The sequence below is a fragment of the Dipodomys spectabilis genome, unplaced genomic scaffold, assembly GCF_019054845.1.
Source record: "Dipodomys spectabilis isolate Male_0828 unplaced genomic scaffold, ASM1905484v1 ptg000175l, whole genome shotgun sequence".
Taxonomy (NCBI): domain Eukaryota; kingdom Metazoa; phylum Chordata; class Mammalia; order Rodentia; family Heteromyidae; genus Dipodomys; species Dipodomys spectabilis.
Genome location: NW_024870852.1, coordinates 12,749,354 through 12,801,113, shown reverse-complemented (window position 1 = coordinate 12,801,113; position 51,760 = coordinate 12,749,354). Strand labels below are relative to the sequence as shown.

At 51.2% G+C, this 51,760-nt stretch overlaps 3 protein-coding genes across 3 annotated transcripts; 1 reads left to right on the top strand and 2 right to left on the bottom strand.

Moving 5' to 3' along the window:
• Nucleotides 1–626: 626 nt before the first annotated feature.
• Nucleotides 627–4,956, bottom strand: Spag4 (sperm associated antigen 4). The gene is made up of 12 exons (XM_042694787.1): nucleotides 4,642–4,956; nucleotides 4,043–4,153; nucleotides 3,767–3,833; nucleotides 3,532–3,593; nucleotides 3,270–3,313; nucleotides 3,055–3,080; nucleotides 2,828–2,936; nucleotides 2,584–2,659; nucleotides 2,396–2,511; nucleotides 1,863–2,030; nucleotides 918–1,007; nucleotides 627–807 (listed from the first exon to the last, which is right to left on the bottom strand). The coding sequence occupies exons 1-12, from the start codon at nucleotides 4,943–4,945 to the stop codon at nucleotides 649–651; spliced, it is 1,332 nt and encodes a 443-aa protein (XP_042550721.1). The 5' UTR covers nucleotides 4,946–4,956; the 3' UTR covers nucleotides 627–648.
• A 6,347-nt stretch (nucleotides 4,957–11,303) lies between these two features.
• LOC122120379 (fer-1-like protein 4) lies at nucleotides 11,304–39,151 on the top strand. The gene is made up of 45 exons (XM_042694616.1): nucleotides 11,304–11,382; nucleotides 11,659–11,714; nucleotides 12,304–12,392; nucleotides 12,476–12,575; nucleotides 14,375–14,466; nucleotides 14,652–14,693; nucleotides 14,979–15,143; nucleotides 15,638–15,698; nucleotides 15,812–15,943; nucleotides 16,183–16,245; nucleotides 16,341–16,425; nucleotides 16,893–17,049; nucleotides 17,138–17,321; nucleotides 17,409–17,595; nucleotides 18,344–18,714; nucleotides 19,578–19,686; nucleotides 19,864–20,041; nucleotides 20,133–20,253; nucleotides 20,674–20,774; nucleotides 21,284–21,371; nucleotides 21,444–21,560; nucleotides 22,905–23,057; nucleotides 24,414–24,567; nucleotides 24,689–24,813; nucleotides 25,463–25,597; nucleotides 25,698–25,871; nucleotides 26,598–26,714; nucleotides 26,795–26,956; nucleotides 28,850–29,048; nucleotides 29,191–29,249; nucleotides 29,326–29,457; nucleotides 30,239–30,281; nucleotides 30,624–30,724; nucleotides 30,805–30,942; nucleotides 31,022–31,138; nucleotides 32,792–32,919; nucleotides 33,075–33,245; nucleotides 33,879–34,033; nucleotides 34,587–34,747; nucleotides 35,622–35,707; nucleotides 37,439–37,537; nucleotides 37,717–37,958; nucleotides 38,388–38,665; nucleotides 38,754–38,854; nucleotides 38,941–39,151. The coding sequence occupies exons 1-45, from the start codon at nucleotides 11,304–11,306 to the stop codon at nucleotides 39,143–39,145; spliced, it is 6,012 nt and encodes a 2,003-aa protein (XP_042550550.1). The 3' UTR covers nucleotides 39,146–39,151.
• A 1,767-nt stretch (nucleotides 39,152–40,918) lies between these two features.
• Nucleotides 40,919–51,429, bottom strand: Ergic3 (ERGIC and golgi 3). The gene is made up of 13 exons (XM_042694723.1): nucleotides 51,228–51,429; nucleotides 51,021–51,091; nucleotides 50,822–50,909; nucleotides 50,522–50,641; nucleotides 48,189–48,282; nucleotides 47,072–47,237; nucleotides 46,878–46,935; nucleotides 43,426–43,457; nucleotides 42,328–42,424; nucleotides 42,186–42,250; nucleotides 41,470–41,606; nucleotides 41,335–41,390; nucleotides 40,919–41,132 (listed from the first exon to the last, which is right to left on the bottom strand). Exons 1-13 carry the CDS (start codon nucleotides 51,313–51,315, stop codon nucleotides 41,053–41,055), a joined length of 1,152 nt encoding a protein of 383 aa, XP_042550657.1. The 5' UTR covers nucleotides 51,316–51,429; the 3' UTR covers nucleotides 40,919–41,052.
• Nucleotides 51,430–51,760: the final 331 nt, after the last annotated feature.

The following is a 51,760-nucleotide window of genomic DNA, read 5'->3' as shown; positions in this document are numbered from 1 at the left end:
AAACAAGACAAAAAAATATGACTGTTAGGCCTGTATCAGTTCTGTGACTTCAAAAAAGTTTTCTAGGGCTTCTCATGTCTCCTTAATTTTTGACTGCCTAAAGTTTCCCCTGTACTCCTTGGAGCACTTCCCAGATATTTGGGATAGAATTTGAGTGCAAGTGAGGTTTTAGCAGCCTGGCAATTCTACAGTTAAAGGGGTTATCCCTGGAGAAAGGTCCTATTCTGATGTCCTCTATTAGCAACACAACTTTGAACAAGTCTCTTGATCACTTTCCGTGTTCCTTAGGGGCTCTCTCCTCTCCCTGATTATTGATATGTCTGTATGGCTTCTTATTAAACAGATTATAATCCAGCATTTTAAGGATGTTATAATCTTGTAGGGGGGGAGGCTTTCTTTGCCAGTCTGGGGGCTTGAACTCAGTAGTGTTGAAAGCCCAAAAAACTGTCTCTTATTCTTGGCAAGCCCTCCATAAACATCATCATCTGCCTCTACATTGATCTGGGCTTCTCTAAGGAAAGAATGTGTTGAAAGGTAGGTCCTAACATACTTACATGCCAGCTAGGTACCTCCTCAACAGAACACCTCCAAGCACTCATTCAGCTTTCTTTGGCACAAAGCTCAATTCTATTCCAATCATCAGTATGTTTAATGGAGCCCCCCAGTGGCCCCTGAGACACTTTCCCCCATTCCCTCTGAGGTCCGCACACCATGGGCACGGACTCGATACAAGCATGTGAAACGTGGGTGGCCCCAGTTGCTTAGAATCTGGATCTTCACCTTAGGGAAGGCAGATGGAGGGTCATTCTGGGAAGACAAATGGATCATGCCAAGAATTGTGCTCTCAAGGTTGCCCTCCCCAGCCATCTTCTCAGTGCCCATTGCCTTATCACCTTCACCCCCAGAGATAAACACACCTGTAGATGGAAAGTCTGAATCTCAGATTTCTGCACATCAAAGGTGAATTTCCCCAAGAAAACTTCAGTTTCGTCATCAACCTGGAGGCCCTGGTGGGTGAAAGGTGAGGAGCAATGAGGCACAGGCAGAAGACAAAACGACTTTGTCCAGGATCTTCTGTGTTCAGTGGCTATATTTGTTCTCTCATGCATGTTCTGATAGAAGAATGTATAATGTAAAACCTGGGCTCTAAAAGACTAGATCAAAAGTCTGTCCGTTGTTAGGCATGTGACTGAGCAGATAATGTCTCCTTTTAGAGGTTACCTTAGTATTTCATAAGTTGTCATGTGCCCTGATAGGATGTCCAGTTTACAGATGAGTAAGTAAAGTTTCAAGTGCTGGGGCTAGTTCTGCTTTTTTTTTTTTTTTTGTCATGGGGCTTGAACTATAGGTCTGGGCGCTGTCCCTCAGCTCTCAGCTCAAGGCAAGTGCTCTATTGCTTAAGCCACAGTGCCACTTCTGGTTTTCTGGTGGTTAATTGGAGATAAGAGTCTCATGGACTTTCCTGTCCCGACTGGCTTTGAACTATGATCTCAGATCTCAGCCTCCTGAGTAGCTAGGATTACAGGCGTGAGCCAACCATGTCTGGCAGTTCTGCTTTTTTTTTTTTTTTTTTTTTTTTTTTGTCGGTCGTGGGGCTTGAACTCTGGGCCTGGGCGCTGTCCCTCAGCTCTTCAGCTCAAGGTGAGCACTCTACCACTTGAGCTACAGCGCCACTTCCGGTTTTGTGGTGGTTTATTGGAGATAGGAGTCTCACGGTCTCTCCTGCCCGGGCTGGCTTTGAACCGCGATCCTCAGATCTCAGCCTCCTGAGTAGCTAGGATTACAGGCGTGAGCCACCAGCGCCGGGCTTTTTTTTTTTTTTTAATTACCCCCCTCCCCCTTCCTGGTCTGTCTCTACTCACAAAGACTGAGAAGTCACGGGGAGCGCTGTTGGCTCCCCCAGTGTGTGCCACACTGATTGGCGGATGCTGCAAGGTGATGTCGCTCAGCTGCACATGTCCTGGCAGCCGGATCACTACCTGGCCCTGGTCACCCTCAAAAGCCCAGCAATTTCCAGGGAACACATCTGGCTGCAAACAGGGGAAAGGGGGAAGAATATCAGAACCCATGGACACTCAAGAAGTTGAGACGGGAGGGTGGTGAGTTTGAAGGTAGCCTGAGCTACCTGGTAAGACCCCGAGGCAAAGGCAAAAACAACAACAAAAACAGATCCGTCAGTGACGGAGCATCCCTCTCAGCCCTAGTCCCTGCCTGCATAGATATGTCAGTACTGTTTCACACTCTGTTAGATGGTTTAAGGAGCCTAGGCTTCTAGGGAGCTATATCCTGGACACTCGCTACGCCCTCATCTCAACCAGGACTCTACCAAGTTCATTAAGGTCTTTTCCCTTGCTCCAGTTCTTGGTCCCATCCCAGATTCAGGTTACAGGCCCACCTCCAGGATGACTGAGGGTGGCCGCGCATAGTTCCAGAAACTGAAGCGATTCCAGAAGTAGGCAGTGTTCGTGTCCTCGTAGTCGTCGGATGTCTTCTCTAAGTCTATGGAGGCTCCTAAGGCAGAGAGAACGCTCAGCCCGCCCCTAAGCCTAGCCCAGGGCTGAGAGGGGTCAGTCCGCCTCTTACCCACTGAGCTCAGCGCATAGTCAGGTTTCCGCACGAAGTCCTCATTTAGCCTCTGGAACACCAGCTTGGCCACTCTCTGCAGGAGGTTGGGCCAAGTTGGTAGGGTGGTGTACAGGTGGTCACGCAGGCAACTTAGCTCTAGTGTGGACTTTGAGGGGGCCTCGGAGACAGGCGGTGAGGATCTGGGTTGGAGGTTGAAACCCCCTAGTGGGCGCGACCCACCCGAGGTTTCCCAGGTGCTCACCTCGCTGTGGGCTGCGCGAACGCTGGACATCTCCTTGTGCAGCTTGTGCAGCTCCGCCTGGAGCTGCTGCAGCTGTTGACCCTGGGAGCGCACGCGCTCATGGTACTCGCTGGAGGGGAGAGTGGGGCGCTGTGCGATTGACTCCCTGTCTCCATGCACCCTCCCTATCCCCCCCCCCACAGAAGCACTTCCACACAGCTTACTTCCCACCCCAAGAGCCCTTTCACCTTAGCGTCAGCATCTCCTTAGGTTCCTGTTGGGAGTGAGGGAGAGGGGCACGTCAGCGCTGTGCAGCCCTCTCTCCCACACCTGCTTTCTGAGAATCAGCCCCATTCCTCCACACCTGGTCTCACCCATGCTTCCTAGGAATCTGTCCTAGCACTGCGCTCCCACGGACCTCCATCATTCCCTCACCCGCCCCAGCACAGCCTCCCCAACTCACATTCTCCAAAGGAGGGACCAGATACAGGAGTCCCCACCAGAGTGCTGGAGAAAAGAGAGAGATCTCAGGGGAAGGGGGAAGACCTTGAAGATGGCGGAGGCCTGAGGGGCTGGGGCTGGGGCTGGGGACGGCCATGTAAGACCCAGGTAGCACTAAAGGATTTTGAAGGGGCTGAGAGAGCCAGTGACAAAGGGGAAGGCGGGGAGCTGGATTTGGCTGTGAAATTGTAGAGCTGGGGCCCCAGGGAATCGCCAACCCTCACCTGCCAGAAAGATGCCCAGCAGCGACACCGCCGTGAACAGGAAGCGGATGGAGCAGACCTCCCTGAGGAACCGCCGGGAGGCTGAGGCCGGAGGCCCTTGGTCAACCCCCATCCCAGACCCCAGGGGTCCTAGACCCAGCTCCTGCGAACACGACTCAAGCCTCAGCCGGGCCCGGCCCTGCTCCCCTCCCTTGCCAAAGAGCAGCCCTGGGCCGCCCCCGTCCCTCCCTCTGACCTGTACACACTGACCAGCGCGTCTCCTACCAGGGATAACAACACGCTCAGCACCTGGAAGAGGAGGCCTGGAGAAAGGAGGACCGGCTCAGAGAGGGCGAATCCCGGGGACCGGCTCCTAGAGCACGGTGGTCCAGTGTCAGGAGGCGGAGTGGACAATAGGACGAGCTGAGACCCAGACAAGGGATTGGACACTCAAAGAAGGGGCCAGGGGCTCAGGCGGGGTAACCGGATTCTGAAAGCGGAGTTGGGGGGTCGGGATCGGCCTGGCCCGTACTCAGGAAACTCTTGGACACCCGCGGGGGAGGAATCTCCTGTCTCAGATCCAGAGTGGAGAGAAGGTCGAGCTGCTGCTGTTCCTCAGAGACTACAGGAGGCTCCGCAAGCTCTGTAGGAGCCCAAAGACTCCATTGAGGCCTTGTGTACCGCTGACTCATTCTTCCACCAGTGCCCAGTCGCAGGCTCCCGAGTCTAGCTCCAGACAGCCTCTCTAAAGGGCTTCTACCCCGATCCCAGGTTCCCACGCTCGCCGTGTGCCCAGGTAGGACCATCCGTAGTTGGTCCCGCCTCAAACAGAAGCCCCGCCCCAAGCCAAGGTTCTGGTGCTGGCCGCTTCCGCGGGCAGCCAACCACTCTCGCCAGCACTGAGGGGCCTTCTCAGTGGTGACCAATCACAGGATTCCACGCCCCTTTCCAGGACCATCCAGCACACCGAGGCCCGCCCCCAGGGGATTTTTTTTTTTTTTTTTTAAGCTATGTCTATGGACTGCCCTCACTTTCCCCCGGGTGCCCGGACAGCTTTCCCGATCCACGCCAGGCCCCGCCCCGCAGGGTCCAGCCCCGCCCTCTCGCCCCCGGGTTCGACCCCGCCCGCACCCGAGGCCCCGCCCCTCACGGTTGCCGCGCCACGGGGGGTCTGCCCGTTGTGGCTCCGAGACGTCGGCTTCGGCCGGAGGCTTCCGGCTTTGGGGACTCCTGCAGGCATTCCTGGGGTCAAGGCCGGCTCTCCGCAGCTCGAGCCCTTGGTCCTTCTGCCCTCGAACTTCCCGGGCCCCAGACCAGCCGACCGGTGCCCGCTGCTGTCCCTCGAAGTCACGCTCTGTGAGCTGTTGTCGCTGTAGAAGTTGGGCGTGTGCTTGTGCGGGGACGCGGTCGAGCCTTGGCGGGGGCTCCGCCGCATCCTGGCCCGGGGCCGCCCCTCACGGACGTCAGAGTCGCTGTCGCAGCCGCCCAGGCCCTCGGCCCGCCCTCCGCCGCCGCCGCGCGCCGCCGGGACCCCGCGGACCCTGCGCGAGCCGGCGGGCCCCGCGGCCGGACTCAGCCCTCTCGCCCGCCCGTGTCCCGGCCCGGCTGCTGCCGTCACAGAGGAGACCATGGGCCCCGCCGCGAGCCCTGGCGGCGCGTCACCGCGCTGCCTGTGACGTCACCGCGAGCCTGGAAACGGCGGACACGGGACACTCACCCAGGACTGCGCTCGCGTCGCGGCGCACGCCTGTGATCCTAGCTACTCAGGAGGCTGAGAGCTGAGGATCACGGTTCGAAACCAGCCCGGGGAAGGAAAGTCCGACAGACTCTTACCTCCAGTAAACCACTAGACATCGGAAGAGGCGCTGTGGCTCTAGCGGTAGGGCGCTCGCCTTGAGCTGGAGAGCTGAGGGACAGCGCCCAGGCCCAGAGTTCAGGCCTAAACCGACTAAGTAAATAAATTGCACTGGCAGTCAGTTTCCAACCTTTCCCTGTATTTCTCTGCTCAGCACTTAGACGTTTATTACCATAGCTTTATCATGCCCACTAAGATGTAAACTTTCTGAGGATGGGCATTTTTGTTGGTTTTGCTCCCTATTGTCTCCTCCAGCACCAAAATGGGCTTATCCTGTAGTAGATGTTCAAACATTTGTGAGGGAATAAGTAAGAAGGAGCAGAGGATGCCTCAGCCTTCTCTCATCTAGTCTTCAGGCCAAAGAACCCTGTCTCAGGACATTCTTAGCCAGGTCTGGGAGCATGTGTGCGGGTACGTGTGTGTGTGAATTCCACATTGATGGATTATAGTATATCCACATTCAGAACACACACACCATCTCTGGGGAACGGAATTATGAAGCACAAATGACCACAAATCAGAGGGTCCCAAACTCCTACCATGCAACAGAATATCAACACATCTCAAAGAAATCCAGGGTTTTAGGTTGTCCAGGTGGTACACACCTCTAATACCAGCATTCAGGAGCCTGAGGTGGGCAGATTCCAAGTTCAAGTCCAGCCTGAGCTACATAATTAAGATCCTGTCTCATAAAGAGTGGTCGCTCAAGTTCAAGAGTGCCTGCTAAGCAAGCACAAGACCCTGACTTCCATCTAAAAAATAAATTAGAAAAAAATTCAGATTCTCACAAATTGGGTGGGCTCAGGAATTTTCTGTGTGTGTGTGTGCGCGTGTGTGTACACATGCATGGTAGTCATGGCTTGAACTCAGGGCCTGGGCACCATTCCTGAGCTTTGTTGTTGTTGTTGTTTGATGCTAGCACTTTCAACTCCGCTTCTAGCTTTTTCCTGAATAATCGGAGATGAGTCTCACAGACTTTCCTGCCGGGGCTGGCTTTGAATCAAGATTTTGAGATTTTAACCTCTTGAGTAGCTAGGATTATAAGTGTGAGCCCCTAGTACCTGGCCAGAATTTGCATTTGTTATTGGCATACATTAATAGTACAGGGGGCTTTCATTGTGATAATTGCATAGACTTGTACAGTGTACTTTGAACAAGTTCAGTTCCTCTATTATATTCTCAAACTCCCCTCCTCCCAGGGATTTGCATTTTTAAGAACTACATGCACAATCCTGATTAAGGATCCAGTACAAATTACCCTGTAAGCAAACAGGTCCAAAGAGGGAAAGAAACTTCCCTGAGAGCACTACACACAGGACAGATTAGAATTCCAAAGTCCTGCCCTCTAGCCCAACACTTTAGTCCAATCTCACCTTCCTTAAAATGTTAGCTCAGAGGGGCGGTACCTGTGCCAGCCCTCCTGTTGCTTGATTAGATTCCACAGAACCCAAGAGGAAGAAAGATAGGAAAGCCACAGTACTGCAAATTAAGAATTCTGGTCTAGGAAGTGGTGCTGTGGCTCAAGTGGTAGAGCACTTGCTTGAACTGAAGAGTGTAGGGACAGCGCCCAGGCCCAGAGTTCAAGCCCTACAACCGACCAAAAAAAAAAAAAAAAAAGAATTCTGGTCCGTCTTGTTACCTGACTTATGAAATGGTAACTCCTCTGTACAGCACCTTAATAATAACAATAAAATTATATATTAAAAAAATTCTGATCCAAGCCAGGTGCCAGTGGCTTATACTTGTTCTTCGCTTGTCAGTAGGCTGAGACCTGAAGATTGCAGTTGGAAGCCAGCCTGGGTAGAAAAGTCCATAAGATCTCTCCAGTTAACTAGCAAAATATTAGACTGTCAGCATGGCTCAAGTGGTAAAGTACCAACTGTGAGCAATCAAGCCAAGTAAGAGCACAGAGCTCTGAGTTCAAGCCTTAGTACTGGCTCAAAAAAAAAATGTTTCAAATCTATCCCCTCTGTTCTTTCACAATTTTTGGGGGGGGGTCCAGTCGTGGGGCCTGAACTTGTGTCCTATTTGACTGTGAAGTCCCTTGGTTCACAGTGTCTCTCAAAAACAGACGTATTAAAAAAAAAAAAAAGCAGATATAACTTGGACTGGGCACCAGTGGCTCAGGCTTGTAATCCTAATTACTCAGGAGGCTGAGATCTGAGGTTTGGTGTTCAAACTCAACCCCAGCAGGAACATCCAAGAGACTTACTTCCAATTAACTACCAAAAAGTTGAAGTGGAGGTGTGGCACAAGTGGTAGAGCACTAGCCTTGAGCAAAAATGTTAAGGGACAGAGTCCAGGTCCTGAAATTAAGCCCAGTACTGGTGCATGCTCACAGGTGCATGCACACAGAGACAGCAGGGGGGGGGGGAATCTAATTTGAACCCTGCTTTAAAAAAGAAATATATATTGTTCATGGTGCTTGAACTCAAGGCTCAAGTGCTATCCCTGAGCTTTTTCACTCAAGGCTTAGTGCTCTAGCACTTTGAGCCACAGTGCCACTTCTGGTTTTCTGGTGGTTAATTGGACATAGAATCTGAAAGGGAACTAACACACAGTTCAGGGGAAGAGGGTTGATTGAGAGAGAGAGGGAGAGAGACAGAGACAGAGAGAGAGACAGAGACAGAGAGACCAAACTGCCAACCCCACAAGATGGAGGCAGCCAGAGCAAAAGAGTTTATAGCAGGAGGAGAAAGGTTAAATGGGGAGGAGGTGTGACCACAGCAGAAGCCACAGTGATCTCAGAGGATAGAGAAATGAGAGCCTGGAGGCTCCCACTGCCCCCAGGCCTGCTAGTTGCCTGGGTTACTGGTGCTGAGTGGGGACTTTTCAGGTGCTAGGGAGAGAACTAGGGAAGGAGCCATTTCTCCCTGGTAGACCTAACATCATGGGTTTTTTTGCCCGGGTTGGCTTCGAACTATGATCCTCAGACCTCAGCCTCCTGAGTAGCTAGGATTGCAGGCATAAGCCATCAGCTCCCAGCCTATACCTTTTTTGTGCTTTCTTTTCTTTCTTTTTTGGCAGCACTGGGTCTTGAACTCAGGGCCTTGTGCTTTCTAGACAGGTACTCTGCCATTTGAGTCACATTTTCAGCCCTTATCTGGTGTTTTCATTTTATTTATTTTTTAATTTTTTACTGGTCCTGGGGATCAAACTCTGGGTCTGGCCACTGTCCCTGAACTCCTTTTTGCTCAAGGCTAGCACTTACCACTTGAACCACAGTGCCACTTCCAGCTTTTTCTGGGATTGATTAGAGATAATTTCCTGCCACTTCCTCTTACCCTTGAATGCTGTGTGTTGCTGCTGCCCTATGTATTCCTTTCATTCAAGCCAAACAAATCACGGGTCCCAGAACAACCCTGCATTCCTTTCCACTGCTTGGATGCCCATCTCTGCTCCTAACTCTTGTTTTAGAAACATTTAAAACACTCACACTTGGGCTGCAAATGTGGCTTAGAGGTAGAGTGCTTGCCTCACATATATGAAGCCCTGGGTTTGATTCTTCAATACCACATACATGGAAAAAGCTGGAAGTGGCACTATAGCTCAAGCGGTGGAGTGCTAGCCTTGAGCAAAAGAAGCTCAAGGCCCAGAGTTCAAGCCCCAGGGCTGGCAAAACACAAACACACACACACACACACACACACACACACACACACACACAATCACTCTTCAGCAAAGTCCCTCTGCCCTCCCTTCTTACGGATGTCCAGTCAAATCTTTCTACTCTGTGTTGCTATACTTTGTTATATTATTTGAGACATAGTCCTACCATGTAGTCCAGGCTGGCCTAGAACTCAAAATCCTTCTGATTCATCCTTCCAAGTGCTTGGATTACAGACATGTACTATCATGTCTGGCCCCATTCCTACTGTAATGGTAATTGTGGGATGTTGTTTCTAGGCTATGTTATCTATTGGCACCTATGGTTCTGCTGAAAGATGAAGAACACATCTGAGTCATCTCTCTGTGGTTACACCACATATTGGGGCATCAGACAATCTCGAACATAGGAGAGAGAATACTTTTAAAAATAAGTGGCTGATGGGCTGGGAAGTTGGCTCAGTGGTAGAGCGCTTGCCTTACATGCCAGAGGCCCTGGGTTCCATTCCTCAGCACCACATAATCAAAAAGATAAAAGCCAGAAGTGGCGCTGTGGCTCAAGTGGTAGAGCGCTAGCCTTGAGCTGAAGAGCTGAGGGACAGCGCCTAGGCCCAGAGTTCAGGCCCCACAACTGGACTGCAAAAAAAAAAAAAAAGTGGCTGGGCGCCGGTAGATCATGCCTGTAATCCTAGCTACTCAGGAGGCTGAGATCTGAGGATCGCAGTTCAAAGCCAGACTAGGCAGGAACGACTGTGAGACTCCCATCTCCAATAAACCACTAGAAAACTGGAAGTGGCGCTGTAGCTCAAGTGGTAGAGCGCTCGCCTTGAGCTGAAGAGCTGAGGGACAGCGCCCAAGCCCAGAGTTCAAGCCCCATGACCGACAAAACAACAACAACAACAACAAAAAACAGTAAGTGGTTGGTTATGAATACACTCACACATAATTACTGTCAGCTATTATGGGTTCAGACTGCTAAATATATTCACCCATAGCTGAGCTTAATTATTACATACCTGTTAAGGGTTATTAACCTAAGCCAGGATCTTTATGTTTGGGAAAATGCACACATACTTGATATTTTCCAGACTAGTTCAAAAGTTTGCAGACTCTTTTCTTCCTTATTCTTTTCTTTTTCTTTTCTTTTCTTCTCTTTCTCTCTTTCTCTCTCTTTCTCTCTATCTCCCTTTCTTTCTTTCTCTCTTTCTCCCTTCCTTCCTTCCTTTCTTCCTTCCTTCCTTTCTTTTTTTTCTCTCTCTCCCTTTCTTTCTTTCTTTCCTTCTTTCTCTCTCTCTCTCTTCCTTCCTTCCTTCCTCCCTCCCTCCCTCCCTCCCTCCCTCCCTCCCTGCCTTTCTCTCTCTCTCCCTCCCTCCTTCTCTCCCTTTCTTTCTTTCTTTCTTTTCTTTCTTTCTTTCTTTCTTTTGGCTGTGGGGCTTAAACTCTAGGCCTGGGCACTGTCCCTGGGGTGTGCTCAAGGCTAGGGCTCTACCACTTGAGCTACAACTCTACTTCTGGGTTTTGAGTGGTTAATTGGAGATAAGAGTCTCATGGGGACTTTTCTGCCTAAGCTGGCTTTGAACTGCAATCCTCAGATCTCAGCCTCCTGAATAGCTAGGATTACAAGCATGAGCCACTGGCGCCCAGCCATTGAAGACTCCTTGAAAGCTATCTTTTGTCTCATTAGAGTTCTAGAAACCTAAGTTAAGTACCTTTGGTTCATGTGTTAAGAAGCCAAGAAAAAAACTATCATATGTGCAAGGTAGGGGCTACATTCAACTACCTGTTAACTCAGTAGTTGTACTGAATGCCTGAACACTAACACAGGGCCTAGGGGATTCATTTGTTAATCCATCCATTTTCCTACCCAGGGTTTTTGTTTTGTTTTGTTATTGTTGTTTATTTGTTTTGAGATAGGATCTCCCTATGCAACCCAAATTGGTCTTGAATCAGAGATCTTCCTGCTTCAGCCTCAAGTGCTGGGAGTACAGGCATGTATGACCATATTGTGCTTTGGTCAGTGTTTTCAGGGTCTTACCATATGTCCCATCCTGACCTAAGCAGAGAACACAGAGGTGAGTAGGAAACAATATCCTAGCTCCCTGATCAAAGCATCTTCCAGCTTATAGCTGCTGCAGGCAGGAAGCACCACGCTGGCCTCAGGGGCTTTATTCTCCCTGTCCTCTCTCCCTCTCCACCCATGACCCCAGGCTTACCACCTGTGTGTTTGACTAGAGGGCAGGGATTGTGGAACCGGCTGGGTGAGCCCAGTGAGTCACAACTCAGTTGGGTAGGAGGGCAAGCGGGCAGAAGGAGAGCCAGTGGCTCTGAGACCATGGCTCTGACTGTATGTGTGAAGAGATTAACAGGGCTGCCCGGCACCCACGACCGACAAGTGAAGCTCAGCTTCCGAGGTGAGGTTGGTGATAAGAGTACTCTAAAGATGTTTTACACTGGGGAGCTCTGGGTTTCTGTGGATAGACCTCTAACCCAAATCCTTGTTGTTGGCCCATCTTGTCTCCATTCTCCCCCACCTGATTGCTCCATTCCTCTAAGGCCCTCCCTCTTTTACTTTTAAAATTAAGTGTGAATCAAGGGGAACTGGACAAGTGGGCCAGCAGTGGGAGGAGATATTTGTGTATGCGTGTGTGTGTAGGGACAGATGAATGATCCATTTCCGTTCTGAGCAGGCTTTACCCAGAAAACAAGAAAAATTCACTGTGGTCAAGAAGCAGACATCGGCCAGGTCAGTACCACTGGTCCCTGGATGGAAAAAGATGGATCTTTCCAGGCCCATCCTGGGACCCTCCCATGGGCTCCTTCCTGGGTTTGGGAAGGAGTGGTCTCCAGAAGTGGGGTGAGTCTCAGGTTTGAGAGATCAGATCCATTGGGGGACATATCAGTCCCTTGAATAGAAAGATATTCACTTTAGCTGTGTATGTACAGTATTTGCTGGTCCTGGAGCTTGAACTCAGAGCCTAGTTACTCTTTCTAAACTTCTTTTGCTCAGAGCTAGTGTTTTACCACTTTAGCCACAGCTAGACTTCTGGCACTTTTTTTTTTCTTGTAGTTTATTGGAGATAAAAGTCTCACAGACTTTTCTGCCTAGGCTGACTTCAAACCATAATCCTCAGATCTCAGCCTCATGACTGGCTAGAATTACAGGCATGAACCACTGGCACCCAGTGATATCAGAGTTAGGATATCAGTCCCAGAGTTAGCTCGGGTTTGGAGGGCTGGTTTCTATTTCAGGATCGGGAAGAGGTTCTGCCTTGGAGGGGGGGGGGGGGCGGTCAGCCCAGCATCGGGTGTCACAAGCTTTGTTCTATCTCCAGTTGTTCCGCTGGCCCCACTATGGGGCTCCATTGGCTGGGGAGAGTCTGTCTGTACAGGTGATCAACTGCAGCCGTGTGTTCAGCCCCAGGTAAGTAGGCCTAGGTAACCTGGGGGTGACTTTGTATCATTGCTCTACATCAATTAATCTTCTGCTCCATGTCATTTCTCCAGGCCTCTGGGGACCTTGGTGATCTCCTTGCAGCAGCTACAGAGTGCTGGGCGATTAGTGCTTCGGGAGGCCCTGGTGGATGAGAAACTGAGAGTATCCCCGGTGAGTCTGCCAGCCTTTTAACCCCAGGGAAAATTCAAGACCCAGACAAAGTGGTAACAACCATCCCCCATTCTAGGGCTTCTTTGGTGGCAAGCCTGCTCGAGTAATATATGTGCCAGAACCCGATTTGCCTCTGAGGCCCAAGGGTGTGGCAGTGTAAGAGATCAGCGTTCCCCATCACTCCCCGACTCTGGCATAAACTCACTTCTTGTGGGAGACACAGATGGATTGGCTGGATTTTCTTGGTATTTCATGGAAGGTTATGTGGCCCAAAGAAGTAGACCTGGTTTCACATCTATGACTTGTGAGAACATAGACGAGTTATTTAGCATTCTGTTTCTTCAGTTACACAATATGCAGTCATAGCAAGTGTTGAGTTGTTTTTCTAAGTGTTGAGTCTTTTATTCAGTCCCTGGTTAGGCTCTTAGTATTATCCAACTGTGATGCTGAACAATGGGGATTCAGTTATTATAAAAACCAGGTTCAGCCAGGTGCTGGTGGCTCCCACCTGTAATCCTAGCTACTCAGTAGGCTGAGATTTGAGGATCTCAGGTTGGAAGATCAGGCAGGGAAGTCCACAAGACTCTTATCTACACTTAAGAACAAAAATGTGGATGTGGAGTTGTGCTCAAGTGCTAGAATGCTAGCCTTGAACATAAAATCTCAGAAACAGTGTTCAAGCCCCAGGAGTGGCAAAAAGCAAACAAACAAAAAACTAGTGGGTACTTCCAAAGAGCTGGTTTACAGTGGCACCTGAACCATTTGGGGACCGGGTCTCTAAGGAAGTAGTGCTTGAATTTTGAATGGAAGCATTATAGTTTTAAGTGAGAGAGGACAGAGTTCCAAACAGAGGAACCTGAATACACTAAAATCCCAACACCCAGAAGGAGCGTAGCTGGGGTAGAGAACAGGAGCAGAAACCCAGAACGAGATGGAGCTGGAAAGGCTGGCAGGAAGTCGACCATACGGAGAAGTGAAGGCCATAGTGTCTTTCAACAACACGGAGGGAACCTCGGAGTTGTGGTTCATCCCACAAGGTTATCTTGTGCATTAAGGTGTTTAGAAGATTGAGAATACCGAGGGCTGGGAAGGTGGCTCAGTGGTAGAGCGCTTGCCTTGCATGCCAGAGGCCCTGGGTTCGATTCCTCAGCACCACATAAGCAAAAAGAAAAAAGCCGGAAGTGGCACTGTGGCTCAAGTGGTAGAGCGCTAGCCTTGAGCTGAAGAGCTGAGGGACAGCGCCCAGGCCAAGTTCAGGCCCCACGACCGGACCCCCCCCCCCCCAAAAAAAGAAGAAGATTGAGAATACCAAAAGATGTATTATATTCATAAACTGCTTTGTTTAATGGCAATTCCTTTGTACAACTATTGAAAGATAATAAAATAAAATAATTTTTAAAAATTTGAAAAAAAATTGAAGCTGGGCGCGGGTGGCTCACGCCTGCAATCCTAGCCACTCAGGAGGCTGAGATCTGAGGATTGTGGTTCAAAGCCAGCCTGAGCAAGAAACTCCGTGAGACTCTTATCTCCAATAAACCACTCAGAAAACCAGAAGTGGCACTGTGGCTCAAGTGGTAGAGCGCTAGCCTTGAACTGAAGAGCTGAGGGACAGTGCCCAGGTTCAAGCCCAACGACGAACATAGTTGATATTATTAATGATCAGAGGGCAAGCACAGCCCACTCCAGATGCCGGCCAGAAAGGTGTCTGTTTACAGATGGAGTAAAAGGCATCATCCTTGGGCCTTTCTTGGCCCACAAACAATTTGAGGGGCACTAGAGGACACTGTATCTGGTTTCAGATCCAAGTGGAGCTTGACCTGAAGTATCAGCCCCCAGAGGGTGCTGCTGGAGCTTGGGCAGAGGAGGACTTTGGGACGCCCCTCAGGGACAGGTAATCCTTCCAGCAACCTGGGCAAGGCCTATCAAAGCCAGTGTAGATGGATCATGGGAAGAGCTGTAGCATCCAGTACCACACTGGGTCTGATGGATCCCTGGACCCTCAGACTGAATATAGTTGGGCTGCAGCTTTGTAGCCAGACTTGGCCTTCTCACTCCTTCCATTTCCCCTTCTCCTAGCTCAGAGTTGATCATCCCCAATGTGGGCTTCCAGGAGCTAGAGTAAGTACTGGGATGACATAAAGTCACCAGGGTCAGTCTTGGGGTTAGGGTGCTAGTGCCACCAAGGTTAGCCTAAGGGTGTAGAATTAGGACCAAATGAACAGGGTCAGAAAGCTAGTCCTAGAATTAGATGTCAATTCTGGAATTAGAGGGGAAACAGGTTAAGACTCTGTCCTGAGATCAGTTTAGGGGCTCAAACATCAGTCCTAGGATCAGTGAGGTCCAGTGATGTTCAGGGATGGGTGACAGGTCCTAAGTATGTCCTTTGAGATCCTTTCCTGTTAGGCCTGAGGAGGCTCGGCTAGAGCAACGGGCAGTAGCTCTGGGCCGCAGGCTCGCTCGAAGCCTAGGTACACAGGATGATGAGGAGAACGAACTGGAGCTGGAGCTGGAGTTGGAGGATGAACCAGATGTGGAGCTTTCTGGAGTGGTGTTCAGCCCCCTCAGGAGGTAACTTGCACCCAGAAGAACCTACTTCTCCACACAGCCAGTGAGTCGGTCTCATGGGCCATGCACGTGGGCTCCCACCCTTCACAGGAATGGGAGGAGAATGGACAGCCTAGGACAGGAATCACTCCTTCATAGGCAGATACAGAATCACAGTTCCAGTCAGTGACAAGGCACACATACATAGTTGGTGAAAATTAGATGTGGATGAGTTTTGCCTCGTCACTGAAGTGTTTCAGTGCTCAGAAAAGTGTTGGCACATAACAGATGCTCAATAAATATTTTGAACAAATGAATGGTTTCAGGGCTTCAGGAATGAGTCAAATTCTGCGTGTAGACTTGAGATAGAAGTAAGGCAAGACAAGCCCAGAAGGATTCAGAATCCAAAAGTTCAGAGGAGATCTCTTTCCCATCACCAAGCAAGTGTGTGTGTGTGTGTGTGTGTGTGTGTGTGTGTGTGTGTGTAAAAACAGAGTTGACCCTAAGCCTCTCCACAGCCGAACCAGGAACCTGGCCCGTGGGGATCCCTTCCAGGTGTCCAGAACCCAGGACTTCCAGGTACTTTTCTCCTTCCAGGTTCTCTCCCTTAGAGTTCCCGCTCTGAGTACAAACTCCTTCCTTCCCCTATCCTTGAAGATCTAGCTTCCTTTCTCCTTTTCTTCACCCCTCAGGTGGGGGTCACTGTGCTTGAGGCTCAGAAGCTGGTGGGAGTCAACATTAACCCTTATGTGGCTGTACGAGTTGGGGATCAGAGAAGAGTGACTGCCACACAGCGTGGCACTAACTGCCCCTTTTACAATGAGGTGCGTTCCACCAAGGAGGAGAGTGGGTCTGAGACAAAGGGAGTAACCCAGATGCAAGTAGTCCCCAGAGGGGTCCTAACCTGGGTGCAGTATTGCAGGGGTGCGGGGCCTGTGGTTGAGGATGGGGTGGGAGGCTAATCCAGCAAACGGTTGCAAGAGGCATGGTGGGAGAAGGCATGGTGGGAGGCTGGTGCAAACTCACATGAGACATCTAACCTCTCACCCCTACTTCAACCCAGTACTTCTTGTTCGAATTTCATGAGACCAAGCTTCACCTCCAAGACTTGCTGCTGGAGATCACGGTAAAGAGGGTGGTGGGAAGGCAATTTCCCTTAGGAAAAAAAAAAAGGTGGGAGGATTGGCAAACTCCATAACTAACACCAACCGCTTCCCCCAGGCTTTCCATTCGCAGACCCTTCCGTTTATGGCCACTCGGATAGGCACCTTCAGGATGGACCTTGGCATGGTCTTGGACCAGCCAGGTACTGAACCCTCCCCTTACTGAGACACAGCTGCACCGATAAGGACACTGGTGACGGACTCCACCACGACTAACTTCTGAGACACTTTTTTATTGGTCGTGGGGCTTGAACTCTGGGCCTGGGCTCTGTCCCTCAGCTCTTCAGCTCAAGGCTAGCGCTCAACCACTTAAGCCACAGCACCACTTCCCAGTTTTCTGGTGGTTTATTGGAGATAAGAGTCTCATGGACTTACCTGACCCGGCTGGTTTCGAACCATCATCCTCAGATATTAGCCTCCTGAGTAGCTAGGATTACTGGTGTGAGCCACCGGGGCTGGCCTTCTGAAACACTTTTATCCCTCCTGGAGGCTGACCCTCCCTGCACTCCTGCTCTTCCTGGCCAGGGCCAACCAGGAACCCCGCCTTAGGTGGCTGCTGGGTGAATCTCACACGTGCCTCCCGGCCCCAGCCTGTCCCTCTGCCCCTTAGATGGCCACTTCTACCAAAAGTGGGCCCCTCTGCATGACCCCCGGGACACCCGCGCCGGGACCAAGGGCTTCGTCAAGGTCACTGTGTCGGTGAGGACGCGCGGGGACCTGCCCCCTCCACTGCCCCCCCCCAGCCCCGGGGGTGCGGACATAGAGAAGTGAGCTGGGGCGACCTGGGCAGGAGGATGAGATGGGGTGTGACGGGGGAGGTGTCGCTGAGACCCCATCTTCCCGGCGCTTCCCCAGGAACCTGCTCTTGCCGCGCGGGGTGCGGGCCGAGAGGCCGTGGGCGCGGCTGCGCGTGCGCGTGTACCGTGCGGAGGGGCTCCCCGCGCTGCGCCCGGGTCTGCTGGGCGGTCTGGCGCGGGCCCTGTACGACCAGCACGTCCTCCTGGACCCCTACGTGCGGGTGTCCTTCCTAGGGCAGCAGGTCAGTGGTTCCCGGGTCCCCTGTCTCTGTGGCTGGGCCCTCATCCCTTGACACACACACACACCCACGGTGCGTGTCCGCCTTCAGGGTGAGACCTCGGTGCGCGCCGAGACCACGGCGCCCGAGTGGAACGAGCAGCTGAGCTTCGTGGAGCTCTTCCCGCCGCTCACGCGCGGCATTCGGCTGCAGCTGCGGGACGACGCGCCCCTGGAGGACGCGGGGCTCGCCACGCACGTGCTGGACCTCAGGCAGATCTCCAACGCCGGCCGCGCGGGTGAGCGCCTGCTCGTCTGCCCGGGCCGTCCTTCCCCGCCACCCAGTCCCCCGGCCTGCCTCAACTCGCTCCCGCCCCTCTAGCCCTCAAGCCAAACCCGGTTATGGGGACCCAGGTCGATTTTTTTTGGGGGGGGGGGCGTCGGTCTTGAACTCTGGGCCTGGCGCTGTCCCTGCGCTCTACTGCTTGAGTCACTTCCGGTTTTCTGGTGGTTTATTTGGAGATAAAAGTCTCAGGGACTTTCCTGCCCGGGCTGGCTTTGAACCGCGATCCTCAGATCTCAGCCTCCTGGGTAGCTAGGATGACAGGCGCCCGGCTCCAGGTCGATTTTAAGGGGAGTCCTCTCCACAAAACGAACTGCTCGGGGACAGGGGGCGCGAGGCTCTGCGTTCAAATGCGGGCCTGCCCAATACAACTGAACGACTCCCAGCGTGCCCCGTCCGCACCTAACCCCGCCCCGCCCCCAAGATCAGCTCCAGCCTTTCCCTTCCGCAGATCTGCACCCCTGCCAGCCCCAGCCCGCCCGCAACCCTCTCCGGGGATTTACCCGCCACGTAGCTCCGCCCTCAGGGCTAGCCTCCACCAATCAGCAGAGCTTTGGGGAGCTGAGCTTGCTTAGAGGTGTCTCAGGTGGTGGCCCCCAGCCGACCCTCCAAAACTTGGAGGCGAAAAGGATGTGGAGCACAGATTAATCTAGGAGCCACCTACCCTCAACTTACCCCCAAAACCTTGTTCTTGTTCTGCACAGCGGGGTTCAACCCCACCTTTGGCCCAGCTTGGGTGCCCCTCTATGGCTCGCTCCCCAGCAAGGGGTTCCGGGATAATCTTCAAAGGCTCAATGAAGGCCTTGGCCAAGGCGTTTGGTTCCGTGGCCGACTTCTCGTGGCTGTGTCCATGGAGGTATTGGAAGGGAGAGCTGAACCTGAAGCTCCCAAGACCCCCCAGGGGTCCAGATTGTCTCGGCTTACGGGAAAGAAGAAGAAGCAGAAGAAAGCCAAGCGAGGGGGCCAGACCTCAGCTGGAGTTTCACAGCCTATGAACACCAGCTCCAGTTCGGATGGGCCTGAGGTTCCTAGCGCGATGGAGGTGGAGGTGGAGGAGTTGCTGCCCTTGCCGGAGGTAGGGCTGGCTGGAGTCACTCAGCTCTGGGGGTATAATCCATTCTCAGACACTAAACAACACTGGGGATGGTTCTCTAATAATAATAATAATAATAATGTGTGTGTGTGTGCCTATCCTGGGGCTTGAACTCCAGGCCTAGGTACTGTTCCTGAGCTTTTATGCTCAAGGCTGGTGGTCTACCACTTGAGCCATAGCTCCACTTCCAGCTTTTTTGGTAGTTTATTGGAGATAAGAATTTCATGGAAGCCAGGCGCTGGTGGCTCACGCCTGTAATCCTAGCTACTCAGGAGGCTGAGATCCGAGGATCGCGGTTCAAAGCCAGCCTGGGCAGGAGAGACCGTGAGACTCCTATCTCCAATAAACCACGAGAAAACCGGAAGTGGCGCTGTAGCTCAAGTGGTAGAGTGCTCGCCTTGAGCTGAAGAGCTGAGGGACAGCGCCCAGGCCAAGTTCAAGCCCCACGACCGACAAAAAAAAAAAAAAAAAAAAAAGAATTTCATGGACTTTCCCAGCCTGGGCTGGCTTTGAACTTCAGTCCTCAGATCTCAGTCCTCTGAGTAGTTAGGATGACAGGCTGGTTCTCAATTTTGATGACTTGGATGAAGAGTGTCATGTAGGTACATATGTGTGTGAGAGATTGTACATGTCTGACCGATCATAGGTGAGCTAGAGAGATCCAGTCTTCAGAGCCAAAGTGTTAGAGCTGAGAGAGAGAGAGAGAGAGAGAGAGAGAATGGATGCCACAAGATGTCTGTGTCTAGTTGTGATTTTTTTTTCCCCTATGGGCATTGTGGTCAAGTATAGTCCAAGCTGTTCCTTTGGAGGCCGGGGACTGACTCCAACCTGACTCCCTTCCCCAGAATGCCTTGGCGTCTTGTGAAGATTTCCTGCTTTTTGGAGTGCTCTTCGAGGCCACTATGATTGACCCTGCTGTAGGCCTGCAGCCCATCAGCTTTGAGATTTCCATTGGTGTGTGGCCTAACTGAATCCCACAGGGTCACGGGTTTGAAGGTAGCCACGCTTATTTCAGACGTGAGGCCCCTGGAAGGGGCTATTGGCCTTCAGTAAGGGTAAATTCTGACTTCTATTGAGAGAAGTGTCTGACTCTCAGTCTGTTGCCTTCTAATCTTTGTTGCTCTGGGGCAGGTTGTGCAGGCCGCCGAGAAGAGCAGCTGGGCCGAGGTTCCAGGGATGGGGAGCAAGCTGAGGGCACAGTGGCGGAAGCACAGCCTCTCCTAGAGTCTGACAACATGGGGGCTGAGCTGGAAGTAGAGAAGGCGCTGGGGACCCCTGCTGAGCGCCCTGAGCTAGTGGATGGTAGTGGGTAAGTACTCCTGGTGGCTGGAAGAAGGATATTGGGAGGGTCTTCGGGCACTCAAGACCCGGGGAAACCTCCATTCCTCTGTCTGGCCCAGGTCCTACCTCTGCTTGCCGCTGCGTCACCGCAAGCCCTGTGTGCACGTGTGGAGCCGCTGGGAGGATTACACGTGGCGCCTGCAGAGCAGCAACTGCGTGTGCAAAGTGGCAGAGAGGCTGGTGAGGACAGGGCGGGTGCCCCTAAGGAAAGGCTGGTCACAAGACCCCAGGAAACTTTGGCCTTTGAGGGATCTCCAGAGCTGGGCTAATGGGGTGGGGGGTGGGGGTGGGCAGGAGGGAGCTAGCAAGGCGCCAGGGGAGCAGGAGGCAAAAAGCATAGCTTCTGTTTCTCAAATTGTCAGAGGACAGAAATTCAGAACTGTGGGATCCAGGAAGGGGCTGGATGAAGAAGGTTGGTATGGCTACTGATGGCTGGGCCCCCCGGGGTGGAATCAATAGACCCCTAAAACAATTGAGGCAGAATTGATGAAACCAAACAAGGGTAGACCACGAGGTGAGGAATGGAGCTTTAGGGGAGAAGGGTGGGAAGGTGAGGATCAGGGACTTAATGACTCTAACCCTCTCTTCCCCTGCCTACAGGACCAGGGGCTACAGGAAGTTGAGAAGCTACAACGCAGGTCTGGGCTGGGTGCCTGTGACCGGCTCAAACAGGCTCTGGAAGAGCTGGTGGCTGGGAGCAGGTGAGCTGAGACCCAGCCCCAATAGTTGTCTTAGTTATGTCCTCTATCTCCCCAGTTCCCCAAAGCTCCAGGACTCACAGTGGCTATCTTGACCCAAATATGGCTCTCAGCTTTATTTGCTCAAGCTTTTTTTTGGGGGGTGGGGTGGGGTGGGGTGCAAGTCTTGGGACTTGAACTCAGGCCCTGGCACTGTCCCTGAGCATTTGTGCTAAAGTTAGCTCTCTACAACCTGATCCACAGCTCTATTTCTGACTTTTTGCTAGTTAATTGGAGATAAGTGTCTCACAGGCTTTCTGGCCTGGACTGGCTTCAAACTTCAATGCTCAGATCTCAATCTCCTGAATAGCTAGGATTACAGGCATGAGCCACAAGTGTCTGGCTCATTTGCGCAGCTTTTTTACAGAAGAATGAAAAAGAGATGTTTAATGGAAAGGAAGTTTAATGGAAATTATTGGAGATTAGACACTCCAAGATGTTCTCCTGTTCTCTCCTTTGATTGATTCCTGCAGACAATTTTGTCGGGATGCTAAGCACAGAACGATGACCCGACCCAACGCCCTGGATCGATGTCGAGGGAAACTGTTAATGCACAGCCTGGTATAGATGGAAGAGGGGAAGAAGGGCAACTAGCCGGGACCCTCCACTCATGCCCTCTTCTTGCCCTGCCAGAACCTGTTGGCAAAGCAAGGACTGAGGCTTCTGCGGGGTCTGGGACAGGGGAATATGCAAAAGAAGATGGCACTGGCCAAGAAACTTTTGGCAAAACTGCACTTTCTGGCTCAGGAGGTAATGTCTTCCCACTTTTATTTCTCTTTCGTTCTATGTCCTATATTCTGTCTGCATCTTTGGAGATCTTTTTTTTTTTTGTTAGTCATGAGGCTTGAACTCTGAGCCTAGGTGCTGTCCCTCAGCTCTTCAGCTCAAAGCTAACATTCTACACTTGAGCCACAGCTCTACTTCCGGCTTTTTCTGCGTATGTGGTGCTGAGGAATTGAACCCAGGGCCTCATGCATGCAAGGCAAGCACTCTACCACTGAGCCACTTTCCCAGCTCCATTTAGAGATTTTTTGTTTGTTTGTTTGTTTGGCTGGTCGTGAGGCTTGAACTCTGGGATTGGGCATTGTCCCTGAGCTCTTCAGTTCAAGGCAAGTGCTCTATTACTTGAGCCACGGTGCTACTTCTGGTTTTCTGGTGGTTAATTGGGGATAAGAGTCTCACGATGTTCCTGCCTGGGCTGGCTTAGAACTGAGATCCTCAGGTCTCAGCCTCCTGAGTAGCTAGGATTACAGGCGTGAGCCACCAGCGCCTGGCCTTTGGAGATCTTTAGTCTTGCTTTCCCTTTCCACAACCTTTTTTACTATTTTTTTTTTTTTTTTTTTGCTAGTGTGGGAGGAGACATCCTGAACCTTTGAAAGGCAGAGTGCTCTTAGGCCTTTCTGTGGACACTCCAGCTGTGTCTCAGAATTAGCTAGCTGGAAGCCGGGTGGGGGTAATTTCTTTCAGTCTTCAGAAGCTGAAACCCCATAGAGCCACTCGTGGATTTCTTTGAGCTCACATACTTTTCTGTTTCCTGCTAAGGGTAATTACTTTGCCCTTCAAGAACCCAGAAGGATGGGCTGGGAAGGTGGCTCAGTGGTAGAGCGCTTGCCTTGCATGCCAGAGGCCCTGGGTTCAATTCCACAGCACCACATAAGCAAAAAGAAAAAAAGCCGGAAGTGGCACTGTGGCTCAAGTGGTAGAGTGCTAGCCTTGAGCTGAAGAGCTGAGGGACAGCGCCCAGGCCCAGAGTTCAGGCCCCACGACCGGACCCAAAAAAAAAAAAAAAGAACCCAGAAGGAGAATCTCTTTCCTTGCACCCAGTCTTTTGCATACCTCAGGTCTGTAGGAGGAGCTGGAGAAAGACCTGTTCTGTGACCAGAGTCTTTTATTTATATATGGCAAGCTGCCTCATACATGACCAATAAAGTTCTCTCTCTCTCCCTCTCCCTCTCCCTCTCCCTCTCCCTCCCTCTCCCTCCCTCCCTCGCTCTCTCTCTCTCTCTCTCTCTCTCTCTCTCTCTCTCTCTCTCTCTCTCCCTCTCCCTCTCACAGTTGTAGGTCTTGAACTCAGATCCTGTTCTCTACCCACAGCCTCAGCCATCTCTGCCTGACGTGCTGGTCTGGATGCTCAGTGGACAGCGCCGTGTGGCCTGTGCTCGGATCCCTGCCCAGAACGTGCTGTTTTCTGTGGTTGAGGAAGAGCGAGGTCGAGACTGTGGGAAGATCCAGAGTCTACTGCTCACAGTGAGGGGGCCGGGTGTGGGGTGTTGGGAACAGCGGGGCACGCATGAGGCAGTGGGGCACGAGGGGTAGAGTCCTGGGATTCCCAATCAGGAGTTTCCAGATTCTTTTCAACTGCCTTAAAAGCAAAAGACGAATGTGGCTTTGCCTAGAACCATTTGGAAATGCCAGCAAAGCTGTGAGCCCTGGGCCTGCACTGGCCTTAGGCTGACAAGGCTGTCACACAGGCAGGGGAACAGAACAGAGACAGTCATTACTTAGCATCTAACAAGTGTAAATGGGGTGCAAGCAACATACTTCTTTTTTTCCTTTTCTTTTCTTTTCTTTTTTTTTTGTCAGTCATGAGGTTTGAACTCTGGGCCTGGGGGCTGTCCCTTAGCTCTTCAGCTCAAGGTTAGCACTCTACCACTTGAGACACAGTGCCACTTCTGGCTTTTTCCGTTTATGTGGTGCTGAGGAATTGAACCCAGGGCCTCATGCATGCGAGGTAAGCACTCTACCACTGAGCCACCTTCCCAGCCCATGCAACATACATCTAAATGAAGTGTCAACTCTATTGCTGAGAAACTGTCCCTCTGGATAGAGGACAGAGAATGCATGTGTGTTGAAGATAGAGAGGACAAAGAAGTGAAGGCAGCAGCCACACGAGGTGGCTCACACCTGTAATTCTAGCTATTCAGGAGGCTGAGATCTGAGGATTGCAGTTTAAAGCTAGTCTCGGCAGACGAATCTGAAAGACTTTTGTCTACAATTAACCAGAAAAAAAAAAAGCTAGAAGTAGAACTGTGACTCAAGCGGTAGAGTGCCATCCTTGGCTGGGGGGTGGGGCGGGGGGGGATGCAGGCCTGGACTAGGAATGTGGTTTAGTGGTAGAATGCTTGCTTAGCATGTATGAAGCCCTGGGTTCAATTCCTCAGTACTAAGAAACAGAAAAAGCCTGAAGTGGTGCTGTGGCTCAATAGTAAAGTGCTCGCTTTGAGCATAAAGAAGCCCAGGGACAGTGCCGAGGCCCTGAATTCAAGCCCCAGGACTGGCCAAAACAAACAAACAAACAACAGCTGGGCGCCAGTGGCTCCTGCCTGTAATCCTAGCTACTCAGGAGGCTGAGATCTGAGGATCACGGTTCCAAGCCAGCTCGGGCAGGAAAGTCTGTGAGACTCAACTCCAATAAACCACTAGAAAACCGGAAGTGGTTCTGTAGCTCAAGCTCAAGCAGTAGAGTGCTCACCTTGAGCTGAAGAGCTCAGGGACAGCGCCCAAGCCCAGAGTTCAAGCCCCACAACCAACCAAAACAAACAAACAACAACAAAAAAAGAACCAGGAGGCACCTGGGGTCCCAGCATGCTGCTTCCCACATAGGTGCCTGGAGCAAATCCTGGGGATGTCTGTGCCAAGCTGGAGCTCTTCCTGTGGCTGGGGCTGGGCAAACAAGCCAAGGCCTGCACCTCCGAGCTGCCTCCAGACCTGCTGCCTGAGCCCTCAGCTGGGTTGCCCCACAGCCTGTACCGGGATGGTGGGTACAAGCCCATGTAGGACCTGTCTCACTGTTTAGCCAAGGTGGGCAAATAGCTCACGAGTCAGTGGAGCCTAAATGGCTGCTCAAGCAAGCCTGGCCCCTTCCTTCCCTCACCCAGATTTTAGCTACTTCCAGCTTCGGGCTCACCTTTACCAGGCTCGAGGTGTGCTGGCCGCAGATGACAGTGGCCTCTCAGACCCGTTTGCTCGAGTTCTCATCTCTACCCACTGCCAGACCACCAAGGTGAGGATGGGGCTGGGATGTGTGCAGGAGCTGGGAGACAAAGTAAGGTGGGACGGCACTGAGGCTCAGAGTGGATAGGACTGTTGTGACTTTGGGGCCAATACGGAACCAGAGATTGCAGGGAAAAGAGTCATCTTGTTGGGCAGATTGTAAGGCTGGGCTCTGAGAATGGCAGATGACAGGAGGGAGACCCAAGGGCAGCCTCACCCCCAAACTGAGGATGCTTTTCCTCTTCAGCCACTCCTGCTCCTTGAGGACATGCAGTTAAGAAAAGTTTCACGTTGAAGCCGGGTGCCCAGTAGCTCACATCTGTAATTCCAGCTTCTCAGGAAGCTGAGATCTGAGGATCACGATTTGAAGTCAGCCTGAGGAAGGAAAGTCCATGAGACTCTTATCTCTAATGATCGAGCAAAAACCTGGAAATGGTGCCGTGGTTCTAGTGGTAGAATATTAACCTTCAGCAAAAAGAAGCTCAGGGACAGTGCCCAAGCTTTGAGTTCAAGCCTGAGGATTGGCACATGCATGCACGTGCACACACACACACACACACACACACACATACACACACACCAAGTCACTCTGGGTGAGAGTTGCTCTTCTGGCACGTGCATGGGGAGTTGGTTTCTGACACCTGCTGGTGCTCCCCAAGGTCCTGGAGCAGACACTGAGCCCCCTGTGGGACGAACTCTTGGTGTTTGAGCAGCTCATTGTGGATGGCAGGCGGGAGCAGTTGCAGGAGGAGCTGCCCCTAGTGATCATCAATGTCTTTGACCACAACAAATTTGTGAGTGTGGCCAGGCCCCACCCTACAGATTGTCTTGATGCCCCTGCCCCTGGCTCCTGCGCATCTTCCTCTTATGTCTTTGCTGCTCTGCTCCCTGCAGGGTCCTCCAGTGTTCCTGGGCAGAGCACTGGCTGCTCCGAGGGTAAAGCTGATAGAGGACCCATACCAGCACCCCGAGCTGCAGTTCTTCTCCCTCAGGAAAGGACCCCGGGCAGCCGGAGAGCTCATTGCCACATTTGAACTCATTGAACTGGACTATGGTAGCGGACTGGAGGTTCGAATAGCCTGCCTTGGCTGGCATGGTCGGTGGGACCATCTTGTTACACATCAGCCCATCCACCCTCAGGGAATAGAAAATATGGGTTTGCACCAGAAAATCAGAACTGGTGCTGTGGCTCAATGTGGTAGAGTGCTAGCCTTCAGGGACAGCACCCAGACCCCGAATTCAAGCCCCACGACCGACAAAAAAGAAAAGAAAGAAAGCATGGGTTTGTCCAGGAACATTTCTGCAGGTGTTAAATGCAGGCTATGTGGGTCTTGTCCTGAGCTCACCTCTTTGGATCACCTAGGTTAGATGTTATTTATTTATTTACTCATTCACTCCTTTATTCATTTAGTGGTACTGGAGTTTGAACCCAAGGCCTTGCTCTTGGTAGGCAGGCACTCTACCACTTGAGCCATGCCTCCAGTCCTTCATTTGTCATCTGGATTCCAGGGTGTGCTTTAAGGGGACAGACCCTAGGTTCACCTTGCCAGGCTTCTATCCACAGAGAAGCCAGGCTGTGGGTTCATGGTGGAGTCATCCCATCTTGCAAGCCTCAGGCTCCTGCCCTTCTTCCTGTATCTGGCTGCTTCCTGAGACCCAGCTCCTGCAACCTGGCCTTGCCTGATCTTCAGCATTTGTCCTTAACCAGCAACACCCCATGTCCCTTCTCCAAACCACAACTTTCCCTCCTTTCGCCTCATTCTTCTTTGACGTCTGACCTCTTTCCTGCTGCAGCCCTCAGTGCCCAGTGACGTGGAGCCTCAGGATCTGACATCCCTGCTTGAGCCCCTCTCTGGACGCCTGTCCCTGCCACCAAGCGTGCGTCCAGTGCTGAGGGAGTTCCGTGTGGAGGTAGCCCCAAGAGCTCAATGTCCCCGATCCCTGACATTTGTCAGCTGCAGGCCTCTGAGTCTCTCCCTTCCTGAACCTAGGTGCTGTTCTGGGGTCTGAGGGGTCTCGGTCGTGTGCACCTGTTTGAAGTGGAGCAGCCTCAGGTTGTGCTGGAAGTGGCAGGCCGACGTGTGGACTCTGAGGTCCTGGCCAACTACCGTGAAAGCCCCAACTTCACTGAGCTCGTCCGGCACCTGACTGTGGTGAGGTGGGGTTGGGAGCAAGGAGTTGGGCAGTTTTGGGGGACAACTTCCAGCTGGGGGTCTCTGTACATTAATTAGTGTTTAATCCAGTCATCACATTTACTTATTAGTAATATTAGGGTTTACATCTGCTGTTGCTGATACTCGTGTTCTATGTCCTGTGTACCTTTGTTCCTCTTCAATGCTTTATTAGTGTCCTACTTAAATTCCTTTGATGGTTTTTACTTAGTTGTTGCTCTAAAGATATAATAGGAGGGCTGGGAATGTGTCTTAGAGGTAGAATGCTTGCTTAGCATGCATGAAGCCCTGGGTTTGATTCTTCAGTACCACCCACATACACAGAAAAAGCCAGAAGTGGCGCTGTGGCTCATGTGGTAGAGTGCTAGCCTTCAACAAAAAGCAGCTCAGGGACAGTGCTCAGGCCCTGAGTTTAAGCCCTAAAACTGGCCAAAAAAATAAAGATATAACAGGAATATAGACTTTTCATAACTATTTCATATTTGTGTTACTTTTTTGTTTTTGTGTCAGTATTGGGACTTGAACTCAGGGTGTGGGTGCTGTCCGTTAGCTTTTACATTCAAGGCTGACATTCTGTCATTTGAGCCACAGCTCCACTTCCGGCTTTTTGAGGGTTAGTTGGAGATAAGAATCTTACAGACAGGGCTGGGAAGGTGGCTCAGTGGTAGAGTGCTTGCCTTGCATGCTTGAGGCCCTGGGTTCGATTCCTCAGCACCACATAAGCAAAAAGAAAAAAGCTGGAAGTGGTGCTGTGGCTCAAGTGGTAGAGCGCTAGCCTTGAGCTGAAGAGCTGAGGGAAAGCACCCAGGCCCAGAGTTCAGGCCCCATGACTGGACTCCCCCCCTCCCCCCGCAAAAAAAAGAATCTTACAGACAGACATCTTCCAAGGCTGTTTTTGAACCATGATCTCCAGATCTCAGCTTTCTGAGTAGCTAGGATTACAGGCAGGAGCCATCTGTGCCCAGCTTGATTAATAATAATTTAATTCCAGTGAATTATAGAAACTTTTCCAGTATAGCTCTGTTTTTCCTTTCTCCTTTGTGTTATGTCAAATATATAAAAAGATAAATGCAGTAACACAGATATGTATACATATATGTATATACACACATGTATATATATTATATATACACATATGTATGTATATAATTATATATATTAGTGTGTTTAAACTCTATATCTTGGGCTTTGAACTTGTGAGGTAAAAATGTTCTGCCAGCCGGCACCGGTGGCTCACGCCTGTAATCCTAGCTACTCAGAGGCTGAGATCTGAGGATCTCGGTTCAAAGCCAGCCGGAGAAGGAATGTCCATGAGACTCTTATCTTCAGTAAACCACTCAGAAAACCAGAAGTGGCGCTGTGGCTCAAGTGGTAGAGCACTAGCCTTCAGCTGAATTGCTGAGGGACAGTGCCCAGGCCCAGAGTTCATGACCCACAACTGACAAAACAAACAAACAAACAAACAAAATGTTCTGCCACTTGAGTTACAGCCTCAATCCTTTTTGTGTCTCACAGTTTTGCCCTTGTCTAGCATGGACTGTGATCCTCTTATTTATGCTTCTGTTCATAGCTGTGATGATAAATGTACAACCACCACGCTCAGATTTTATTGTTAGAGATGAGGTCTTCCAAATGTTTTTGCCCAGGCTGACCTCAAAGCCCAATCTTCTGGACCTCTGTTCTAGGATTAGAAGTGTGACCCACTGTGCTGACTTGAAGCGATAATTTGAGTCTAGGCCCCAGGCAATGACATATCAGAGATGTCACTGAGGCTGCAGCAGAGCTGAGTGTAGAATGCCGGTCTAGATGTGTTGTTCTCCTACCTGTCCATACTGCCTTCTAGCTCTGTGGAGACATTCCTCTCTCCTTGCTCAGGACTTACCGGAACAGCCGTATCTGCAGCCCCCGCTCAGCATCCTGGTGATCGAGCGTCGGGCTTTTGGCCGCACAGTCCTAGTAGGTTCCCACATTGTCCCCCACATGCTGCGATTCACACTCCATGGTCATGAAGATCCCCCTGAAGAGGAAGGAGAGGAGGAAGAGACAGGGGACACAATGCCAAAGAGACCTCAAGGTTAGGGGCTTTCTTCTGAGGTGTCACAAGCCTGCAGCCCCTCTGGCTCTTGATAGAGATGGCTCTAGGGACCTTCCAATGGGACATGGCACCTGACTGAGACTTGCCTAAGCCCCTCATGGCTCCATTTCCTGCCTCCCAGGAAAGAAGTCTTTGGATCCTGCTCTGGATGAAGCGGGGAGATCCAGAGGGCTCCTGAAGGTGCTGTGCTGTGCAGGAAGGGCTGGCAGGGCTTGGGTTGTGCTGCCTTAGTGAGACTGTGACCTCTTTCCCTCAGATTCCTCTGAAGACACTCGCCCTGGGAGGTCTTCTAGGTCAAGGTCCTGAGCTGGAAGAGGACATTCCAGACCCAGAAGAGCTTGACTGGTGGTCCAAGTACTATGCCTCGCTGCAGGAGCTCCAGAGGCAGGTGAGGAGGGTGGCCAGAGTGGGAACTAGGGGTAGAAATGCAGGAAGAATAATCATTATCTTCAAATATTGGAGCACTGAAGTTTCTCAAAGTTCCTTATTACAGTCCTCTTTATCACAGTGTTTTTGGGGTCAGTCTGGGGCTTGAACTCAGGGCGTGGACACTGTCCCTGGGTTCTTTCTGCTCTAGGCTAGCACTCTACCGCTTTGAACCACAGCATCACTTCCAGTTTTCTGGTGGTTCACTGGAGATAAGAGTCTCATGGGGTGTGGCTGGGAAGGGGGCTCAGTGGTAGAGTGCTTGCCTTGCATGCATGAAGCCCTGGGTTCAATTCCTCAGTACCACAAATACAGAAAAAAATGGAAGGGGCACTGTGGTTCAAGTGGTAGAGTGCTAGTCCTGAATAAAAGAAGCTCAGGGATAGTGCCCAAGCCCTGAGTTCAAACCCCAGGTCTGGCAAAAAAAAAAGTCTCAGGGACTTTCATGCCTGAGCTGGCTTTGAACCACGATCCTCAGTTTTCAGCTTCCTGAGTAGCTAGGGTTACAGACAAGAGCCACTTTGGTGTGCATTTCATACTCACAACACATCTCAATTGAGACCAGCCATATTTTAACAGTTTCAAAACTACATGTATCAGTGATGACTGTCTTGGATAAGGCAAGGGTAGATGATGAATGAAGTCTTTGAAAAAGGGACTACACAGCTAGAACTGTATGCTAGGAAAGGAGTGGACTAAGGAAGATGGTGGAAATGAATCCCTGTCCTGACCTTTGGTTTTAGCCCAACTTGGATGAGGATGAAATGGATGATCCTGGGGATTCAGGTAGGAGATTTATTGTTGTTGTTGTTGCTCTTGTTCTTGATTCATTTTTTTTTTTTTTTGTCGGTCGTGGGGGCTTGAACTCTGGGCCTGGGTGCTGTCCCTCAGCTCTTCAGCTCAAGGCGAGCGCTCTACCACTTGAGCTACAGCGCCACTTCCGGTTTTCTGGTGGTTTATTGGAGATAGGAGTCTCACGGTCTCTCCTGCCCGGGCTGGCTTTGAACCGCGATCCTCAGATCTCAGCCTCCTGAGTAGCTAGGATTACAGGCGTGAGCCACCAGCGCCCGGCTTGATTCATTTTTTTACCCCTTCCCCACTGACCTGTGTCACTCCTGTTCTTCCCAGATGGGGCCAACCTCATTTCTATGGATGGGGAGGCCCAGGACCAGGGTGAAGCTGATGTCAAAGGCTTTACATCTCAGAAAAAATCCATTGCCACCCTGAAGGTGATGGGCTGCTGGGGAGAGGACAGTGTCCCAGGATTCTGGATGTTGGGCTGTATCTGAGGCTGTCTGTCACCTTTCAGATCTACAATAGCACCCTGGAGGAAGAGTTCCACAACTTTGAAGACTGGCTGAATGTATTTCCCCTATACCGAGGGCATGGAGGCCAGGATGGTGATGGAGAGCAAGAGGGGTCTGGAAACCTAGTGGGCAAGTTCAAGGTGTGTTTGGGGAAGGCCAGGGAAACACAGGAGCATAGGCCAAGAGATTCAGTCCTTTTTTTTTCTCCCTCCACTTTAGGGTTCCTTTCTCATTTACCCTGAGTCAGAGGCATTGACCTTCTCTGAGCCCCAGATATCCAGAGGGATCCCCCAGAACCGACCCATCAAGCTCTTGGTCAGAGTTTACATCGTAAAGGTGAGTGTTCATAGCTCTGACATACCTCCAATGCTAGCAAAGGTGATGAACATGAAATCATGGATTGAAGACTTCTGAAGGAGCCTTGGGCATCAGCCTTCAATTTTTTCATGTATCAGTTCTGTGCGTGCGTGCGTGCGTGCGTGCGCGCGCGCGTGTGTGTGTGTGTGTGTGTGTGTGTGTGTGTATGTGTGCTGGTATTTGGGCTTGTGTTCAGGGTCTGTCCTTTAGCTTTTTTGGTCAAGGATAGTGCTTTACCACTTGAGCCATACCCCTACTTTCAGCTTTTTTGTGTGTGGTTAACCAGAAATAGGAATCTCACAGACTTTCCTGCCCAGGTTGGCTTTAAGCTGTGAACCTTAGATCTCAGCTACCTGAGAAGCTAGGACTACAGGCATGAACCACCTGTGCCTAGCTACTTGTATGTGTTTTAAACATAGAGATTCTGAAGAAGGGGCCATTTGAAGAGACGTGTGTTCTACCCTAATCTAAGATTAGGTAATGGGGTCTTCTTCACCTGTTTCTAGCAATATGATAGGCTAGGTGTTCTGAGAGAAATTTCTTGTATAATAAATGTAGAAATGCCAGATATACTGTCTTTTATTTTTATTTTTTTTGTCAGTCGTGGGCTTGAACTCTGGGCCTGAGTGCTGTCCCTCAGCTCTTCAGCTCAAGGCGAGCACTCTACCACTTGAGCTACAGCGCCACTTCCGGTTTTCTGGTGGTTTATTGGAGATAAGAGTTTCACGGACTTTCCTGCCTGGGCTGGCTTTGAACCATGATCCTCAGATCTCAGCCTCCTGAGTAGCTAGGATTACAGGTGTGAGCCACCGGCGCCCGGCGATATACTGTCTTTTAAATGAATGTTAGCTCATAAAAACAGCCAGGCTCACACCTGTAATCCTAGCTACTCAGGAGGCTGAGTTCTGAGGATCACAGTTCAAAGACAGCCTGGGCAGGAAAGTCCATCAGACTCTTACCTCCAATAAGCCACCAGAAAACTGGAAGTGGCACTGTGGCTCAAGTGGCAGAGCACTTGCCTTGAGCTGAAGAGCTGAGGGACAGTACCCAGGCCCAGAGTTCAAGCCCCACAACCGACAAAACAAGAAAAGCTCAGGGACACTGCCCAGGCCCTAAGTTCAAGCACTACAACCAACAACAACAATAAAAAAAAGTACAATATAGCAATAATGCGAGGTGTTTTTAGGGCTAGGAATATGGCTTAGTGGTAGAGTGCTTGCCTACCATGCACAAAGCCCTGGTTCAATTCATAAACAGAAAAAGCCAGAAGTGATTCATGCTGTGACTCAAATGGTACAGTGCTATCCTTGAGCAAAAAGAAGCATTAGGGACAGTGCTCAGGCCCTGAGTTCAAGCCCTAGGACTGGCACAAAAAAAAAGTCTATCAGGAGAGATTGTTATGTTAAAGATCTACCTTTCCAAATATTTGGTTTCCTTATGTTTTTTCATTACACTTGTCTGTCTGTCTTACATATTTCCTAGGCAGTTTTGAAAAGAAAAGTTGTCTTGCTCACTCTCAGTGTGAGACACCCCATCGGGCCCTTTGTGTACACTTACCCTGAGATGCGGTTCAGCAAGGGTCAGGGCTGTGATGATGCTTTCTTCCAGATTCACTCCATATTGTTCTCCTAGGCTACAAACCTGGCTCCTGCTGACCCCAATGGCAAAGCAGACCCCTATGTTGTGGTTAGCGCTGGCAAGGAGCGGAAAGACACGAAGGAGCGCTACATCCCCAAGCAGCTCAACCCCATCTTTGGAGAGTGAGGCTGGGCCCGGTGGCTGGGGATGTGGGAGCCCTTGGGCCTAAGTGCTCTCGCCAAGTGGCTGTCTTGGTGATGTTGAGGGAGTGGACTCCCAAACCCCAGCCCCCTCTCAGGGCAGGGCCATGTCCTCAGCCTCTCTCTCACTTGGTCAGGGTGCTGGAGTTGAGCATCTCTCTCCCCGCTGAACCAGAGCTGACAGTGGCTGTATTTGATCACGACCTCGTGGGTTCTGATGACCTCATTGGGGAGACTCACATTGATCTGGAGAACCGATTCTATAGCCACCACAGAGCAAATTGTGGGCTGGCCTCCCAGTATGACATGTGAGTCTGACAGAGCCTTCAGGACCGGCTCTGAACCTCTGACCAAGCACGCGCAAGCTCACATTTCCACTCCTGGACCCTAGGTCTTAGGATTTCATAGAAGAGAAACTGTCTACCTCTCTACTGAATTTCATGGCCAGAATCTGGACTTAGTTGTTAAGGTCCTGTAATGGATAAATTGCTCAGCCTCCTTGAGCTTCAGCATTCTCATCTGCCAAATAGAGATTATATCCTAATTCCTTCCCAGAAGCACCTTTGATTTTCCAACATTTCTTTGAGGACTAACCTGTCTCTCTTTTTTTTTTTGGGGGGGGGGGGGTCCGGTTATGGGGCCTGAACTCTGGGCCTGGGCGCTGTCCCTCCGCTCTTCAGCTCAAGACTAGCACTCTACCACTTGAGCCACAGCGCCACTTCTGGCTTTTTTTTTTTCTTATGTGGTGCTGAGGAATCGAACCGAGGGCCTCAGGCATGCAAGGCAAGCGCTCTACCACTGAGCCAACTTCCCAGCCCCCTAATCTGTCTCTCATCGGAGTTCTAAACCTGGATTCCTGTCTTCAAGGGTCTTCATTTCCCTGTGCCCACCTGTGTCCATGCACTGGTCCCAGATGAGGCATCTTCCTTTCCTACCTGCAGGGATGGGTACAACACCTGGCGGGATGCCTTCCGACCTTCGCAGATCCTGGCAGGGCTGTGCCAACGGTGTGGCCTCCCTGCTCCTGAGTACAGAGTCGAGGCTGTCAAGGTGGGCAGCAAAGTATTTCTGACACCGCCTGAGACCCTGCCCCCAGGTACCAACCCCTCTCTGCTGGACAGATCAAAGGGAACAAGATGGAGGTAGAGATTCCCTGGTGCCAGTGTAGTGTGCTCCCCAAAATAACCTGCTGAAGGCAGCAGCCAGAGAACATATTTGGTTAAGGATAAGGTTCTTTGATAAGGTTCTGGGAAGAAAATGATCTTTCAGTGGACCTCTCAGAATCACAATTAATCAAGTTTCCAGGACCCAGGGCAGCCCCACTGAGCATTCTGACAACAGCACAAGGCTGCAGAATTGAGCTGCTGTCTCAAACATGGCTAGTGATGTTTTTGAATAGGATCTGAGCAGAAGCTACAGGCTCTCCACTGTCCTGATGTCCATGAGTGCTGGCTCTTCACTGGCAGAACTGTTGTAGTAGCAACCACATAACCACATCTCCTTTTTTGTGTATGGCAGACTTGCCCTCCCATTCTACGCTTTTATCCAGTGTAGTGGCCTCAGCTTAGAGTTCCTGTGGAGGGGTAAAGAGAGAGGGGAGGGGAGTTGGGAACTGTGTGGAATCCAATCTCACACACCTTTTGTTTCAGGGGATGTGGGTTCCAAGGTGGCAAGCGGGGCCTCTGAGGAGGCCCAGGCATTACTTGTGCTGCGGCGTTGGCAGGAGATGCCAGGGCTTGGGATCCAGCTGGTACCTGAGCATGTAGAAACACGGCCCCTCTACCATCCCCACAGCCCAGGACTGCTGCAGGTGAGGGGGACCCAGAGCTCTCAAAGCTCTCAGAATCTTGGGATTTCTCTTCAATTGTGGGCCTGAGTCTCAGGATGCCCCTTCCTCAAGACCTCTGCCTGGGGACCTCTCTACCTGCAGGTTCCCAGCATTCCTATGTCTTGGGGTCTTTGACCTCATGTCTTTCAATTTCAATCTTCTTTCACTTCTGGGACCTGTCCTTAACCTTTGACCTAAAAGCCGGGTGCCGGTGGCGCATGCCTGTAATCCTAGCTACTCAGGAGGCTGAGATCTGAGGGTTGAGGTTCAAAGCCAGCCCTGGCAGGAAAGTCTATGAAACTCATCTCCAATAAACCACCAGAAAGCCAGAAGTGGCGCTGTAGCTCAAGTGGTAGAGTGCTAGCTTTGAGCTGAAGAGCTGAGGGACAGCGCTCAGGCCCAGAGTTCAAGCCCCATGACCGACCAAAACAAACAAACAAAAAAAACCTCAAACCTTCAGCCGGGCGCTGGTGGCTCACGCCTGTAATCCTAGCTACTCAGATCGGGGTTCAAAGCCAGCCCGGGCAGGAGAGACCGTGAGACTCCTATCTCCAATAAACCACCAGAAAACCGGAAGTGGCGCTGTAGCTCAAATGGTAGAACACTTGCCTTGAGCTGAAGAGCTGAGGGGCAGCCCCCAGGCCCAGAGTTCAAGCCCCAGGACCGACAAAAAAACAAACAAACAAAAAACCCAAACCTTCGACCTGACGTTGACACTGGATCTTTACTTCAGTCTCCTCCTCCATCCTTCTCCCCCAAGATCCATCTGGGGCAAGGCACAGTCTCTGGACCACAGGGTTGTCAAAGGAGGTGGGGACCTTAGTAAAACCCTCCAAGCCCAATCCTCTGCTCCTAGGGATCCCTTCATATGTGGATTGACATCTTCCCCAGCGATGTGCCTGCCCCACCTCCAGTTGACATCAAACCTCGGCAGCCAATCAGGTGAGAGAATTCCAGCCTTGCCTCCCAAGGAGTGGAGCATGTCTTGCTCTAGTGTACCAGGGTTCTCTGGAAATCCAAGCCCCCACTGAAGCAGGAGAAACTCCTGAAGGTAGGCTTATGGGTAATAGATGAGTCATTAAATGCCCCTTCTGCCCCACACAAGCCAGTGAGCCAGGTATCTGTCATTTGTAAACAGAGAATCCAAACACTTTAGTGTTCCCACCTGAGCTAATATGAGCAGAGCCCTGTTTGGACACATCAGGGCTGGGTCTATCCATCTGTACAGATGGTGTCTATTTCTGGACTCTGCTTTCCTTAGTTCCTCTCTCAGGAAGACTTCTGTAGTTTTTGTTTTTTTTTTTGTGCCAATCCTGGGGCTTGAACTCAGGGCCTGAGCTTTTTTGCTTAAGGCCAGCATTCTACCTTTTGAACCACAGTCTCCTTCCAGCTTTTTGGTGGTTCACCAAAGATAAGAATCTCATGAATGGGGCTGGGAAGTTGGCTCAGTGGTAGAGCGCTTGCCTTGCATGCTTGAGGCCCTGGGTTCGATTCCTCAGCACCACATAAGCAAAAAGAAAAAAGCCGGAAGTGGTGCTGTGGCTCAAGTGGTAGAGTGCTAGCCTTGAGCTGAAGAGCTGAGAGACAGCGCCCAGGCCCAGAGTTCAGGCCCCACGACCGGACCCAAAAAAAAAGAATCTCATGAACTTTCCTGCCTGGGTTGGCTTTGAACTGTGACCCTGAGATCTCAACCTCCTGGGTAGTTAGGATTATAGGTATGAGACTCCAGTGCCCAACTTTTGTAGTGGCTTTAAACAATACAAGGCAAAAAATATGCTTTTTCCTAGGTAGAGCCAAATCTAGAGTCACTCCTCATTAGACTAGCTTGGGTCAAATGCTGCTCCCTGGACCTCTTATTGTGCTCAGGGGCTGAAATGCACCGATCATCCAGCCCTAGCTGATGTCCCCAAGCCTATAGCCAGGTAGGATCCTATCTTACAGAATCACATAGACAGATGATGTGACCCTAGTGAGGGTTATCAGCAGAAAATCAGGATGTTGTTAACAACATAGAGAGATTGATGCTGGGCGAGGAAAATGGACATCCAGGGAAAACAGCTGTGAGGCAATTCTGTGACAGCCGCATGAGACAGGGCCACGAGGGTGGAGTCTAGCATGTTGTGCCTCTCCGTCCCTCATGGCTGCATGTTTATCCCCCATCCTCCTACTTCTCCTCGCAACACTGGCTTTCTCTGCTTACTCCTTTTTCTTTCTCTTTCTCCTTCCTTCCTTCTCTCCTTCCTTCTTTCACTGGTCCTAGGGCTTGAACTCAGAGCCTAGGCACTGTCCTTGAACCTCTCTGTGCTCAAAGCAAGCACTCTACCACTAAGCCACATTCCCAGCCCCTCACTCCTTACTTTCTGTACCATCAAACTTCAGCTCACCTCATTAGACCTGAGTGACCACCATACAGCACAACATAAGGGAAAGAGAACCTCACTGGACTGGCGTGGGTCAGGAGACTCTTCCTGGTGCCCTCACCGTAGCTGGGGGTGGTCAGTGGTCATCTGGGCTAACCCTTCATGGAACCACAGATATCCTGATTACCTGGCCAGACCCAAACTGAGTGATCAGTGAATGTTAGTGGCCCTGGCCCAGGTCCTTCCCATTCTCACAGTCCCTCCCAGGACCCCTCTTTGAAGTCTGCTAACCATCCCCCAACCTGTTCCCCAGCTATGAGCTCAGAGTTGTCATCTGGAACACCGAAGATGTAGTTCTGGATGATGTGAATCCACTCACTGGAGAGATGTCAAGTGACATTTATGTAAAAAGGTAGGGCTGTAAGTGGGGCTGGCCAAACAGGTGTCTGCTGTCTCCTAATGGGATTAAATCCAGAGCCCTGTCCTCCGGGCCTCTATTTAAGTCTAGAGCTAGGTAAGAAGCCAAGTTCTACGTTTGTCCCAGCTCTGACACCCATGGGCCCTGAGTTGTCCCCTTCCTCTTGGTCCCAGCTGGGTGAAGGGGCTGGAGCATGACAAACAGGAGACAGATGTCCACTTCAATTCCCTGACTGGGGAGGGGAACTTCAACTGGCGCTTTGTATTTCGCTTTGACTACCTGCCCACCGAGCGGGAGGTGAGCGTCCGTCGCAAGGCTGGACCGTTCACCCTGGAGGAGGCTGAGTTCCGGCAGCCGGCCGTGCTGGTCCTGCAGGTCTGGGATTATGACCGCATCTCTGCCAACGACTTCCTTGGTACTGCCTGGCCTTTCCCAACCTCAAGTATCTATCCTCACTACCTCATTGTCTCCTTAACCCTTGGTCACCTATTTTAACTCCAAGTCCTGGGCTTTCAGGCCTGAACCTTTGTTTTCTCATTAAGCCCTGCCCACAGTCATCAACAGGAAGATCCCTGATTTGATCCTACTAAAGTCCCCCTAGACTCCCTGGGACCCTCCCCATGGTAGCCTTTGGGCCTTGGTTTGGAAGTCTGATCCCGGCCCAAGGCCCTCTTTGGCAGGCAGCAGATGACGTGCTGGCAGCTGGGCTGTGGTCTGGTAGTGGGTGGCCTTAGCCTGACCCGGGCATCCTCACTTTTGGTGTCCCAACTTCAGCCCAGGTGCGCCACCTCTCCCCCTCTGGCCCGCCTGGATTTGCCTAACACAGTGAGCTCTGCTCTTCCAGGATCCCTGGAGCTGCAGTTACCTGACATGGTGCGGGGGTCCCGGACCCCGGAGCTCTGCTCCATTCAACTGGCCCGTGATGGGGCTGGACCCAGGTGCAACCTGTTCCGCTGCCGCCGCTTGCGGGGCTGGTGGCCAGTGGTGAAGCTGCGGGAGGCGGAGGATGAGGCCCGTGAGGCCCGTGAGGCCAGCAGGAAGAGGAGGAGGAAGAGGAGAAGGAAGGGGCGTCCAGAGGACCTGGAATTCACAGACAGCGGCGGCCATGTCTATGCACTCATGGTGCGAGCAGTGAGCGCAGCCCAGCAGTTACCAGGCCTGGCCAGGCCGGGCCTCAGCTCCCAGCGAGGCAGTGTCTCTTCTTTCCCAGGGGAAGGTGGAGGCTGAGTTCGAGCTGCTCCCCGTGGAAGAGGCAGAGAAACGGCCAGTGGGGAAAGGGCGGAAGGAGCCGGAGCCCCTGGAGAAACCCAAGTGAGTGGAGCCCAGGCAGCCTGGTCCTTGTTGGGTCAGAGGGTTCGAGGCTTCTGATCACCCTGATTCCTCCCTTCTCCCAACAGCCGCCCCAAAACCTCCTTCAACTGGCTGGTGAATCCGCTGAAGACCTTCATCTTCTTCATCTGGTACCGGTACTGGCACATCCTGCTGCTGCTGCTCCTGTTGCTGCTCATCACCATCTTCCTCCTCCTCGTCTTCTACACCATTCCGGGACAGATCAGCAAGGCCATCTTTAGCCCTCTCCACAAATCCTCTGACTCTGACTGACCTTCAGCAACCTTTTAGCACCACCACCACCACCCCCCCCCCCCCGCCCCGTCTGAATTTCTTCAGCCTAATAAGAGTTATGCCAGAGTTCAGTGCTCTCAATAAACCCTATAGTACCAACGACCATGAATTATATGTCTGCAGGACCAGCTCCAACAGGGAGTAGGGCAGAGATTTTTTTTTTGACAGTCATGGGGTTTGAACTCTGGGCCTGGGCACTGTCCCTCAGCTCTTCAGCTCAAGGCCAGGGATCTACCACTTGAGCCACAGCGCCACTTCTGGTTTTCTGGTGGTTAATTGGAGAGGAATCTCATGGATTTTCTACCCCGGGCTGGCTTTGAATTGTGATCCTCAGATCTCAGCCTCCTGAGTAGCCACCGATGCCTGGCTGCACAGATGTTCTTGAGTGGCTGCTACAGGTGTTGGGTGGGGGTTGCTGAACACACTGGGAGACTGCGCACACCCCTCAAATCAGATTGGGACCTTGGAGGGAGGCTGAGAGCCACTCGGTGGCTCTTTCCTCCAAACAGCCCACTTGCTGCTCCTATCCTTGCCAGTGGCTCAGTGGCTGGGGCCCTCCCACCGAACCGGTTAGGGCATTCCATGACATTCTTAGATGTGAACTGGGAAATAAACCAGTTAACATGTCCTTCACCAGCCCTGAGGGTAAGCACACCTGTATGGAAGTTCTAGTGTCAGAACTCGGCAGCAGCGACGGAAATCCCAGCCCAACTTAAACCAGAAAGGTGCAGTTTGGTTGATGTAGTTTGTCACAGGGTGTGATGTCACCAGTATTGGTTGTCTCTGCCACTTGGCAAGCTGTGCTGTCCCACAGGGGAAGCTCATCTGTAGGCAGGTTCTCCCCCGTGGATCTGCAAGGTGACAGGCTAGGCTTGCCCTGGTTGCTGTGGCCAGGGAGGGGATGTGCAGGCTGTGAGCATCTCTGGTGAGTTTGGGGTGGGAGACCAACCCTCCTCTCAAGTCCTGTATAGCTGAGCGGATAGAGAGGGGTTCCCAGAGGAAATTCAGCATACTGGTAAGGAGAAGGGTCCCTGGGTGACAAAACACAAGGCTCACTGTAGCCAGTCCTGTCTTTTCTCCACTCGCATAGATTGGTATGCCTGAAGGGGGATTAAATCACGTCCAAGGAGGGGCAGGCAGGGTGGTTCATGCCTGTAATCTCAGGAGGCAGGGATTAGAGGACTGCAGTTCAAGGCCAGCCTGCAGAAAGGACTCTTAATGGGAAGCCCTAGTAGGTCCTGAGCCAGGGTCCTGGTGCTGGCCCTGCTCTATGATGGCACCTCTATCTTCCCTCATTTTTCAGTTTTGCTTCCATTCAGGAGCCTGAAAGGACCTACAAGGATTTTTCTCTGTGCCCAGAGCTAACTTGGGGCTTGGCTCAGGGCAGGGACAGTGAACAAGATGCCATCAGGGGGCTGAGTTGAGATGGCTGTTATTGAAGAAGTGACAAACCACAACTGCACTAGGATCCCTGTACATGGCACTGGAGGTAGCTACTCCATCAGCCACGGAGCCCCGTGGATCTAGGATGCTCACTTGGAAGGGTCCATCAGGTCCCTATGGAGAAACTGAGGGCAGAACCGTGGAGTGGACAGCAATCTGATGTGGAAAGAGTCCTATTTGCCAAGGGATGCCCATGGGGGGCTTCCAGAGGGCTGGGCTGTGACTTGTCAGTCATGACTGACTTCAGTACATGGCTAAGATGGGTGGCTGTTCCTAGGTTCTGGCCAAGAATCACACAGAGACCAATAGTACTATCACAATCCATATTTATCAACCTTGGGCTGGGGTAGACTGAGGAGGCGGGAGGTGGGGCAGGTGGAAGAGGGTAGGGATATAACCACAGGTCAAAGAGAAAGAAGAGAAAGGGGGAAGGGGGAAGATGACTACGTTGTCTTCCCTAGCTCAATTTTCTTCTGGATGGCTCGGGCAGAGTGGTAGATGAGTGAATCGATGAGTCCAGCCACTGGGGGAGAGAGAAGGGCTGGCGCTGGCCCGTTTGGGCCTTTGCTTTGACTTCCTGAGCCTCCTGGCCAGGCCAGCGTCTCCACCAGCTCTCAAGATACCCCTTTCTTTTCCAACCCCAAATCTGGAACAGCCCAGCTTCAGACTCCCACCAATCCCCTACTTCCAAACAGGTACCGTGGGGCTTCTTTGGGGCTTCTTACCTGTGAACATGCCCCCAATGATGGCACACACGCCGGTCAGGAAGTGGGTGAAGGACCTGGCAGAGGGAGCAGGGGGGCTCAGTGGGCTCCTGTCCCTACAGACACAAGCCCTCGCCACCACCCCACGCCCCCTACCTGTGCTTCTCTGTCAGCTTCACCATCATGGGAGAGAGCTCATACAGCACAAAGACTCCAGGAAGGCCCTGGTCACCCAGCAGCCCATTGGCTACCTTCTCATGTCTGGTCACAGAGAACTGATTAGTCCTCAGCACCTGGAGTGGGAAGGGAGCCAGGGCTGGAGTTAGGTCTAGGAGCTGGCACCCGACCTTCCCCAGCACTGCCATTCCTGCCCCTTGTCTTGGTGTACACTGGCTGTGTAAAGGGAGAAAGAGGTGCTAGCTTGGTAACAGATCCCCTGGCCTATTGTTTTCATCCTGATTTCCACTCCAGTCACTAGCTCCTTATCATTTACCCATCCCAGCTACATCTGGTGCATGCTCTCACTGGAGGCCCAGGAATGAGAGGCAGGTCCCCGACAATGTACCCTAAGGCTGGACTCACTTTGTCACTCTCAGCCCCCTGCATTCTGCCACTCCAGAGAGGCTGCTCCACAGGCCACAGCAGGAATGGAACTGGCCCAGAATGCTCAGCCTGACTGCCCCTGCACTGGCAGCACCCCAGGCTTGACCTTGGCCTGTGAGAGTAAATCACCTACCCTCTGAACCTCAGTGTTTCCTCCATTATATGGGGATAAGAGCAGCATTTACTCCCCAGGCTGAAGGGACTAAATGAAGGACCTCAAGTGCTTGGCACCAGGCAGGAGACTGACAGCTGCACTCCCTCAGACTCACCTCCCCATCTACTTTCATGTACACTGTGGGTACCACCTTCACAAAGTACTGGAACATCATGGAGGCTGTGGGGAGAAGACAGCACTGGGCATAGGTGCCAGGCGGGGCTTTGGTAGCAAGGGGCTACCTCCCAAGATGGTACCTTGGGGCGCAGTGACGTTGGTGTGGTCCAGGGGGTTCACGATGCCTGGATAGTCCTCCCCAAATGAAAGGTGCTGGATGTAGTGAGTCATGTTGATCTGCAAACAATGCCAGTGCCTGAGGCCTGAGTCCCCAACCCAGGCAAAGCTCTACTACAGTAGCTGACAGGGATGCTTGGATTTGTCTGTGTGTGGAGGAAGAATGATGAAGGCAGGAGGCCCCGTCTGCAAGAAGCTATGGCTTTAAGGAGAAAACCTGCCTGTGAATTCCTCACAGTCTACACTCTTGACACTCCAGGGTTTAAGGCACTGGCTTCGCTCATCTGCTGGTTGCACAGGCCAGCTGCTGACTTACATGGTGGGTGCTAGCTCTGCTGGGAGGGTCAAAGTCATGAAGGCCAGGCTAGAGGCCTCTGATCTTCAGCTTTTTTGCTTCTTTCCGGCTCTATTTTATAGCAAACTCAGCCACTGGAGGAATCTTTTTTTTTTTTTTTTGCTGATCATGGGGTCTGAACTCTGGGCCTGGGTGCTGTCCCTCAGCTCTTTAGCTCAAGGCTAGCACTCTACCACTTGAGCCACAGCGCCACTTTCAGCTTTTTCTGCTTATGTGGTGCTGAGGAATCGAACCCAGGGCCTCATGCATGCAAAGCAAGCGCTACCACTGAGCTATCTTCATAGCCCCCTGGAGGAATCTTTAAAAAAAAAAATGCTAATCTGATTAAGATCATGCCTTTGGTTAAGGTAGGCCAACAACTTCCCTCTGTTTTCAGAGGAAAGGCCAGACTCCTGAGTGTAGCCTGAGTCCTTTGTGCTCTGGCCCCATCAACCTCTCTCTCCATCCACACCTGCCCTGGCAGACCAGCGCCACACTCCTTCAGACTTTGTCCTGAGGTTCCCTTTGTTGGGGCTGCTCCTGTCCAACTGCATCCCCTAGCCTGCTCTGATCTTAGTCCAGAAGACCCTCTCTCACCCAACCCACAGACTGGGCCCCTGCAAGACAGGGTATATAGTGGTCTACATGCAACCCCACCTCAGAGGAATGAAGGAAGTAGCCCAGTCTCAACCCCACCTGACCTCCGTGGCTTCCACCTGGTACATACATTGTCAAGACCGAAGCTCTGCAAGTCATGGACTAGGAGAAAAGGGAGAAAGGGTCAGCATGGGGAGCAGGATTAGTCTTCTTCCCTCCAGCCTCCTCCCTCTGCAGTAAGGTCTATCTGGCTCTCCGTTAACATCCCCCTTCCCCCCCCACCCCAACCCCACTCACCCTCCGGCCTGGCATTTCCTGATCCTACTTAAGGACAATCAGAAAGGGCCTGCCTGAGTCAATGTAAACTCAACACAGACCCTATTTCTTAGCTGACATATACAGGGAAAATCAGGCCTTTGTTCCCACCAAATCCTGCCTGTGTCTAAGGAAACAAAACCCTGATTCTGATCTCACATGAACTGGATATGACAAATCACTTAACTCCAAAGTAAGGAGAGACCTAAGACTGCCATCTAAGCTCTTTCTGATTCTCCTCTCACAGCTCCCCAAAAGGAATCCCATGGACACCTTGTATCAACTACTCCACAACAAGCGCTTCCTGTCTGCTAAACCCAACCCCCTCCTGCTACAAGGAACCCTACCTCCAAGATACATCCTGTGCTTGTTATGGCCACCTAGAGGCCAGGCCAAGAAGGCCCAATCCCAGACCCATGCAAAACTCTCCCCATCCTAGGACAGGCTGCCCCAGAAGTAGGGGCTTGCCCTTCCTGGGGGGGCAGGACCACTTACTCTCCACAGCATGTACTGCAGCATGGGGGAGGGAGGAGAGGGAAGGGAGGAAGAGAACAAAGATTCAGAGGTTCACAATGAGATCTATGGAACACGATACATAGGATCGCACTATTTTTGCCTCAGCAACAGGGTCTGGCCCAGCCAACAGGCCTCTCTTTAGTTCCCTCCTAAAGGGAACTCTTCCTTGCATGAGGTCTTGGGGACAGAAGTCTGGTGGCCTAGTAAGAACAAAAGACCTAGAGCCCAGGAATCCCTTTCCTAGTTGTGTGACTTTGGGCAAATCACTGCTCTTTCTGGGTCTATGTTCAAATCCACAAGGAGCTATCCTAAGACTCTGATAGTATCTAAGAGAAGAAAGTATTTATCAATTTTGCAATGTAAGATTCTATTTTACCATGTAAGATTATTCTATACCCCTAGTCACAATAGGATGTCAGAAAGTCAGTCCCAGGTCTAAATTCAGGCAGATCACTGGTTACGCCTTGCTCTGGGGTCCATGGCCTGATGACAGCCCCCAGCAGAGAGGCAGCGAGGCTGCTATTTTCTCAGCCATACCTCTCACTCAATGTCTGCAAGTTTCAGAGTCAACAGCTTGACCCTGAACACGTTCCCATAGTCTCAGTGAGACCGGCTCTCCCTTGGTTTCCTCTGGACTAAGAGGGTCCTCCAGAACCACTCCTGCCCTCCCTATTCAACGGGCTTTCTGGAAGACAACACGGATATCACACAGGACCCCTTTTCCTGCCTGCTTCCTTTACCTGAGTAGCTCAGGGCTGACGCAGCCCTTGCTCATCCCCGGGGCTTTTCACCACGTGGCTTCACGTATCCTTAATGTAATTCTTTTTTTTTTTTTTTTTGGTCAGTCATGGGGCTTGAGCTTTGGGCCTGGGCGCTGCCCCTCAGCTCTTCAGCTCAAGGCTAGTGCTCTACCACTTGAGCCACAGCACCATTTCCAGTTTTCTGGTGGCTATTTGGAGATAAGTCTCACGGACTTTCCTGCCTGGGCTGGCTTTGAACCATGATCCTCAGATCTCAGTCTCCTGAGTTGCTAGGATTACAGGCATGAGCCGCTGGCGCCTGGCTCCTCAATGTAATTCTGACTCCTGTTCTCCCCAGCTGACCTCTCACTGGGCTGCTTGCTCAGTCATCGGTAACACCTGTCTTCAACCTCTGATTAGCCCCTCCATTCTCCACAGCTGGCTATTTGGTTTCTCACACCTATCCCCTCTGGCCAAAAGGGAGGTCTTTCGCTCCTTACTGCCACTTTCACATCTATGACCTTTGATCTTCCCTTAAAGTCCCAGCTCCAAAGCTCACAGAGAACAGTCCTTACTTGTTTTAGTCAAGAAAGCCCACAGAGAACTCCTGGAACAATTCTTCCCTACCTTTTCCCAAGGTTTTTAGCAACAGCCCATCCCTGAAGCTCCTCATGATTTCTATAGTCACGTCCACCAGTTCTCCAGTGTTCCCTGGTTTCTCAATTCCTACATATGCCCCTTCTTCTTGGATTTATCCTCTACCTACCTGAACCACCAGCTCTGCTGGGTGGTTCCCTAAACTTTGACAATAACTACATGCCTCAGGTAACTTCAAGTACCTTATGCTCCAACTACCACTAATTTTCTCCCACTTCTCTCCAGTACCTCAAACCCAATGATTCTTTGGCCCCATACCAAGGGTGCATTGTTTCTTTTGCTTGTTCATTGGTGTCCACCTTCACCCCAAACCCATTCTCACTTCTGCCTTTACCATCTTATTGCCCATGAACTAGCACTAGAACACTTCTTTACATATTTCTTTGACTCCCTTGCCTTTATAAGTGCCTGGAAACACTCACCGAGGTAATCCCAATGCTGTGTCACTCACTCTAAGCCACCCCAAACAGCTGCCCTGATGCTGATGGGGTCTCACTTTCCAATCATTGCTCTGGGTCCCAGGGAGGCCCTTGGGTTGCCTAGCAACCCATTTCCACTTCATGGTCCAGGTCCTCTCTCACTCTCACAGTACTACTTACAGTTCCCTTACCGTCTTATCCTCAGCTGGTGACCTTGTGACGTACATCACAAAGAAAAAGAACAGCTTAGAAGAGACGGTTCACGGGCTTTTTAGTGCTCTAGCTACTTCCCTGCCTGTGCCTGGAGTCTTCTTTCCTCTGACTGTGGAATCTGGTCTTTCTCCATATCTGACGTCAGACTCTCTTTCTCTCTCCTTCTCAAGGACTTCACTCCAGGGATTTTTTTTTTTCTTTCCTCTTTGGAGCATCACCTTTGCTCTCTTTACATGGTAATTTCTGACAGCATATTAACATTTTGTGATACCACCTGCCCTGGCTCAAATAATTTGATTTGGGGAGCTACCATTGATACAAGTACCTACGAAACCCAGGCTTGGTGCTATTCTCTTCTCTTTTCTTTCTTTTAGTGCTAGGGATTGAACCCAGGGCCTTACATGTGCTAGGCAGGCACTCTACCATTGAGCTATACTTTTTAACCTGCACAAATTCCATGTAAGGTAAGTACTGTTAATCATCACCGTTTTATAAAGAAGGAAACTGAAACTCAAAAAAAAAAAAATTAAGAAACTTTCTTGGAGTCACACAGCCAGAAGTTTGAAATCTGAACCCAGCCAGTCTGGCTCTTCAGCGTCTGCTCTTAACTATGGGGCCAAGCTTCTCGCCCAGAGAAGGCAAAGATAAGAGCGTCAGGCAGGTTAGAGGCATACCAATTCATCTAGGGTCTATACTGCCCCAGCTGATGTGGGACTACTCACCATGCACATGGGATTGCTGGAAGCTCTTCCCAGGGGCAAAGTGGAAGTTGCCAGCCACCTGTGGGGGATATTTCCTCTCATTCTCCAGCCATGTCCTGCCTTCGCTTGAAGGCCTGAGTGGTCTCTTGGTTCATGGTGGGAGCTCCAGCCCAGCGCAACCAGTTCCCCTGCCTTGCCTCAGTCCTTCCTGGTACCTTGTTGACTTCCAAGAAGCCATACACCTGGCAACCTTCATTCTTCTGCTCTTGCATCTTCTGGCTGAAGCCCTCTCGCCGGCACTGTTCAATAGTGTCTGGGTTTTTGAAGGCCCAGCCTCGACGGCGATATGCCTCCCGCACATCTTCACAGGTGTTGCAGCACCTGGCGAGGAGGGAGGGAAGGGCACCATCAGTTCTGTCTGCCATGGAGCCTCTGCTAGCCTCATCCCTGACCACATGTTCTCAATGTTCCGCAGAGGTATTAGCACTGCTCAAAACATGGGTTTCCATTCCATATACAACATTAATGTTGTATAAGGTTAAAATGACAAATTTTCTGCCACATGTATTTGACTACCAAAGAAATACAAAATCCTTTTTTTGTGAGTGTGGTGATGGGATGCAAACAGGGGTTGGGAAGTTAGCTCAGTGGTAGAGTGCTTGCCTCGCATGCATGAGGCCCTGAGTTCAATTCCTCAGCATCACATAAGCAGAAAAAAGCTGGAAGTGGCGCTGTGGCTCAAATGGTAGGGTGCCAGCCTTGAGCTGAAGAGCTGAGGGACAGCGCCCAGGCCCAGAGTTCAGGCCCCATGACTGACAAAAACAAACAAACAAACAAAAAACACAGGGGCCTTGTACAAGCAAATTATGGCCACACTCCAAACATCCTCCCCTTACAAATAAATGTTTTAAAGTATGTATTTCCAGGTCCTACCCAGACCTGTTGCGTCAGCCTCTCAGGTCAGGGCATGGGTAACAAATAACACAACAGTTACGATATCTTGTAGTTTATTAATTTGGGCTAGACCTTCTACCTCAGAGCTTCACATACAATATAAGTAAAGGGGGATGCAATTGGCCTTCTTCATATAGACAGGTGCTACTACTGGGACTGAGGATGCAAGGCAGAAGGACTCTAGAGAACACCACTGGAATATTTCTCTAGGCTGAAGAGCAGGGACCTCTTTAGCCTCACCCCTAGTTTGCAGTTTCTAGGCAGAGCTTGCTTAGCTTAGAAAGCCTTAGTCACTTGCACCAAGATCCCTGATGGGGGCATGTACCCTAGTCCTCTAAATTTTTAGTCTATTCTCCCCACCCCCAGGGCCTGGCTCACTTGATGTCTTCCGACTCAGCTCCATAGCAGCTCTCACAGCGATCAGGGTCCAGGGAATCTGGATCAAACACTGTCACCTCCACTTTCCCAAGTTCTACGGGAAAGGCAGAAACATGAGCTGGGGGCAGATAATAGTGGTACCTCTGTAGTCTTAGTTCGTGAGCAGGTCTTGCCCAATGAGTTGGGAATAATCAAAGTTAAAATAGTACCTAAATTTTATATGGTAGATACTATAGATCAGGCATTAGGTTTTTCTTTATACATATTAAGTCTTTTAATACAATAGTAAGAAACAGTGACGCTGGGTGTTAGTGGCTCACAGATACAATCCTAGCTATTTGGGAGGCTGAGAGCAGAAGGATCTTGGTTCAAGGCCAGCTCAGGAAGAAAATACTGTGATACTCTATTCTCAACAGAAAAGCTGGGTGTGGTGGAACATGTCTGTCATCCTGTGGTAGCATAGCCTATTACAATGAGATGCCTAAAACAAGCATACTGCAGTCCAAGAATGTACCTGGACATGAAGTGAGAGTTTTTCTCAAAGATAACCAGCACAAAAAAGAGCTGGAGGCACCTAACCTAATAAACATGAGGCCCTGAGTTCAAACACCAGTGTAGCAAAAAGGAAAAAATAAAACTGTAACCGTGGACACTAAGGTTTGTTGGCTACCGGTCACTGTAGTTTATGTACCTTGTCCCCATAATGACTGATTGATCTGAAGCTGGCTAACAGACATCTATTACAGGATACCACTAAGAGCATGAAAAAGAAGTTAAAAATGAACACCCACCCTGTCCCAGATATTTTATACACAATTATAAATACTCTTCCATGTACAATGGTGTTACATATTAATAAACCACTGTAAAATATCACATCAAAAATGAACTTAAGGCTGGGTGCCAGTGGCTTTTGCCTGTAATCCTAGCTACTCAGGAGGCTGAGATCTGAGGATCATGGTTCAAAGCCAGCTTGGGCAAGAAAGTCTGTGAGACTCATCTCCACAGAAAACCAGAAGTATTCCTGTGGCTCAAGTGGTAAAGTGCTCGCCTTGAGCTGAAGAGCTGAAGGACAATGCACAGGCCAAAAGTTCAAGCCCCATTACTGACAAAAAAAAAGAAAAAAGAAAGAAAAAAAAAAGAATTTAATATGCTTAACCTACTGAACATGATAGCTTAGCCTGCCCTACTTTAAGCATGTACAGAATACTTATAGTAGCCCCTACAGTTGGGGAAAATCATCCAATAGAAAGACTGTTTTGCCTGGTGCCCATGGCTCATGCCTAGCTACTTAGGGGGCTGAGATCTGAGGATCTCAGTTCAAAGCCAATCCAGGCAGCAAAGTGAGACTGTTATCTCCAATAAACCACCAGAACCACCAACGGGAAGTGGCACTGTGATGCAAGGGGTAGAGTGCTCGCCTTGAGCTGAAGTGCTGAGGGACAGCACCCAGGCCCAGAGTTCAAGCCCTATGACTGACAAAAAACACAAAAACAAAAAAACCTGTTTTATGATAAGTTTTAAATACTTTAGGTAACTGAATACTGAACTGAAAGAGGAAAACAATGTGTGTGCTTTCACACCATCATAAAGTCGAAAATTCTTAAATTGAACAGCCTGAAGCTGGGAATCATCTGTATGGATTTCATTTGATCCTTCTATTCCAAAGTGATTGGTATTGTTCTTTAATCTCTGCTTTATAGTTGAGGCTCAGACTGCAAAAGGCAAAGCTAGCTAGGAACCCAGACAATTGGACTTGAGAATCTAAACTCTTGGGGACAAGCATCGAAGGCTGATTTCAGCCAATGGGGTAAAAAAGAGTTTGTTATCTAAAGAATTTCCACCAATACTATGACATATAAGACCCATCCTCAAGCTTCTGTTACTCAAATTAAGAAAGCATACAGAGTTACTGAACGAACATACAGAGGCTAGAAGTCTGGATTTCAGTCCACTCTGACTCTTTTTTTTTTGGGTCCGGTCGTGGGGCCTGAACTCTGGGCCTGGGAGCTGTCCCTCAGCTCTTCAGCTCAAGGCTAGCGCTCTACCACTTGAGCCACAATGCCACTTCCGGCTATTTTCTTTTTGCTTATGTGGTGCTGAGGAATCGAACCCAGGGCCTCATGCATGCAAGGCAAGCGCTCTACCACTGAGCCACCTTCCCAGCCCTCCACTCTGACTCTTAATAGCTGAGGAGCCATAGGCAAGGCAGTTGACTGTCTAGATGTTGACTGTTAATATGTCACTGTGCCTCCAACAGCTTATTTGCTGGAAGGTAGGGATTGGGTACTTACAGCTCTGGGATCTAAGACCTGTCCCCCTCCCCTGGTTACCATGCCGCTCAGCCTCTGAGCTGACGGGGATGCCATCCTTGTCTAGTCGTTGCTTGAACAGGTTGTGTTCCACGTCCAGCTGCTGTTCCCCCGCCACATCCATGGCATCAATGCTCAAATCTGGAAGTGTGAACTCAAGTTAAGGCGCGAGGACTCAGGAGGCATGGTGATCTGGGTCTTGGAGGGAAAGAACTTGTCTTGTGGCAGAACTTGGCTAAGGGCAAGGAGTCTGTCCCTGGGTCCAGAACCTAAGGCTGGAGGTGTGAATCTGGGAACTCCCATCCATGGTGATGTACTCACAGGCACAAGGCATGTGTGGGAAGAGAACATCGATGTTGATCTTCAGTTTGTCTCCCCGTGACTTGTCCACGTAGAGCTCAGGATGCACCTGGGGCAGCGCTACCTCTGTAAGATCCGGCCCCCAGCCTCCTCTTCCCCACTCCCACTCGCGGCCCTACCCCTAGGGCGCCCCGCCCCTGCCCTAGGCCCCGCCCCTTACCTCCGTGGTGAGGTAATATTGCAGCTCGGACAGGAATAGTAGGAGCATGAGGAGGCCACTGACGATGGTCACTGCAGGGCGGGAAGCGAGGGTCAGAACGGCCTCTCTTCTACTCCCTCAGATTGTAGCGGGCCGGTCAGAGTCCAGGCGTCCGGGCCGAGCTCTAAGACACCCCCTCCCCGCAACCCCGGCCCCGCCGAGGCCTACCCGTGGCGCCCCCGCAGGTCTTGACCCGGAAGTCCTCCAGAGTCTTGGGGTAGGCATCGAACTGCTTCAGCTTCCCCAGCGCCTCCATGGGGATCTGCCGGAAAGGGGAATGCCAGTCGGCCCGCCCTTGCAATCTCCCGCTTCCGGCCCGGAGGCCGGGACCACGCCCCCTCGCTCCCTCACGCAGGCGCGCGGCGGTGCGCTCGCTCGCCTGCCCTCACGACTCAATAAGCGATGTGACAGGCAGCCGGCCCCTGGCGCCACGCCCCCTAGCTGGAACAGGGCGCTACCCGCGAGGCTCCCAGACTTGAGTTAGTGGAGCGACGGGGCTGCTAGGAGATCTCTGCCAGCTAGAAACAGGGACCATGTTGGCGTTCACTTGCCTGTGTCAGAAACTGTGCCAAGTGTTTTCACTTTAAATTCTTGACCTCCTAGAACAGTGGTTTCAAAGTGTCCCCTGACCAGCGGCAAAGATCGCCTGGGAACGAATTAGAAATGCAAATAATTGGTTCTCATCAACCAGTCAGAAAACC

Excerpts from the sequence above, each read along its gene's own strand:
- Spag4 (XM_042694787.1), bottom strand. The coding sequence starts at position 4,945 with ATGCGGCGGAGCCCCCGCCAAGGCTCGACCGCGTCCCCGCACAAGCAC. Across the intron at positions 2,512-2,583 it reads CTATGCGCTGAGCTCAGTGG|GAGCCTCCATAGACTTAGAG; the intron begins GTAAGAGGCGGA and ends TCTCTGCCTTAG. Across the intron at positions 2,031-2,395 it reads CACCCTCAGTCATCCTGGAG|CCAGATGTGTTCCCTGGAAA; the intron begins GTGGGCCTGTAA and ends CCCTGTTTGCAG.
- LOC122120379 (XM_042694616.1), top strand. The coding sequence starts at position 11,304 with ATGGCTCTGACTGTATGTGTGAAGAGATTAACAGGGCTGCCCGGCACC. Across the intron at positions 14,467-14,651 it reads GGGACGCCCCTCAGGGACAG|CTCAGAGTTGATCATCCCCA; the intron begins GTAATCCTTCCA and ends CCCTTCTCCTAG. Across the intron at positions 21,372-21,443 it reads AACTGTTAATGCACAGCCTG|AACCTGTTGGCAAAGCAAGG; the intron begins GTATAGATGGAA and ends TTGCCCTGCCAG.
- Ergic3 (XM_042694723.1), bottom strand. The coding sequence starts at position 51,315 with ATGGAGGCGCTGGGGAAGCTGAAGCAGTTCGATGCCTACCCCAAGACT. Across the intron at positions 42,425-43,425 it reads AGAGCTTCGGTCTTGACAAT|ATCAACATGACTCACTACAT; the intron begins GTATGTACCAGG and ends CATTGTTTGCAG. Across the intron at positions 41,391-41,469 it reads AAGCTGACAGAGAAGCACAG|GTCCTTCACCCACTTCCTGA; the intron begins GTAGGGGGCGTG and ends TCCCTCTGCCAG.